A 71,127-nucleotide genomic window follows, 5' to 3' on the forward strand; every position below is an offset into this window, starting at 1 on the left:
ATGAAATCCTCTTTAGACCATTTTCAATCCTGGTCTTCAAACTTTTTTGTAGTAACTTCCCAAAGTAAAACATTGCATTACTACCTGCCTACTGAGTATCTAATCCTGTTTCCTCTACAATCCCAACATTTCACCAAATTAGTTGGAAGACTAGTCAGTTTTCAGGAAAGTAAATGCTCTATTTCACCCAGCTTATTTCTAAACAAACATTTTCACTGCAATGTTGCATTTTGCTTCTTAAGCTACAAGAACTATGATTCTAAAAATACAGAATAATTGATGTAACTACTAATACTTTTGAATAAAACTTTCAAGTAAATGCCTTTACAAATCAATTTACTTTATTTTTTGTGATATAAGGTTTAAGCAGTGGACAAACACCATAACATTTTTAGTCTTGAAATAAACAACAGAAATCAACAGACACTGAATATGATGTATAACAACACATTTAATTTCATGTATTCAAGTTCCTCTACACCCCTCCCATTTAACATAATAGTTAGCCGGACCTAATGCCAGCTCAGTCAGTGTTGGGCCTGTAAACACAGAACGCTCCCCTCCCCTTGCCCATGGATCTTTGCGTCGAAGTTAGTTCCTGTTTATAGGGAGTTTCCCAGACATACTCCCTCCATCCTCACAACCCTCCTGGCTGTTAATGTCCTTATCTCCCCTCATCATCTTAATAGTTCCTTCCAAGATTGTTTCCAAGAGCACTTCAAGTGCGCAGAATAACCATTGTGAGAAGACCTGTGCAACATGGGAAATTACCATGAAAACGTGCAGAATACAATCAAACTGGGAATATGATGCATCTTTGCAACTTACCTAAAACATAAGCAGCTACAAGTTTCTTGTTAACACTTAAGTGGAGGTAGACAGGCATTGTGGATTCCTGTTCTCCCAGAGTTGGGAGCATGAGGGCTGCCATACACACCAGGCCTAAAAGGACAGTAAGGAGGCTGGGACCCCCAGATGCTGTACGGCTCTCTGTGCCAATAGAAGAAGGAAGAAGCAGATGGTTATAAAATGAAAGAAAACCACCAAAAATAAAATATAATACATCTCTCTGATGCCACCCAGTGGGAGCTTTACATTAAAACTGACTAGTAAGGCCTGCTGGCCAATCAGTGTTTTGCATTGTGTGCTACTGTTTTCAGACAAAAGTGTGTTTATGAGTTATATTACAGCAGCAATTATTTTACAAGAAAAATATTTTGAAATCAGAAAAAAAAAAATCCATTTAATGAAAGAAGTTTAACAAATACAAAAATACACTGGGAAATTTCATTTAGCAAAAAAAAAAAAAAAATTATAAAGAAATTGTAATTCTGTGTAGAAGAAAATGGAAATGTAAAAGAAAAATAAATGTAAAAAAGTAAAAATCTAAATATAATTTCCAGATAATATAAAAAATAAAAAATAAATTGAAACTGAAGGAATATAATTACTAATCATTCTTTTTTTCCCTTTTCTTTTTTGTGGGACCAGTGAAAACGTTGGCGGTAAAAAAAAAAATCAAATAAAAAAAATCAGAATTTCAAAACATAATACTCAACAATGAAAAAAAAAAAAATTAGGACATGATTTCATTCTAATGCTGGGGCCACACCATAAGATATCCGGGGCCGATTTCTCCCCTTCTGACAATCCTAAATGAAGTTTTTATCTCGATGTTTTTACAGATTATTTGATCAGGTGTGTTAAAAGTGACTGAACCTGCTCGGAAGAACGTCCAAGCCACCCTGATCTCCAATTAAATATTCAACATAACAACGTCACAGAGGAAGAGTTGAATTCAAATTCATATTTACGATCAGAAATCCTGATGTCCGAACACTATCATAGGCATTTCTATCTGCCTAGTACTAAACAATTTATTCTGAAGTCTCGAGGGATTTTGCGAGATTTCCCGTTTTCACGGTCATTGGTTGAAAATGTATACGTGAGGTGTACGTAGCACACCACACACACTATAGGAGCAAAACTGTTAAATCTAGAACTATTTGTCCTCATGTTTGTGGTCTCTCACATTTTGAAAATCTTATAAGATTTTAAATGTCTTTTGGTGTGACGCCGGCATTAGTGAATTGCTTGGATTTGAAAAAATGGTTGCTGGAAAGGTACGATTTTTCAAATAATTGAGAAAGCTTAAAAGACCGGGAAAGTCACATTCCACATTGCCTTTTTCTTCAGAAACATAAGCGCCTATGAATCATTCACCGTAAGAACCAGGGATGTGAATTCATGTCGACTGTAAAAGGCACCTGTCTGGAATGCAGTCTGCTCAAAGAACACTCTGTCGGCAAGCTGCTCCTTCATCCTGCGCTCCTCCTCCTGGGGCCGGACCTGGGGCTGCTCTTGAGCGGCGGAGGGCAGCAGAGTCGCCATTACTTCCTTCCTGCCCAGCGCCTTCCTTTGACTCTGCTCGGACACCTGCAGCCGGAACTTATCAATCACACCGTAATGACAGGCCCGCACGTCCCTATGGCGGATCACGCTGTTTGGTGAAAATCAAGAAATCAATGGTTGAGAAAGGTTCCGTGAAATCAGATGAATCATTTTCTGTTAAAATAGTGTTAGCTTCGGAAACTTACATATCCACGCAACATTGCGGTTTAACAGCACCAGTGGCATCCACCACGGCATACTTGTTTGGAGCTGTGCACAGAACTGATGAAACAACAAGCAGTGAGGAAGGAACCCCTACAGCACACCAAAGAAGGTTCTCGTGGGTGCTAACGACGCAAATGTACGACTCACCTTTGAATTTAAGAGCAAACTCATAAGGGTTATAGAGGGTGAGCACCTGCTTATGTGAAGCCTGCTCATCTGCGTAGAACACCAGCTCAGTGGGGAACACAAACACTGGAAGGCTTCCCTCCACTAGGTCAGGCTGCCGGCTCTGCTTCTGCATTGGCTCAAGCTGAGCTCACTTCCTCCTCCCTTTATCGTATTCCCACTCCCTCTCCGGGGTGTAACGGTGCAGAGATCCAGTTCTAAATGAAGCCAGTTCAGCTCTTTGGCAGCATGACGTTCACCTCTGAAATGACAGAAATTGGGCCATTTTGATTACAATTCATTGGAATATAAATAACAAAGTGTGTCATGATAATAACACAAAAACGCACTGAAAGACACTAACTTGCTAGATTTTTGCGAGTTTCTATGGGATACTGGAAAACAATGATAAGGATTTCATAAGGCTTTTATTTGGCAAAAACATTCAGCAAATGCAGTCAATATTTGCAGCTTTGACCATTCCTCTTCATAACCTCTGCAATTCACTCTGGCATGCTGGATATCAGATTGAAGGTCAAATCCTGACTGATGGCAACCCATTCTTACCTGTTCGCACCAAGAAGAGAACTATAACAGTAACTATATTAGCGTCCACAACAGGGGTGTCCAAACTGTCCTGCAGAGTTTAGCCTGGAAGTTTCTAGTTTGCCTAGTAAGACCTTGATTAGTAAGACCTGGTCCACAACAATGCACGATATTGTTGTTTATTCAAAGTACGTGCTGCAGTTTTGTCGTCTGCTACATTAAATGCTTGAGCTCTTTAAAGCAGGATGGATTCTGATTGGCTCTGTGCTGTTACCGTTATAGTTGTGGTGTGAACTCTGCTATTCTTTTAAATTTAGGATCACATCTTTATCTTTATAGTTGCCTTTCGTAGTGCTCGGAGTTGATCACGATGTGTGGGCTTCTACTTGTCCACTCGCCTTTTGAGTACTGACCACAGGTTCTCTATGGGATTAAGATCCAGGGAGTTGTCTGGCCAAGGATCCACAATTTCAATGTAAAGAATCTCTGAGCCACTTTATTATCACACTTGCCTTGTGACATGGTGCGCGATCATGCTGGAAAATGCACGGATCATCATCAAATTGCTCCCGGATTGTTGGCAGAAGTTATTCTTGCTGGATGTTTTGATACCATTCTTTATTTATGGCAGTGTTTTAGGGCAGAATTGAGAGAGCCACCCTTGGATGGTTTCAAGATCCTTCACTATTGGCAAGACACAGAAACAATTCAAGGCATTTGTTTTCATCTCCAAACAATAGATTTTCCAGATGTCCCAAACAGTCAGACGGGGGCTTCATCAGACAAAATAACTTTGCACCAGTCTTCTGCTGATCAATCCTGAAGCATTTCATCCTGTTTTTGACATTTTTCTTGAAGAGAAGTGCCTTTCCTTCTGCCCTTCTTGACACCAGGCCGTTGTCCAAAAGTCTTGGGCTCACTGTGCACTTACACCCACTTGCTGTAAATATTGAGCAAGTTCTGCTCTGGTGGTGACATGATTCTGTAGCCAATTTCTCAGGAGTCTTTCTCACTCTTTCAGGTGCAATATCCTTTGCAGCAATTTCCTGCCATGTGAGGCCATTTTGATACAAAGCGACGATGGCTGCACGTCTTTCTTTGGAGGTAACCGAGAATTATAGAGTGGTTTTTACCTGACTAGTACTAAGCACTTTCCCTTAAGCTGAGGATATGATTAGTGAAATAATGTTACGGTCAGTATGAAAGAAGCTTTAAATTGGTCAAAAGTGACAGTAAAGACATTTATAATGTTATTTTTAAAAAAAATCATGTTCTTTTGAACTTTCAATTCATCAAAGAATCCTGACAAAAATGCATCACCGTTATTTTCAACAGTGATTATTTGTCACATTTTAAAATATATTAAAATTGAAAACAGTAAATAAAATGGTAATAATATTTCACACAACTGCTGTTTTTACTGTATCTTTGATCAAATAAATGCATGCAGCCATTGTGAGCAAAAGAGCCTTCTTTCAAAAAAAAAAAATCTTACTGAACCCAGACTTTTGAGCAGGACTGTAACCAACAACACAGATGTCCTTGAATGGTGGATTGTAACCCAAAAAACAAGGTCTGTTCTGATGGCTAAACAATGAACCATAACTAACTACGTAATTGTGCATACTGCATAGCTAAGATAAAAAAAAAAACTTTCAAGAGGACAAAACACATCCTATATCAGCCAAAAGCTGCAAATTAAAAAAAAAATAATAATAAAAAGTTATTTTGGCACAGATTCATCTGTCACTCATGCCAAAAAACATAAACAAAACCAAGACTACAGGGTGCAATCGCAAAAAGTATACACTTTTTCTTTTCTTTTTTTTACAGTGGATTTCAGCTGCTATTTTAATTATGCACTTACTAAACCAATATATTATTAGGCCTTTATATTTCATAGTTATATTTGTAAATGTCAATATTTGATCTTAAGGTCATTTTTGTACAAAAAAAAAAAACAACAACAGTAGTGCAGTGCTGGGCAAGTTGACAAAATCTTTGTAATAAAACAAAATAAGGTGAAAGCTACTGCAACAGGAGGTATAAATAAAGATTACCTGAATATGTCTAATGGTAATTAACAACTTTTTCTCACAAACTTATTTGTGGCATGAGAATAATCAAGTGATGCTTCAGAAAAGTGAAGTAAACGCAAACATGAAACAGCAAGCCATGTGTCAATATAATCTGATAATAGTGTCAATGTAATAAAATATTTATGGATGATGGCCAAGATATCTATATATAAAAAAACAAGGTTCCACCTCCACGTGGCTAGTCATGTGACCATGTTTACTGAATTCGTCTGAAACTCAAGGATTTCGCAATACGATACATAGCAAAATAAAATAAATAAATAACGTCAAACTTAACCGACTAACATCATACCAATGAGATCAATGACAGCATGACAGCTGGCAGATACAATGATGACAGATCGATCCATTTAACATGGCTTTTCCAAAGACTATGGACTTTGGTTTAACTAATATCGAAATAAACCCATCAGACACGTAAGAAAAATACTGCCCGACCAAACGCTAAAAACCCTTTTTAAATGTCTTCTGTATATTATTAAAATCACCATCAAATGACTGACGTGTTTCTTACAGAATGTCTCCAGGAGATCGGATAACGACGTGACAGACCTTTTGTCCTCTTGAAGGCTATTGAGTTTTGCTGACTATTTATTAGCAGAGATAGTTATATGTAACTGGACATTCATATTTTATTAGACATGTACATTAAGCGTAGATTTCCGCTCTCAAATGTGATGTCAAGTATTTCTTAACTGCAAAACATTTACATGTCTAATGTTAAACTAAATGCAAGAAAGATGTACTGTAGAGTAACATTATTTGCCTAAAATTATCAAACTCTGCCATTTCGACTTTTCCATAGTAACGTTAACGTTAATTAACTGCAAAGCACTTAAAACTGGGTTCGGTTTGCAAGTTGTAACTTGCTAAAGTAATTTAACATAAAGTATTGTTCACTGGATGTTGACGTATTGCTGGTATCGTTAACCAACAATCATGCTAGCATAACAATATTGCAACATCGAGATGGCAGTGTTCAATAGTGCGTTGTTTAATGTAGCTATTGAAAGATTAAATACACCGAAAACAGTAAAAAAATATATATGTTACCTCACTCCCGTTTACCGATATTTATTTCAAATCCCACCCCGTTTCCTTTTTCTTTGTCAACAATACGCTGCAAGGGCGCGTTGAATGCTGGGATACTGGAGGGCTTCAGGAATTCCGCCAGCGTCTTCTATGACGTCATGTAGAGTTTAACAAAATACTTTCTGTTATTTCTGGAGTTATTCTCAGTAAATGCAGTCGGACGATAAATTACGTTTATCGTTCGTTGTATGCTTATAAAGCTAGCTACTACTCTCTAGGTTACCGTTTACCCGTACGTGAAAAGTCTTAAAGGGAAAGGTCGCTTTAATACTTTTCGCAACGGGTAAACGGTAACGTAAACCTAGAAACGTCATTTATCTTCCGAATGCATTTACTGAGAACAAACTCCAGAAATAACAGAAAGTATTTTGTTTAACTCTAATTTAAGTCAAAGAAGACGTTGGCGGAATCCCTTAACCCCTCCAGTATCCCAGCATTCAAAGCGCCCTTGCAGCGTATTTTTGACAAAGAAAAAGGAAACGGTGAGATTGTATATATCGGTAACGGGAGTGAGTTAGCATTCACCATAAAATATTAACAATTTTATCATTAGCTTACACACTCGTTCTCCTGTCTCCAGCAGAACAAAAGAGATGTTGAGCAATATGACCCAGTCACCTTTCTGTTTCATTGCATCGTTTTCAATATAATATTCTTCTCATTTTGTGTGACGTATTTTGTTATTTTTTGGGTGAAGGCAAAGCTCAAATGAAGCTTTTCGTTAACACACACACACACACAAACAAAATCATGTTAGCAATGAAATTTGAAAACCGCCATAAAACAATTTCAGTTTGGGCGATTTCTTAATACCCCCAGTGAATTGATCTTGGCATTTGACAACACAACATACAGCAAGTAGTCTCTCTAGTTTATTAAAGTAAAAAAAAAAAAAATCTAAAGAAACCATAAACCCACACGCCCTTTAAAATGAATGTTCATTCAGACGACAATTACCACCGCCTTCTTAGGGCACAATACAAGTACAACCAGACTCAATAAATAAAAATATAGGACACGACCCATAATCAAAACATTTGTCATCGCTTGTACACTTTCCGACTACAGAACTGAAAACAGGAAAAAGAATAGGACGACCTAAGCCCCTGGGTGGGGACATAGCAAAGGCAGTTCATGAATGAACATGACTGACAGTTTCACTTTAAAATATGCCCTTGTTGTGAATCAGGACACGAAAATAACAAACAGTAACCCGTGCACAATACAGCGGAATGTGCTCTACAATAGATGATAGAGGTAGATCATCTCTCCAATGGCACGTTGCCCACCCTGAGCAAGATACTGAATTGTAGTTATGTAAAAATGCGGCCGAACGATCATAAGGTGCTGTCATCGACACTTGTTTACAGATTATTCCCTGCAGAGAATATAGTGCAGAGTAAATATCTTTGTGAACACCGTAAATGTCTGCAAATGTATGAGGTACCGCCGCACGTTCAGTGTCTGTGACTAGTGAACGGGATTGCCTAGCCTCCTTGCCTTTCTCACATTCACAAAATCAAATGACGTGTAGCGACCATGGTAGCGACGCTCCACGGAAACCGAGGAGCACGATTTAGGAGGAGCCAGTGCCTGACAACGCTGCTTTCCCTCTCGCTTCTGGACCGCCGCTCGTTGTCACGGTCTAGGGCGGTTTGGTGTATTAATGGCGCTTGCCCATGGTCAGGTCTATAAAACGAGATAAACAAGAGGAGGGGAAAGCGGGCGAAGATGGATTTTTCGATGGTCAGGGGGAGGCACAATTATTCTAAAAATCACACGGAACCCAAGCTACTCCCCACCCCCACCAAGACAGCTAGACGAGATCAGAAAGGAGGGGGTTGCCCTTTCCATGAGTCAGACACTATAGGTTTTATGTGAACTTGTTAAATCTGTCGAACACACAATATAATAGCATTAATGGCCCCTTTAAAAGGCAAAAATAGATTACACATTACACAAATTACACACACATCCCCGTCTTCCCGATAGGGCTCCGTCCGCTTCAGCGTGCACGGAGAACTGAGGGGATAAGAGGCATTCCACGACCTCATTGCATATTTATACAGGGGTGGGCGTGGCTTCGCGTCTCAGCTCAGCCAATGGCGTGGCAGCGGCGGGGCGAAGGCGTTTCGGTCTGTTCGGAAGAGAAGTTCTCTAACAGCGCGAGCCCAGCACTGCTCAGAAAAGACAGATAGAGAATCAGGCGGCTGCAAAGGGTGGCAGTACGACCCTCTTTTGGGGGGGTCTGATTATAACAAAATATATACACACATATATGCATGCCCAGGGCCGCAAGATAGGTCATATGCCGATTATAGATATTTTAGCAAACATCTAGACGTATATCTATACATTTTAAAAATGCCTATTTTACTTTTCCTGATAGACACGTCCGCTTCTATGAATCAGCGCACTTATTTGGGTACGACGTATCTGGACATTGCTAAAGGCGCGGTTGAGATCTTTATGAAGGTAAAGCATAATTTTACCCCGACTTTTTCAGCATACTGTTGTTCCTTGTTAAAGTTAAGGATCCCTATGACAGGATCAGTTTGAATGAATGTTTTATTGTTTCGTTTTCTTTAACAGCTGCGTGCCCGAGACCCGGCTAGTAGAGGCGACAGGTACATGCTAGTTACATTCGATGATCCACCATACGGCGTAAAGGTAAATAAATACTACTAAATTGTGCTTATATGTGGTTAAAGCGGAGATATTTTTTCTGACAGTGAGACTTTACTGTCCCTCTGGTTTGTAGCATCGGGTCGGGCGGCCTCCCGGTGACGAAAACGACTAATTTTTGTTAAAATATCCGCAGACCCGGAGCAGCGCAGCCTCTGAACATGGCGGACATTTTGCTTTTGTGTTGGGAATGCTCTCGAGCGCTGAGATGGAGGCGGAGAGATTTATTATCCACTGTGACGTAGTGCATGACGCGTGCGCGGGCCAACTCGGCCCGGATTGGACAAGCATCCTGCCCTCTAGCTCGTGCCCTCCTCTTGCATTCTGATTGGTCACTGTAGCCTAAACAAATCAACACGATTTGATTTGTGCAATAGCCACCAATAACCAAATGAGGCAGGAGATGCTTTGCAGTTTTACATTGCTCTTGACGAGGGAGATAAGCTTGTATGTTGCCCTTGAAAACAAGCATAAACTTCCTTCCCTCTCCATTCGCAAGTACATTCACCTCCTTCCCATTCATATTTCAAATTCCCAAACACCAAACACCCAGGTGAAAGGTGATTAAGTATGCTGTCATTTTACATTTGGTCACTGAAACTTGAACATCAGATAGCCTATTCCTATACAAGTATGATTGCTAATTTCTCACTCTAAGTCATCATTTTCATTTAAGCCATTAGTGATTTAAAGTTAGATCACGTGTATGAGACCATTTTGCACAACAGATGGCAAGCATGATGTAATCTACTATACTAACAACTAGGAAATAAATGCTTCCTGTGGAAATACAAGCAATTGCTACAAGTACAATATGCCTAATACTGACGTAAAACAAACCTAGTGCAGTGGTTAGGAGGCATTTTGTATTAGGAGGGATAGTTTCCATATGTTGGGGAAGTTGATTCCCCCATATGATGGTGTGGACAAGTTACTGTTGTGGTGAACGGTCAGGCATATGCGTTAATTGTACGCAAACAAATCTCTTTATTCAGAATACTAACTAAATGTTATGGTCGTCATGAGCAAGATCGTCATCTTGTAGTCGTACTTGCTTAGTGAATGACTTGATCATTCTAAGACACAAGGGCACGACTAGACTTGCATGTATTACATTCAGGGGCGTTCTGGCACTTCTTCCTAGACTGCGTGTCATGACAGTCTTGTGGTGTGAATTTGTAGTACACAAGGGGCCAGGTTCAAATCTTTATAATAAAAAATTGTCATAATGAGCTAAGCAAAAGCTAACTCAACTCCACTGTCAGTGATCACCCTGCATTTTCATGTGGAAAACAGTAGTACTGATCAGTTTGGGTTTCAAAATTATGATTATTATTAAATTATCATTATTGTTAATGTATATAAAAAATGGTTACACTTTATTTTAAGATACTTGTTACACTGTAATTGTGCATTTGAGTACTGAGTAATATTAAGTAACGCACTTGCAGGATTCATAACCCTATAGTAACTACATATCGTAACTAGCATTAGGGTTTACTTTGATTTAGGGTTAGTTGCAAGTAATTATCCATAATTTATAGTTATTACTACAGTAACTACATGTTATATATATTATGTAACAGCGACCCTGTGTTACCAAAACTTTATAATACAGCTATTATTATGTAATAAAGTTCTCACGGTATAATTACTGCAGCGACCTAGTTATATATTTTTGATTTATGAACCAAAGCGAGAACATGCATTATATGAACGTCTTTGCTGTCACATTTCCAGAATTTTCAGAGCATTATAAGTCCTGCATTGATTCAGTCTCCCACGGATTCTGTATCCAATAGAAACAAATGATTTTAAACCAGTGCATTTTGTGAATCAGAGGCAGTTTTCTGTAGTCCTTCAGAGAAACACACCACACCTGCAATAAAATTCTATAGTTCAGAGTGTAGTCATTTTACATAAGTTATTTTCATAACAGCTGACATTTAACATTGTGCACACACCCACATAAATATGCTGTCGAGCGCCATAATAACTATGCCAAACCTATGGGCGGCAGTGTAGGGAGAAGGATAAAGCCATGCAAGCCAATCAGAAACCTCAGAATTGACAAGAGAGAACCTAAAACCCAATTTCTCCCTGTTGACACGACACCTCATGACCAGCGTTTTCAGAAATCTCCACTTTGGCCGAAGTTTTTAGAAATAGTTGTTTTCAGTGATAAAACCTGAGTTTTTGTGAAAATGAGAGGCCAAAGCGCAAGCAAATATCTGCGTTTTCCCTTTGTGTAAAAACAGGGCCTAAATGTATAGGCTATATAATGCACATCTCATTAAATGCTAAAACTCTTCGGTTGCATTTGCAAATTAATATTTTGTCAAAAAAATAAAATAAAATAAAATAAAAAACAGCAAGTAAAAACTCATTGGTTCTGCAAAATTCACCAAAATGCGACTTTAGAGTGCATATGTTTACCAGCGTGCTTAAAAACCACACACCTGTCAAATCCAGTTGAATAAAAAACAACAACAACAACTCCTTAATAATTTTTCAGACCTTTCTCACCCCCACATTCAGCCATCATCTGTTTTAGTCTGCTGTGCCAGTTCTCTTATATTGGATATGGGAATTGTGGATATAGTTACTTTTCCCAGCCTAATTTCAAAGTATCGTCCACTCTTTTTCCCAGCCTGTGCTTGAATCGAGGTCTGCACTTTCTGACATGTACATGTGACATGGTGCTGTCTGGGTTACTGTCTTCTTTGTTTGTGGTTTGACATTGACAATGAAAGTAGCTTTGCTCTTTAGCAGTTCATTAGTATGGACTATCTGGCAAGCAGCCAGTCACTCTCTTGGGAGATTTTCTTACTCCACTGCTTGTCATGCAGTTTTCCCACCCTGTTTTAGTTTATCCAAGATAATCTTAGGCTGTCTTCCAAGTGACACTTAACTCTTTAACTAAAGTCCTACATTTCCTGCTTATAGCCAGGTACAATGCACTCATAATTCGTAGTAGATGATACGGCATGTTTTAGCCACTTTCTTGATGAGAATGTGCATTATCTTTGTTTGAGATGCTAAAGTGTTACGAGATGTTATAACCACCCTGTTACATAAGCTCTTAGCCCTCTCTAAACTATTCGTAGCCAGCATGCTCCTCCTGTTTAAAAAAAACTTACTGAAGCCAACCAGTGCTTCAAAATTAGCGCCCAGGCTTACCCATACACTGGGCAAATACCAGCCAAGCAAGAATCTGGCCTCTGTGTCTGACAGAGTGCCTTTTTATTTCCTGTCAATTATTCATGAGATTTTCAGCAGCTAAACAGTGAAGAGCTCCAGTGAGCCTCCAGTCCTTTACAAAGCTCTCTTTTCCTGTTTGTGTGCCTCTCTTGTTGTCTGAGCCCTGGCCAAGCAGAACATTATTCTTAGCCTTGCCTATTTTCTGAAGTTGACAAAGTTTTCGCCCTTTGCAATTTTCTTAATCAATTGTCCATTAGATTGCTTATCATTAAAGCAATAGGTTGTAGAATGAAATTAATTTGTTTTGATGTAGACTTGTTGTTTCTGTCTTTGATTAATGGAGGAAACGTGCAAAATGCAATACAACTGCATTTGTGGTTTATATCACGAGGCCCAGGTCAATATGTTATTTTTGCTTGATACAAACAATGTAAACATATTAAAGGAATAGTTCACCCAAAAATGAAAATTCTTTCATTAATTACTCACCCTCATGTCGTTTCAAACTTGTAAGACATTCAGAACAAAAATTAAGATCTTTTTAATAAAACCTGAGCGCTTTCCCTCCATTGACAGCATAAGCAACTATCAATTTCAAACTCCAGAAAGATAAAGACATCCTTAAAGTAATCCGTGTGAATCTAGTTGTTTAAACTCAATTTTATGAAATAACTTGAAAGGTCCACACAACCAACACTTTAAAACCTCATTGACTTTTGATCGTCAAGTAAGTATATCTTTATCATATTTGATGGGCTAGTAAGTACATCAATCAATTTTTATGTTTTTTTAAAAAAATTATTTAGATTACAATGTCTTTTTTTGTACATTTTAGTTTGTGAAAGTTTTGGCTGTGTGGACTTGCATGGAAAAAATCATGAGAGAGTTTAAAAATGTATCTTCATTTGTGTTCTGAAGATAAACAAAAGTCTAATGGTTTTGGAGCGACAAGAGGGTGGGTATACAGGAGTATATAGGAATTTTAGTTTTTAGGTGAACTATACTTTTAAAACAAAGTTAATCATAGTTAATGTGATGAGCTACACCTGTGTTTCCTCTGATTGGACTACTGTGTAAACTTGAGCAGAATTGACTTAATACATCCACCAAAATTACCCAGTTGGTTAAAAGTAAATGCACAAATTAGTACAAAGAAAATCTTTAGCATCATTTGTTTGCAGATCCCACTTTATTTTTGAAAATTTGTAATGCAATTAAATTTATATATTTTAAGTGACTTAAAGGGTTAGTTCACCCAAAAATGAAAATGATGTCATTAATGACTCATGTCATTGACTCACTCCAAGCCTGTAGACCTCCATTCATCTTTGAAACACAGTTTAAGATATTTTAGGTTTAGTCAGAGCTTTCTGTCCCTCCACTGAGAATGTATGTACGATATACTGTCCTTGTCCAGAAAGGAAATAAAGACATCATCAAAGTAGTCCATGTGACATCAATGGGTTAGATAGAATATTTTGAAGCATCAAAAATACATTTTGGTCCAAAAATAACAAAAACTACGACTTTATTCAGCATTGTATTATCGAAATAGCTTTCACAGTCATTGCACATTTACATCATACATTCAGTATACATTCAGTACATCAAATGTTTTGGTGTAGCCCAGAAATATCTAGTCTGTGAGTCCCGTGGCCTTATCATTCTGCCATGTTTATCCTGTAGACTGCCTCATTCTTTATCTTGCTCTGAATCTTGTGAAGTGGGAGTGGTTGTAGTCCTTTCTTCATGACAGATAGGCAGGCAGGCCAAATATTTTTTCAGATATCCACAATTTTGCTCCTCCCCCTTAAACCTCATTCATAACAGATATTGTAACTGAACATATAATCAAGCTTTTATTTGCTTTGGGTCACTATACATGTCGATGATTAAGGATGGAGATCACCAAGAATATGTTGTCTTAGGATAATGTTCACTTAAATTCAAAATGGAGATGTATTTGAGCTTGTCATGAGCCTGATGGTCCCTCTGATCAGTGCTTTGGCTGGTTAACCAGATCTCATTCCATTAGAGTGACAATTTTAGTTCCTGCCTGGTCTTTATCATCACACATGACAAGCACCACCCTTCAGACCGCAGACATGTCACTCTACTGGGTGGATGTGTGTGACCGAGCTCAATGGTTATCCTCGATCAGTTCAACCTTTAGGCAGTAGAAGAGATTAAAACCGGGGACAAGGCAACCTGATCCTGCAATAATACTCAGGCCAAAAGGGCAGTCGCTTAACTCATGTGAATCCACCTTGGGTCAACACGTGCCCTTTCTGTTGTGATGATTGCCCCTCAGATCACAAGAGCTGTATTTATATTATATAGACTTACGGTTTCTTCAGAACATGAGCCTAACAAGAAATATCTCCTTATCTGTCAGTTTATGTAAAACTGCTCATTTGTCTTGTCACCTGTCCTGTTTTTGGAAAGGGAAGACAGTGCCAGGTTTTTTTTTTTTATGGTATGCTGATTCTGAAAGCAGAAAAAAGAAAATGCTTTATATGCTGTATATAACTGAAAAACAGCTTTATGTTTATCTAATATTATCGCTCTCTCCATTCTGCTCTGGCAGGACATATATTCTTCTCAAGATGATACCTGGGCTATATATTACCTCAAAATCAAAATAAGAAATTATATTTTTGCCTAAAGCAAAATGAGGACAACTGAGGTGTATTTTTATGACATATTTTTGTTTTTTTTTACAATAAGTACATTAAGACAATAAGTGCATTTTCCTCCTAAAAATATTTATACATTGTGAAAGTAGTTGTTGTGCTGCATTCATTTATGCATATTACATTATAACAGTAATACAACATTAGGTACATACTAGTAATTCTTCATATAAAATATAATTGCTATTTTTTTTTTCATTTTGATTTTGGGATGAAATGTGGTCAATGGTTCCGTGAGATTTACTCATATGTGGATTACATTGTTTGTTCTTTTCCTACGTTGGATTGCCGTCAGGTTTTCACTCTCTAAAGAAGGGTTTGAGTTTACATTTCCTCTGTTAAAGCTACAATTATTATCCTTTTTCCTGGCTTATTCAGCATTCACATTCCTTATTCTCTCCCATCTTCTGCCCTGCTGGACAAGCGTGTGATTAAAGGAGAGTCTGATTGCAGTCACACTTCTTCAGAGCCAATAAATTGTTAATGCAGAAGGAAAGAAAGACGGATGGGGAAAAAAAATAGAATTACTCTGTTGCTTGAATTATTGAGTGCCAGTTAGAAGAGCTACTGCTTGAACGGTTTCTTTTCTTTTTTTTTTTGTTCCATACATGGATAGAGACATACACTGTCCAGCCCCTGACAAATCTCTGTTTGCTTTGTTCTTGAATGCTTCCCAATGAACATAAATCTACACACACACACATCTGAAGCTCAACCACCTCGGGATCTGACCGGTTAAGTCTTCTCTCCCTTGTGGGGATTTACAATGTATACAGGTTTTTGTAATGTGTTGATTTATTCACACTGAGTAAATTTATGTGGATCGGGAATCATTTTATAAAAGCAGATTTAGTGAACTATTCACCTTGGTTCTTTTCTCAGCGTCTGAACTCATTATTTTGTTGTTTTTGTTTGGTTTTGGTATTGGGTGAGCAGTAAAGTAATGACTATTCTTCTACTGGGAGGGGTAATGTGGGTCAGGGACAGACACAATAATGTCTTTTAAAGATAGTAAATCTACTAGTCAAGCCTTATGTAGCGGAGCTTTGTGGCTTCTCTTCTACATGCACACATGTACAAGTACAAGAGGACATAAACATACTTGCTCATTCAGATACTCTATAAAACTTGTTATGTGGACTTTTTGGGTCTTGAGAGTCTGACTGTATTTCCACCCTTCTTTGGTGTCTGCAGCTGACGTTTAGGTAGTGTAGTTGTGCTTGGCTGATCATGGCTGTAAGCCTAATAGTAAGGTATTTAATTTCGCTTGGCGAAAGAGTGAGAAAAGCTACCAGTGATTGACAGATACTAGGATGGATCTTCTGTTTACTGTGTAGTTTGCATAACATTTGTTTATGTTTTTAGTAATCCATACAGAGGCCTAAAAGGTATTTGGACACTTAATATAATGGTACATGCACTTTTTCAAGTTGATTGTACTGAAATGTGTGTTGGCAGTGTCTGTATACAACCATCATATAATGATAAAAATCTATTCACTGTTTTTGTTTCAATATCTTTATATGTTTTCCCCTCCCTCAACGCCCCTCCCACGATTGTTGATTGACAGCAGCATTTCAACACAGACCCGCCCTGAGCGAGCTGTCGTCATAGTCCACTATTGTCGATACGCTGGAGCAGAATGGCGTCTAAGCGATTGTGGCGTTAAATCTGAACCGCTGAAGACACAGTGGCTGAGTTTTGTTTTTGAAGGAAATATTCCATACGAGCACCCAGAACAATGCTTTCATATTTGCGCGAGTCATTTCTCATCAGAATTCTTTATAAACGAGGATCAGTATAAAGCTTTGCTAAGAAGCTGCTCCTTAAAAAATAATCAGTACCGACTACGTCCCTGCTGCACCTCCAGAAGAAGTGAGTGTAAAATTTGATTAACCTTTGTTAACGTTTACACTCAGGGTACATTATGGAATGTTTTCTATGTACGCCGTTCTCAATATAATCCATAATCCCTGCCAGTACACAAGATCAAAGTGACATTACGTTAACCAACCACTCAGAAATGTCCTTTTCGAGCCTTAATTGGCCGTCATCTTGTTCTGGGTGCGATTCCGGTACAAACTGATACGATTTATACGACAGATGTGTCCTCAAAGACTCCTGTTGCCATTATTACTCCAAAATACTGTATACCATCAACTGTTGTCAAGGCAACACTCCCGCAGAACAGAGGGGCGGAGTAAGTGAAGCTCATTATCATTTAAAGGCATATGCACTGAAATGGTGTGCTGAAAACAGAGCTGTTTTTGACCAGATAAAATTAGTGTTTTCTTACAATACTAATGAGAATTTTATTACAAAGTATATATTAAGCATATTACAAACTTCTCATTTAGACCCTAAAGAACCAAATTAACTTGTATGAAAATGGCATTGTATGACCCCTTTATGGAGAATATAAAATAGGCCTATATGAATGTGGATTAAAAAAAATCTACGTGGTATTTGCAAATAAATGATGCTAGGGTTTTTTTTGTTTTGTTTTTTTGTCACATTACTATGAACATATTCCAGTAACTTCTGACAGCTTGAAAAAGAGTCCAAATACTGTTCGGTCTTGATTTAAAACTGTAGATCTATATTTATATTTCTCTTATCATTATATTTTATTTGATCATTGAAAACATTGCAAGCTTCCGTTTGTGAAATGTTTTTTTTCTTGTTTTACCTGGTTTGCTATTTTGTTACTTTTAAGTGTGACTTAATTGTCCAAACACACTACCGTTTAAAAGTTCGGGGTTTGTAAGATTAAATAATGATAATAATAATAAAATAAATTAATAGTTTTATTCAGCAAGGATGCAATGCATTAAATAATCAGAATTTATAATGTTACAAAAGTTTTCTATTTCAAGTAAATGCTGTTCTTTTGAACTTTATATTCATCAAAGAATCCTTAAAAATCAATGTTTTCCTTTGCACAAAAATATTGTGCATGAGAATGATTTCTGAAGGATCATGTGACACTGAAGACTGGAGTAATGATGCTAAAAAAATTCAGCTTTAACATCACAGGAATAAATTACAAATAGAAAACAGTATTATTTTTATGTGTAATAATATTTTACAATATTACCGTTTTACTGTTAAATTATTCATCAAATAAATGCAGCCTTGGTGAGCAGAAGAGACTCCTTTCAAAAACATTAGAAAATCTTACTGACCCCAATCTTTTGAACACTAGTGTACATCTTGGCTTCATTGTATAAATGTCACTCTCGGAATGATTGATATTCCCAATGTTACATGGAATTATTTTTCACATAATGTGTGTGTGTGTGTGTCTCTGTATATGGTAGGCGGGTTGGAAAGAGAATCATGCCACATTCATGAGTGAGCTGAAGAACCTGCAGGCATCCGGACTGACTACACTGGGTCACGCTCTCCGCGCTGCCTTTGACCTGCTAAATCTCAACAGACTAGTCTCTGGCATCGACAACTATGGTCAGGTAAAAATACGATCTCCCTTCAGTATTCCGAAGGCCAAAACAATCTTTATTAAATGAAGAACAAATTACTCCTGGGGATTCTGCATGCAGCATAATAAGAACCGTCTCCTCACATAATAAGAATACTAACCACCACAGAACTCATTCAGTGTGTGTATCAACATGTTCCTTCTCTGGAAAGTAGCTGGAAAGAAACCATTACACAAAAATAACCATTTCACAGCATATCTAAAGTGTTCCAGAAGGCATGAGAGTGACCCAGGTAACATATGGGAAAATGTTCTGTAGTCCAAAGCTTTAAAAGCTTCAAGCAGCACCATCCATTCAGCGAGGCTTTGTAGTGTATGCTTTCATCGGCAGTAACAGGGGGCTCTTTTCCCGGGAATGGATGTAGCAACATGCAGCGATTACAGAGACAATTTTGTATCACCTCACAGCCTAAATTATCACCTTAAATTAATTTGTGTGTGTTTTTTATACAACATCAAACATGCAATTGGCTGATTTGTTATTCAGAATTTTCAGATACTTTGTAGGCACACATTAAGACCATGGATTAGCTCAAACTGGAGACATGCATTTTGAGAGATAACCCTCAGGCAGTGTGCTAATCTACATGCTCAGTTTGTACTGCAAGGGTGAGTATAACTGAGTGCTGACCCCTGCAGTATGGACAGAGAGAATGCATCTTGAATTCACTCACCAACCGTTTACTGTATTAACTACAATTTTAATGTTACTACCTCATATCATTGAACTGTGTAGGAATTAAGTTAAACCTGGATCAAAAACCAAGGTTTAGGATTTAGTAAAATTTTAAACAAAGATCCTTTCTGAAATTCCTGTTGAAAGGCCATTTTTTTAGTTAATCGTTTTACTTACACCACTGTTACACAAAAGGTTGTGGTTAGTAAGATTCATTTTTTTTTAAGAAATTAAAATATTTTATTTATCATGGATGCATTAAATTGAGCAAAAGTGACAGTAAAGACATTATAATGTTACAAACAATTTTGGTAACTCTTTACAATAAGGTCTCATTTGTTAAAATTAGTTAATACATGAACTAACAATGAAAGATACATTCTACAGCATTTATTGACCTTTGTTCAGAGTTAGTTATTAAAACATGTTGTTAATGTTATGCATTAACTAATGTTAACAGGTACAACTTTTGATCCTACTTTTTTTTGTAAATGTTGAGATTAACTAATCTAGGATTAACAAATGCTGTAGAAGTGTTGTTCATTAGTCCATGTTAACTGATGTTAACAACTGAAACCTCATGAAACCAACAAATGAAGATGATGGTCATCAAAGAAAATAGCACTATTTCCACAAAAATATTAAGTACATTAAGTACATTAATATTAAGTAATATTAAATACAATGTTTTCAACATTGATAATAATAATAAATGTTTCTTGAGCAGCAAATCAGGATTTCTGGAGGATCATGTGACACAGAAGCCTGGAGTAATTATGCTGAAAATTCATATTTGCCATCACAGGGATCATTTTTAATATAAAATAAAATGGATACTAGTCACTTTAAATTGTAATAATATTTCACAATATTACTGATAATCACACAGCCATACAGTATTAGACAAGCAGTTTGGTAAATGGATGAAAGGAAAGGTCAGATTTTTGGACCTCACTGCTTATTATAAGATTTTAGCATTTTATAGAAGATCACAGAAATAAGGACCCTAAAAATCTCTTTTTATTTGCATTTTGGATTTTTTAAGAAATGATGTCCTCTCTTCTAGGGTCGGAACCCGTTCTTTCTGGAGCCATCGGTCATTATTACGATAACAGATGGTAACAAACTGACGCACAGCTCTGGGGTGGCTGAGGAGGTGAGGGACAAATATTTTTAACCAGTTTTAGACTTGCTTGTCCATTTATATCATGTATAATGTTAAGTTTTGCAGGCAGTGTGTCTTTCTCATAAACCCCAATGTCATGTAATTTCTCGTTTTATCTTCCTCCTTTAGCTACATCTGCCGCTGAATTCCCCACTGCCGGGTAGTGAGCTGACAAAGGAGCCTTTCCGCTGGGACCAGCGACTCTTCGCCCTGGTCCTGCGGCTGCCAGGAATAGCCGTGCCCGACGGCGAGCAGCTAGGCAGTGTGCCCACTGATGAGTCTGCTATTACCCAGATGTGTGAGGTCACTGGAGGTACATCCATGGGTTTAACAATCTTACGTTTCAGTGCCAAACAGTTTTAGAATTTAAATGTGTATATTTTAAACCCAGGTCTGGTGGTAAAATACAGGTTAAAATATTTATCTAATCAACCATTAAGTTTGATTAATGAGGCCTGGATTCCACGAAAGTGCTTTAAATGGTCCTTTAGACATAAGTGCTTCAGTCCTGTTTTTCATCTCAGTCCCTGTAAAACTGCAATTAATCTGTCAGCCCCCTTACATGTCTGTTATTTTGTGATTTCTCTTCAATGCAGCGCTCAGATACAATTATCTCTTCTCCATCTCGCATGTTCACATCATTCTAGTGAAGACATTAAATAAAGTGCAGTTTTTTGATTGCTTAATTCAAAACGAATTATCTGTCTTTTCAGAAAATGTAGCGACTTGTGATTTTTTTTTTCAACCTATGCACTGAAGTTTACATTTACATTTATTCATTTAGCTGACGCTTTTATCCAAAGCGACTTACTTTTTGCAGATTTTGCTTGTTTATCTCTCTTTCCTCTCTTTTTTTCACCCACTCTCTATTAGGCCGCTCTTACTGCGTGAAGACACAAAGGATGCTGAACCAGTGTCTTGAGTCTCTCGTCCAAAAGGTTTGGAGTGGAGTTGTAATACACTTTGAGAAGAGCGGTCCAGATCCACCTTTGATAGGTGAAGGTCAGTACTGATAATGTGTTTCCATGTAAGTTTTGTGCTTATTGGAAAAATAATTAAAGGAATAGTTCACCAAAAAATAAAAATTCTGTCATCAATAAATGTCCTTCCAAATTCATCTTTGGAACACAAATGAAGATATTTTAGTCCAATTTAGTCCTCACGATATAGTCTATTTTCTGAAGAGACACGATCGCTTTATATGATGAACAGATTTAATTTGGACATTTATTCACTGATAAACCTTCATCAACTCACACATCAGTTGAAAGCATGTTCTTTCCAGCATGTTCGCTTGATGTGCGAGAACCAATGAGGTTCATTCTTGTGTGTTACGCAGCACTTTTGAGCTTCAATTCAATTAAATTCAAATTTATTTTTAGAGTGCTTTTCACAATACATATTGTTTCAAAGCAGCTTTACAGAAAGTGTATTTCAGAAATGTACATGGAAAAATACATTTAGTCAATCATGTATTAATTTAGGGCCTAATATATCGCTGGCGTTGAGTCGTCTATTTGCAGGTGTTGGGGCATCTGAAGTCTCCGTGTGAGGTTGGAAACAAACTGGAACTGAAAAACGCTATTTACTGATGACAGCAGAAAAGCAGATGGGATATAATTAGCATAGCTGCTGTTCATAATATGAATGCATTCGATCTGATTCAACAGTAGCTTCAACAAGAACCAATGAGGTTCATTCCCGTGCTATGCAGCACATTTGATGATTTTAGCTTCCAGGAGAACCAATGAGGTTCATTCTCGCATTATGCAGCAGGTTTGGTGGAGCTTCTGTTTATGTTCACTGATCAATGTTTATATGTGAATAAAATCCTAAATTAAATCTGTTCTTCATATAAAGCGACTGAGTCTTTACTGAAAATTTGGACTAAACCACTCTTTTACAATTTATATGAACTTTTTGAAGCATCAAAGTGGTAGCTGCTTAGACCGTCAATGGAGGGACAGAAAGCTCTCAGATTTCATTAAAAATATCTTCATTTGTGTTACAAAGATGAACAAAAGTCTTACTGGTTTGGAACGACATGAGGGTGAAACTAAACTAAACTAGTTTTGGTAAAACTATCCTTTTAATAGACAATGATCTTCTTCTTTTTGTACAGATGGTCTTGTGGATCCAGCCCGTCCTTCGTTGTCCTTCAGTCCGCAGCCCTGGCACAGCTGCCACAAGCTCATTTACGTCCGGCCCAACCCCAAGACAGGCGTACCTGTGGGTCACTGGCCAATCCCAGAATCCTTCTGGCCTGACCAAAACTCCCCCACTTTGGTAAATTTTAAAACCTGCAAAATAGCGTTTTGCAGAGTCAAGGAATTCGTTTTTATTGTCAACTAAACCTTTTAAAAAGATTTTTTGTTAATCGAAATAAATCTGAAATATAATTAAATATATTAAATGAAATATTAATAGATACATTTGTTGATTTTCAACCAGCATTGTATTGTTACCATGTGATTGTACAAATGAACAATGTGTACACTTTCTCCATGTTACCTATACCCAGATATCCGCGTTCACTTATCCCCGTTTGCAAAAGTCAGCTGGATTGACAGCTCAAAGGATTTTGTGAAAACTACAGATCATTCTTTTGCATTTTTGCATTACCTCTCATGGAAAATCGACCCCAGTGCATTATGGGTGTTGAATTTTCCCTACATGTTACATAAGGACATTTTTTTTCTTAATTTTCTCTAGTCATAAGCTTTTTTTTAAATAATTCGCGAATCGCCCCTTTAAATTGAATTAAAACATACTCGGTTACTAACGTAACCACGGTTCTATCTAGAAGAGGGAACGAGTACTGCGTGATATCTTACTTTTAGGGGAAAACTTAAATCTGGGCTCGCCTTGCCTATGTCTGCATGCTGCCATTTTACATTAATTCAAAATTAAAGATAATTTTTGTCTTCAATATCTTGTAGAAAAGAGGTTTTCCCCTAGCATAAGATATTATGCAATACCATAGAACTAAAAATGTTCCGTAGGCAGCTGACTGAACTAAGTTTAAGCTGAAGCATAGTAAAATTACTAACTGAAAACTAAAAGAAAATAAATAAATAAAAAGAAAAAATCACATAAAAAAATGGAAACGGAAAATATGAAAATAAAAGCTAATTCCAAATATTAATAAAAACTATAATAGTATATAAATAACACTCGCCCAGTCTGACTTTTCTCACATTTTTTGCACTGATTTGGGGGATAACATAGTAAAAATGTGTTAAATCTAGCTGAAAACACTATAAATTTGGCTAAAATATTTAATGATTGAGCACAGAAGGACTTTCTGCTGAGCTTTGGGACCTGGCAGACAGTCAGCCATTTCTTTTTTCAGTCAGCTTCTTTCTGCTTATTAAAATGGGGATGTACTAGGAGTTTTGATAGGTGTATAAGCATTGGCTCATGCAAGCCGAGTGGATTTAGCAATTTATTAGCCAAAGGTAATGACCTCTGCAAACTAAAGGTTAGCTTTCATCTTGCTGAAATAGTGCTAATGAATGTGGATGAAGATAAGAGAGCTGAAAGGAGTGGTAACATGAGGAAAGGCTTCACTGTCCTGAGGTTTCCCACCCCCTCACTGTCTATTCTCTCTTAGACAGTACACTGTAGAGAAAGCAGCTGGTACCATGCCAAAGTGCCACAGCTCAGCTCAGCTCGTGGGCACTGTGAGAGACATTGCCAGCAGAATAAGACTGCTGTAGCTCACCAGAGCTTTAGCACTTACTGCTAGCTTAACATGAGGTCATTTCCTTCCCGACATCTCCGTTGTCATGTATGCAATATTGTGAATCAGTAGTACAATGGGTTTGGGTGCAGTTACAAACACATTGGCCTCGAAAGATGTCTAATTAAGCTTTGATTATAAGTGATTAAAAGGCTGTTTTTTAATATTTCATTTTTTTCCATTGGTTTATTAAGTGTTCAGTCAGGGTGTTGTGACAGCTCAGGGAATGAACAGCTTGTATTGTCATGTGCCTGTAACACATGGGTCATTACCCATGGTGCTGTAATACAGGATGAATTGGCCATCTGATGAAAAAAAAAAATTGTGGAGAATGTGTTACAGAGGATTTCTGTTTAACAGTTGTTGTTGTTTTTTTCTCTTTAGCCTCCTCGATCTTCCCATCCAATGGTGAGGTTTTCATGTGTCGACTGTGAACCGATGGTTATTGAAAAGCTGCCTTTTGACAAGTATGAGCTGGAGCCGTCCCCGCTTACCCAGTACATCTTGGAGAGGAAATCTCCGCACATGTGCTGGCAGGTGGGACACCTTTTCTCACAATTATTTAATCTTTTTGCATGCCATCTTTCACATCCCCCAGACTGCTGTAGAGGTAGAGCTGAGTTTCATGGTGAATAGATATCATGGTGTTAAAAGAGCAGAAAGAAACAGTGGGTGTTTAGCTTTTCCATATTTACTGGATAATGTATAAAGCACATCACAAATTACATGTCAAGTCCTGCATTTAGTTACTGGTTAAGCAGTAGTTTGAATGAGATATCGTTGTGGGTTTTTGGGATTCAAAAGTTTTGGGTGTGTAATATTTTTTTTTTTTGTAAAGTTATTAATTCCTTTATTCAGCAAGGATGCATTCATTTATCATATGTGACAGTATTTATAATGTAAAAAAGTATTTATATTTCAAATGTATTTAACATTGATAATAATAATAATAATAATAAAAGTATCATCATATTTGGATGATTTCTGAAGGACCATGTAAGACTGAAGACTGGAATAATAATGCTGAAAATTCAGCTTTGCATCACAGGAATAAATTAAATTTTAAAATATATTAAATAAATGATTGAAAATTTAAATAATTATTAAAATTTAAATAATAATTTATATCAATATTTTTTTATTAAATAAATGCCACCTTGGTCAGCATAAGATATTTTAAAAATCATTTCAGACCCCAAACTTTTGAACAGTTCATTAATTGTCTTTGACATTAAACGGTTATGCAGTATTTCCTTCCTGATGTCCGTCCATTAATACAGATTGTGCATGGTTCTTACAGTATTTCAGTCAGAATATGTTTATCTAAATTGAATTAGACTAGAGGAAACTTGATTATAGAGGAGCAAAGAATATTATCAATACCTCTGTATGAGAGTAGTCCGAATAAAGTGCAGTAGAGTAGAATTAAACCCTAATATAGATTGTTTTGAGTTTGAAAGTGCTAGGAGGCAGTTCTGAATGCAAACATCCGATGTAGCATTTTATTCATGAGGGACTCGAGTCATATCTAGGGACTAAAATATCATAGAGATTTAGAGGTGGGCTCTTTTGGACTGCAGCAGTTCTCAAAGCCATAGCAACAGCATTTTATTTTCTAATTGACTCATCAAAATGTTCTTACGGCCCTAAAGAACCTGAAAAAATAATGACTATGACTCAAAAGGCCATGAGAAGGACATGATTACTTTTGGAGATGGAATAATGTTATGCATTTGTTTTGGTTCATTTTGATCTTCTATGAAATGTTGATAAATGGTCTCTCAAGAGCTATTACCTCCTAGGCCATTTAGTTTCTAGAAAGAACTTACACAAAGGGAGGTGACTGTACTGCGGTAAAATTGAAGTGTTTTTCCATGCTTTATTTTGTTGTACACATTCTATAAATACCTTAGTCAATACCTGGAAAGGGTTTCTGTAAGTCCATTATTTTGATATGTTGTTCCTTCTTGCATCATACATTCATTTAGCCCATCTAAAAGAAAAAAATAATAATTAATGTTTGTGTCTGTTTTTTTTTTTGGCCATGGTTACAATGTAACAATATCACTTGCCTCACTATAGAGCATATAACGAAAACAAGGTAAATGGTAGATCAATTAAATATAGCACATTCATTTAGAAGCATTTAGAGGCATTTATAGCACACTAGGAACTGTTTTAGCTAATGATCTGTTGATAAATGAGTTTTGTCTCTGAGAAACAGCTTCATGTGGGAGCTGAGCTCTCAGGAGACACTATACAATGCTAACTCCTCTCCTCTGTGAAGGTGTTTGTGAACTGCAGCGGCAAACACAGCGATCTAGCACACCCGTTCGGCTACCTAAAGGCCAGCACCACACTCACCTGTGTCAACCTCTTCGTTATGCCTTACAACTATCCCGTCCTGTTGCCACTCCTCGGTACGTGTGTTTCCTCATTGTTGCACATTCCCGACCATATGCTATACATTACATTATTCATACACTTTTTTTTCTATAGCCAACAGTGGTGCTTTGTTTAGCCACGATAAAGAGATATAAGACAATTATATAAAAATAAAAGACAATTCTAAATTGTAAAATCATTAAAGGAATAAACACACAATACACATTTATACATATGTCCACTTGGGGTTGCACAGACTATTCGACTTTAAAGGGATAGTTCACCCAAAAATTAAAATTCTGTCATCACTTATTCACCCTCAAGTCGTTCCAAACCTGGATGATTTTCTTTCATGGTAGTTAGTGGTTGGTAACCCGACAGTCGACGGTAGCCATTGACATCTATAGTATTTTTTCCTACTATGGAAGTTAATGGTTACAGTCAACTGTCTGATTGTAACTTAGTAACTAAAACCCACAGGTCCACTATTAGTAGAGAGACACTGCCAGGTAGAATTAATTCACACACGCAATTGTTCTCTCATTAATGCATTCATATATCTGATAAGAAATGAGGAAAATAAGCTGTTATGTAGGGGAACAATAGCCTTGTGGGCAACCCCGCGTTTGAGTCTCAGCTCGAGGTTCAGGCTTAATTGTTCAGGAATGACGTCATCTGTCAAATTTCTGTGCCTCTTTCATTTCCTCCTGAGAATTACATAAATAAGCATTTCAGCTCTGTAATGTTATGTAGTGGCTTTCTACTGCAAACTTACCTTCTCGTATTCTCCTTTCAGATGATTTGTTTAAAGTACACAAGCTTAAACCAAACCTTAAGTGGCGTCAGGCCTTTGAAATGTACCTGAAGTCCATGCCTCCTTACTTTCTCTTGGTAAGATGCTCTTCTTTCCTACTTTAAAAAAAATCCCAATAAAGCACAGAAGTGTCCTGCTTAGAAAAAAATACACCTCCTTTGTGCATATAAATCTATGGAATGTATAATTCATGGGCTATTAGATGTTCTTAAGGGTCACTTGTAATCTGACCTCTTTCATGAGTTGTATTTGTTCTGTAGTGTATTAACAACTGTAATGAGGTCAAGGATATGTGCTCAGCCTCTGAGTGCAGATTCATGCTCATTTTCACTTCCTTTGTATCTGCTTTGCCACTCCTCCTCTCTTTTTTTTACTGAGTGCAGCCTCTCAAGAAGGCGCTAAGGATGATGGGAGCCCCAAATCTCATCTCTGACAACATGGATTGTGGATTGAGCTACAGTGTCATTTCCTATCTAAAAAAACTCAGTCAGCAGGTGAGTGTGATTCAGCTGCTCTGTTTCCTGACAGTTAAACCCACATTTTTTTTTTCAATGGTATTCAAACTCATATAATTCCTTTAAATATTCTATATCAAATATAAATGTATTATATTCATTTAGTAATAAATTTTGTTTGTATGAGGTCCGAGTGATTCAGCTTTTGATTATGATTTCACTTTTCTAATTTTAGTGACTGTGTAATGTTGCTGTTTGAGAATAAACAACATCTGCAAAGTTACAACACTCAAAGTTCAAAGCAAAGGGAGAGACTGCTTTTAAAGAAATGCATTTAAATTTGCATTTAAAGGGCCAGACTGTAGGGTATTACAGTAGGGTATCTGTAGGGTATTTTGAGCTAAAACATCACATACACACTCTGGCGACATCAGAGATTTATTTTACACCTTTATGTAGTTCATTTATTTTACTCTTGTCAAAAGGGCATTACGCCACCCCTTTAAATCGAGTTAATTTACTTGATTTTGCAGGCAAAGATTGAGTCAGACCGTCTGATTGTGTCTGTTGGGAAGAAGCCTTCTCATGAGATGGGCATCAAGGTGAAGAACCACTCAAGCGCCCTGTCTTTGGCTCACCGCCGTGATTTCAAGCAGCTCCTGCAGGGCATCATGGGTGAGGTACCCCTCCGACTCATCGACATGAACTTCAAAGAGTTTGCTGGATTCCAGATCGCACTTCTCAACAAGGTACAGACAGTTCGAGTGGGGCTGAATTACAGGGTCTATTTGAAATGAACCATGTCTCAGTTCACGTTTGATGAACTGAGTTCCTGATGCTGGTTAATTCTGATCAATTCTTACGACTGGACATCTTGATATAAGTCTTAGTGACTTGAAAACATATGCAATTGCCTTTGGGTTAGACTAAAATGTAACTTCTATAATCATTTACTAACCTTCTCTTCAAGGATTTGAAGCCCCAGGCCTATAGGAACGCTTATGATATTCCGCGACGGAACCTTCTAGATCAGGTGACTCGGATGCGGTCTAACCTTTTGAGGACAACGCAGAAGCTGATCAGAGGCCAGGATGATGGTAAAAAAAAGCACCAAAGAGACAAAATACATTTTGTTAGGTTTATTGAACCTTTCAGAGTCAAAAAAAGGTAATTGACTGTTGTCAGTAGTGTAGCAATGCATGAAGCACAGCTCACAAAGAAGTCACTTTCAAACCAAGCCGCTTTCTGAATAAGAAATTAAGCCATAGGTTTTTTTTTTTTTTTGCAAAAACATGTCCTATGTGAGCCGGCCTTAAAAATGACTATATGCATTTAGCATAACAACAAGAGACACTGTTTCTTTTCACTATAAGATTACATTTCTAATGCTGACATTCCATCAAAAGTGTTCATGAATGGATAGTTATCAAACATTTTTTTTTCATGATTCCTTAAGACTCCTTGCACAGTATTCCAGTTGGGCAGATGGGAAATTATCAGGAGTTTCTTAAGATGATGCCATCACCTCTGCGTGAGATTGATCCAGACCAGCCCAAACGACTGCACACATTCGGCAACCCATTCAAACAGGACAAGAAGGTGCTTGCACATTAAACCCATTGCTAAACAATTACAGGTCAAAACGGAAGTTTTAACATACTAAGTTGTTTTGTTTTCCCTCTTCCTCCTCTCCCAACAACAGGGAATGATGATAGATGAAGCAGATGAGTTTGTGACAGGGCCACAAAATAAGAAGCGAAGTAACACGGGGGATCTAAACTCGGGCACTGCCCTGAAGAGGCGGAGGAGTATGTCCCCACTGTTGCGCCGGCCCCAAACCCCTCCAATAATAACCAATCAAGTACTGGGCAAGGGTCCCGCAGGGACTCAAAGCCAGCAAGGAATCATTAAACCCATCCCACTACACAAAGGTAAAGTTCTCTGAGCCATAGCTGACTGAATCTTAGTATACCGTATACTGTTGTTGTTGTTTTTTTGTTGTTTTTTTGTAAAACAGTAGACATTAGGGGTGAGCAATATGACCAAAATCTTGTATCATGATACGAGTAATTTTATTTCAAGATAACTATATATATCTATATATATTTATATACATATATAACTATACATATTTGTGCTTTAAATAAGATTTATTATTTAAATATCATTTATTTGAAATAGAAATCTTTTATGCATTCTTGCTGAGTAAAATTATTCATTTCTTTCAAAAGAAAGCTAAAGTTTCTGTGTCGAAAGCTTTGGTAGCATATATGCTATATACTGCTATTCCACTGAAATGCCATCATTTTTTTTCTCATGCAGGAGCAGAAGAGAACAGTGTAGGGGTCACAGAAAGCAATGGGGAGCGGGAGCCTGGCGATGATGCCGGAGACGAGTGGCCTGGAGGAGTGGATGGAGAGGGAGAAGGACCTGCACCTGCGGAGGACAGAGGAGAGGTGGAGGCACCGGACGGCGAGGAGGAGAGAATAGGACTGGAGAACTGTCTGCATGAAAGACTCTCTGATCACACACAGAACTGTGAAGACCTGAGTCCTCCAAGCCAGGAGGAGGCAATGGAGGGCAATGGAGAAGATGCTCCAGAACAGGGCACAATCGTTATGATTCCCCTGGAGGGGAGTAACGCGGAGCTGCGCACTCGAGTCATCAAAGAGGTCCGCAAGCCTGGCCGTAGTGAGTATCTAATTATAATGCCAATTGAAGTTTTTACACCCATTCATTTCTTTATTCGCTTTGAATTATTGTCTAGGTTTAATCAATTACAGAGGGTATATATTGTAGGATTTAATAAAGCCATTGCTCGTTCTTTTGTGCAGATTATGAGGCAGTTTTCAGGTTACTGGAGGAGGTGAAGGGGCCAGTGTCAGTGCAGAGGTACTTTATTCATCATGCCATCAAAGAGGCAGCCAGGTAAGAGCTTTCTTTAAACCTCTCATGCTTTTCATGGTCCTCTCACCTATGACACCATAGAGGATGTCAGTATGTTGTACTTAACAATTTTGTTGTGTGCTTCTGTCATTTTTATTAATACAAAGTTCTATCATGAAACTCTAGATGGCTTATAGGTCGTTTACTCAATCTGGTTGCAATTACATCATTCCCTGTGCAGTACAGCGGATTTCTGCTGTATCAGTTACCAGTGAGCAACTAGAAGTGCTCATCTATTATTTCAGTTGTATTTTTAGTACTCGTAGTAAATCCACCTAAACTTATTTTATTTCACTAATTTAAGTTTTTCAAGTTTATTTTTTTTCATCTAATATTTTATTTTATTTCAGCTTCAATTAAATTAATGAAAAAAAAATTCAATAGATTTATTTAACAATAACAGCGCTGATCCTCTGCCTCTTGCATGTTCACTTTTTATTATAATCATTATAATTATTCATTTTAATTTTTAGTCACAGAAAAAAATAAAAAAATAAAATACATTTTGGATCACAAACATTTTTTGGATTAAGGCTATGGGTCACAACAATAAACATATTTAACAAACAAGACCTTGAGCTCTGTTTAATATACCAAAATTCATTTGCTGTGTTCGAAATCTCCACTCCAACCACTAGGGGGTAGGGAGTAGAGCACTATATAGTGAGCTCACCAGCATAATAGAAACCTAGATAGATGGCCGTTTCTGTTATAATGCACTACTCCACACATGATTATAACTTATTTTTACGATCAGCGCAATGCATAATGGTATGTAGGGCTTGGGTTAGTGACCATCGGTTGTACTCTACTTTTCTACTTTAAAATTACACACAGCATTCTATATAGTTAGTGCTGAACACACTTATAGCCAGCAAAAATAATTTTCTTAATCAGTAATTTTGTTTTCTAAAAAAATATTTAAATATTAAAAAAACAAAAACAAATTTACGTTAGAAGCAAAATTACATATAAGCAAAAAATTATTTATTGTTTTAAGCATAACCCCCACAAAATTTTCTTATATTCATACTTCAAACAAGTAAATGTGTCAATGATAAAAAAAAACCTTATAGACTCTTTGAGCGCTAGTCTTAATATTCTTAGTTAAAAAGGTTTTTTTCTGTATATTATTTCAATATTTCAATTCAAATAGGATAATAATATATTTATATAAATATTAATATACTGTAAATAAATCCAGCTAATCTCTATCTCTTTCAGGTTTAAGAAGCGTGTGCTGATCCAGCAGCTGGAGACCGCTCTGGAGGAGATTGAAGAAAAACAGATGCTGCCCGCACAACTCAACAATATCCACAGCAGATAGTGGGACGTCCCATCTCACCGCTGAGAAACGCGAGACGATGGAGAAGTGGCAGAGCATGCCGACTGAGCACACGGGGTCGAGACGGACCCAACAGCGACGGAGAGAGAACATTACTGTAAGAAGAACATTAAGGAGGATGGAGGCCTGTCCGGCTTACGCTCTGGTCCAGGCGCTTCCAGGTACTGAATTGTGACATAACTCTGAAAGAGTGCTCACAATGTAGAGAGGCGTCCCAGGTTTGACAGGGGATTTCTGTCCAGTTGTAGGCTTTGCGGAACAGAAAATGATGTTATTTAGCCATAAAGTAATGAATAATGAATGAACAAGCATACTCCGGAAAAGTCAAGCCTCGCCCACTATGTGATATTACAGGGTCATCTGAGGCAGAGGTCAGCGTCTGTCACGTGATTACTGTATGTCTGTCCACTGTTATTTGGCATCAATGGGTTGTTCAAAGCAGATAAAAGTATGGAAAATCTAAATCTAATCTCTCAAAAGCAATAACCCCACACTCATCAGTAGGCCAAGCTCAATTTTTTCCTCTTTAACAGTGGAAAACAAATGAATTTTTCAGAAGAATGTCCTTGATACTCTCGAGATTTGGTAGCTGGGCTGTTGTTGTATTTGTGGTGATATGTAATGTCACATAGATTAGCATCATTCAGTGTCCTATAAGCAATAGTGTCCAATGAAAATACAAACACCTTGTCTACACATGGAAAATGCCAACTATTGTGTGAAACGAACTGGTCCACTGCAGAGTTTTGGTTGTGTCCAGTATATGGTCACCTGACATGTTTGGTCATCCTTCGCTTCTCATCAGGGGAGAAGTCGCAGACTCCTAAGTTTCATCATTTCACAGACGCAAGTTAAACGAGTGACCACATTCTTGTTGGTTCTGTTCATTTTTAAAAACAGAGGTGTACTACTTTTTAATGTTCATAAATACTAAAGATTATTTTTGGATGGTATTCCTACAAGAACATAAAAAATATTTTAAGAATTGTATAAAGCATTTTGTAAACTGATATTATATAGACAAAGATTTATGATTTTTTTTTATAAAAACAATGAAAATGAAAAATAAAAACAAACATTACAAAGGAAAATGTGTGCATTATTGTAGAATTTTATATATTCACTACTGTTCAAAACTTTGGGGTCAATACGATTATTTTTTAAAGAATTAACACTTTTATTCAAGGATGCATTCAATTGATCAAAAGTTACAGTGAAATATATTTACAATCTTACAAATGATTTCTAATAGATGCTGTTCTTTTGAACTTTCTATTCTTAAAGGATCATTTCACCCACTTCAACAATAATCTTTATTGAAAGTGGATCATATATGTAGTCAAAATGTAAAAGAATGTTTGAATTTGGTGCCGAGGGCCGCATTTGTATGTAAGACAACAACTCCTAAAAAACTCTGTTTTTTTTATCATTCCTCATTTTAAACAAATCCTTCTGAAATCGATTCCAACAATATTGTTTCTCTGTGCCTGGTGTGGACTCCGCAAATGTTTTATAATCAACTATTTTTACCACTATACATTATCGTTATAGTCTTCCCTTTGGTGTGAACGGGCCCCAAGTATTTGATTAATGATGTCAAAGTAAAACTACAGCAGTAGAAATACTGTAAAGTTGTACTAATAACACAAGTATTATCTCACAAAAGGTAATATGATCTTTGTCAGCTTAAATCAATGTCACATTAATACCAAAAGAGACTAAATAGTGTTGGGATAAGTGGGTTGCCATTGCAGATACTTAGCTGGTCTCCTCTAACAAAAAAAGGGGGCTTAGCGAAGGATTAGTATAATTACAGGCTTAAACTGGACCGTTTCTGGACCAACTGCCCATTCTTTACTTGCATGGAAAACAATGCATAACCAGGTTGATTTACCACAACCATGTCATTGGATGCTCCAGATCCAACATGACAAAAAATGTTTTGGCTGGTTAGCAAGTCTTGACATTGTATAACAATCTTTATAGCGTAAAATGAACAATTAATCATTATCTCCATTAGTTTCAAACACATTCAGGATAAACTAAACTTATAAAATGAAGGGGCAAAAATAAGTGGTTTTAATGCAAGTTACAAATTCATCAACAAAATTTTAGAATTTATTAAGGTAAAAATAAGGAGTTGTCTCAACATGAAATAAATCAGAAAACATTAACCTCTGCCCACCCCCCTCCAAAATGGAGTGTTCACAGTATTGTTAGAATTAATATTATTCTACATTTATTGTGGCCCAGCTCAGACATCTTTAAATAGTTTTAATCATTATCAGTATTATTTAAATAAGTTAAAATCTGAGAGCTACTGCTTATGAACACAAAAAACAATTCATGGTCCACAATATCGACCTCAATTAAGAAGGGTACAGGGAAGAACCTGTTGCAGTTGGGGGTTCAGTTTAGCCAAAAAACATGGCAAACCAACGTTGTACATGATAGGATCCGTGCCCTGTGCGCGACAGCCAACCGGAGGGCTACAGCCGTAACCTAGACTTAAGACTCCCAAGCAATCACAAGTATTTACAAACATATCAGCTGGAAAAGGAGTTGGCACAGTCCATTGACAAATAGTAACCACAAGAGATGCGTATTTGTACAGCATATTCACATATACATAAGACAGGAAAATATGCTTATTTTCCTTCCAACCGAGGAGCTAACAAATAAATTTAAGAAAAACAAAATGAAACCGGGCAAGGAAGCCCACAGAAGGCCAGTCTCAATGAAAGTTTTCCAGCTTGCGTAACCGCAGGGGATTGGATGGTAAGGCATGGGGGCTCGGAGTGGAGGACTCCTGCTCGGGAGCGCTGAAGAGTACTCTGCCTCGGTGATTGAACAGGTAGAACGACGGGTGATTTCTCAATGTGTCAAATGTCCTGTTAGAGCAAACAATAAATAGACATATTAGTGACCTCGATGCAAGTTTCATTGGTAATGGTAACAGCCCATCTCTGATATAGCCAGGCATTACTTTATGGTCCATAAGCTTACTTGTTTTTGAGCTCTGAAGAAGCATCCATGTCTTTGAACTCGCCTGAGATGTGTACTATGCCATAACATGTGATCACAAACGACAGCAAAGTCTGTAACACTATCTGAAAACACAGCACAAGAGAAGCTGTTTTGAGGAAAACAAATGCATGTGATTCAATATGATAAATCTCTGGTATTTGTTTGCAACTTACATCTATAGGTAACGTTTCATTCTCTTTTTCCGTCAGGCGCATGTAGGATCGGTCTAGAAAAGGAAAATATCTTTTTAGGATGAAAGAGAGATATTAAACTATTCCCTCTAAACAAAGGTGTTTATAAACAGAGTTACAGAGTCGGAAGTAACATAATACAACCATTATTGCACGTTAAAAGTTCTAAAAACTGCATTTATTTTTGGCAAAGGGCAAATTTGCTCAAGTTTATAAATTACATCATCCCATGGTCTCTGACATCCAGTCACATTGGCCTTCAATTATCATTCTTGCATAGAAACGGGCGTATATGTTGGCGTAAGATTATGATTACGCTGCCTGATTTATGAAGCTGTGCATTATACGTTTGAAATCCAGGTGTACGCAATGCCTGCCCTTGATAAATGCCACGGCTGAAAACGATCGTCATTAGAATAACACGCCCCTATATATTCAAGTCTCTGCTTCCCCCACGTCCTCATTCTACACCATGGACACACGGAAGACGGCAAAGAAGAGCAACTTCTCCGATGTGGAGCTGAAATGACCTATCATAATGCATTATTTTACAGCACGTGTTTTGAAATAATTAGCATTCAATTTCGTATCACGTCACATGTATTGGGGTGCACAACAGTGATGATGTAGCCTAGAAATTTAGACGCACCCTAGTGGCAGAAAAAATTATTTCGCAGCCAGTGTGGTTTAGCAACTCTCCATAGACGTTTTAGCTGGAAAAAGCAATCTCTGGTCAGGCCAATCACATCGTGTATAGAGTCGACGGACGGGCTTAACATAATGACGACAGCTGCGACCGTTCACTGCTGCTGGCAAACAACTGTCTTTCGATTCGGCTTTGACTGCTACTCTGGATGATTTGAACTTAAGCTTTTCTTTCAAACCAGAACAAAGAATGGCACTTGAGTCATTAAAAAAAAAAAAAAAAAAAAAGATGTGTTCAGAGTTTTGCCGACTGATTACGATAAAAGTTTAATATTTCATAGGACTCAGTCATCACCTTCTTCGTTGCTCTGATTGGTTGTAGGCAGCGCTACCCAATTGCGTAAAAGACAACCGTTTATCCCACCCCTCGGATTGAGCCTAGTCATCTTGATGTAGGTGTGGCATGCCAGGCTAGTGATGATGATGATGATGATGATCAGGGCTCTAAATTAACTTTTTTGATCACCAGCCAATGTTTCTGAAGTTACCAGCAAATCAGAATTTCCACTAGCCAATTTTTTTCCGGTGAAAAGAGAAATTATGAGTGCCACTGAATGCATTTGATCATTTTATAAACATATTTGGCATGAAAAATACAAAGTACGATACAAAACAAAGTGCAAACATTTAATTAAAAGTTTAGAATCTATCTATTAGGGATGTGCACGAATATTCAAATCTTTGATCTGTAATTATGTGAAAAATAAAATACTATTTGAATTTTACTTTTTTTCTTTAATTTTTTTGTCCCGCAGTTATCATTAAATGCACTGGGTGCAGTGCGTTTAACAAATGGATTGTATTTGTATTTGATCACATAATGTCATTGTCTACCTCGCTAAATTTGGAATTACTGATAAATGATAGCCTATTATGAAATGGAATTTTTTAATCAATTATTAATTAAGCTGAGTTATAGTAACATTAACACAATGAGAAACCACATTAAATCCAAAAAAAAAAAAAAACAGCAGTCGACTTAGAAAGCAGCTGTTCATCACAGCATTAAGGACTGCAGGTCAGCAGCTATCGTGATCCGAGATTATATTTCTGGTAGCAAAAGGATTTTGAGACACGTGCTTCCTTTAAGTTTCTTTTTGGGAGACAGTTTTAAGAACAGAAAACGCAAAGTGCTGTTACTTCACTTTGCACACACAGACGGGTCTCTGCAACGTCTGTGTCAACACCGCACGTTTTCTCACTCGGGCATGTGGATATAATGGGCTTTATGCCCAGCTGCACTACTTCCTGAACTTCAGCCAGCTCCTTGTTTCCTGTCTGCCATTATTGGCCAAATTGATTAATTCAGGTGTACCTGACCTCAGTAGTCATGGCAACAATAATCAGACACACCTGAATTAATCAATTTGGCCAATAATGGCAGACAGGAAACAAGGAGCTGGCTGAAGTTCAGGAAGTAGTGCAGCTGGGCATAAAGCCAATTGTTTTTCTCAACATGAAAGTGAAGGATGGCACAGTGTTCATGGGAAATGTAGGAAGTACTGCCAGGGGGATAAATGACCGAGAATAGAGACTCATGTATAACCGGCCAAACTGGCTAGCTTTATTAAAACCCGCCAAAATGAATTTTAACCCGCATTTGGCGGGTGTTTATTTAGAACCCTGATATGATGTGATGTGGAGTACCATTCATTCACATTAATCATGGGAAAGACAGCTGTCCAACATTGCATTCACGACTGCAGGTAAGCACAAATGGTGACAAAACCATAATGTCAAAAAAATAAAGTCTTTCTTGTTCAACTTAATTTAAATAATATTTTTGAAGCTGGAAGAGTTTGGGTAGTGTTATGGTAAAGCGGTAATCCACCAGTACCACTGGAATTAAAAACATTATTATAAGCTTACTGCTTTAAATCGAGCTAAGGCAAGAAGACACTGGCTGGTTATGCATTTTCTCAAATATGTATTTTGGACATGTTACGAATAACTGCTGAAATACCAATCATAATATCATACCAATCATACCAATCAGACTGCATTATTAACTTTAAAGTCCCCGTGAACCGGAAGTTGCAAACGATTTTTCTCCAGTGCAGTGACGTATTTCCAAGTGAAACGGAATATTGAACAGAGGGCAGGGTTTTACTCTAGCGCTCCTCCTCTCCATCTCTCGCCCATAGCAAACTAACGGTTTGAGGGGAGTGGTTAAGCGTTTCCCCACCCAAGTTGTGAAACCTACGTCATCAGAAAAAGAAACCGTTCCAGACCGGAAGTAACTTTTCAGATTTTGATTAAAGATTACTAAGGTAAAACATTTTTTAAATATATTTTTACTTGCACGGATTAATTGTTCACCACAAGACTAGTAATATGCGCTAACAAAGTAAATAGGTTCAATTTTGATTTCACAGGGACTTTAAGTGGTTTATTGTAGAAAATAACTTCTTCCAGTGTATTGTTCCGTTATAAATGTAGAGTTCAAAACATAGTAAGCTACCGAACAAGACAGCATATTTGGACATAATATACGTGTCCCCACACTCTCTAAAATGCTCTCTACATAGGAAGCTCCCTCGGGTTTGAGTCCTGCTGAAGCTGCCATGCACTGAGCTCTGCAGAGAGGCCGCATTCACCGCCGGACCACTATCAGCTAACGTTACAGCTTACTAAACAACTGCATGTCTGTCCAATTCACTCTCGTTTCTAAAAGAACAATACTTACGCTGTGCCGCTGAACAAGCTGCGTGTGCCAAGGCGAAAAGGCCTACACCGACAACACCTTTCCAAAAGGACGAAGCCATTTTAACTCGAGCACAACCGATCGAGCCAATGCTGGACGCGTGAAGCACTCCTCAATGAGCGCTGCGTCATCACCATCACCGCCGCACTTCTTCTTGTTTTCCGTTTAATGGTAGATTGCAACCATGACTGTTGAAGATGCATACTGCCACCTACTGTATCGGAGTATGTAGCAAGAACTATTCGTTGGACTACTTTATAATATATATATAAAGTATATATATAAAACACTAGATCCTCATATTCCTATGTTTTTTCAAATATTGTTTACTGCTTTACCGCTGCACTTCCGATTGTCCTCTTTTAAGTTCACTTTTAAAAAAATGTTTTTGCTGATAATTTACTCACCCCTATGTCATCCAAGATTTCCATGTCTTTCTTTCTTCAGTTGAAAAGAAATTAAAGTTTTTGATTAAAACATTCCAGGCCTCATTGGGAACCAAACGGTTCAAGGTCCAAATGAGAGTTTCAGTGCCACTTCAAAGGGCTTTGAACAACACCAGGCAATGAATAAGGGTATTATCTAGACTAGGACCCTTCGAGTCATGACTCGAAAAAAGATTTGTTCATTTTGATGAACGGGTTTGAACAGGAGAGTCACGAACGCAAATCACAGAACAGAGCAAGGCGAGGATTTGTGCTTATAAAACAGACCATTTCACTAGATAAGACCCTTATTCATTGTCTGGTATTCTAATTATCATTATATGATAGTTGTGTACAGGCACTGCCAACACATATTTCAGTACAATTAACTTGAAAAAATGCATGACCCTTTAAACGTTTTGTCTTTGTCTTTCTTATACTTTGTAGAAGATGGAGAAAACCCCATATGCAATGGAAGGAGCGAAACACACCCGCAACCCTTTCTTTTTCCCCTTTTTTGTCTTAACTTCCCCCTTTCTCCCTCCCTGTCTCTTCTTCTCTCTCTCCTTCTTTCTCTTTCCACCTCCCTCTCTGAACTAGTACACCACTTCAACACAAATCTTATACACACAATCATGTACACTTTTTCTCATTCACATATGGGCACTCATTCCTGTTACCCAAGTGTTCATTCCTGTTACAAACTGTTCATTCCAGTTACTATTTTTTTCTTATTTTTTCTAAAAAAATAAGTTAAACCAGTGTTTTTTTTTATCAGTTTTGTTTGGTCCATCATTTACACAATAGTTTAATAAATTAAAATATTAAAATAAACTTGAGGGTTTGGTCTTCTTTAAAATGAAAAGAAGTAGCACGTACTCATTGAAGATCCAGGGGACGGAGCTGGATCCAGATCTAAGGGGTGGAGATGGGTGTGGGGAAAACAAGGAATTAATTGGCATGCTTTTAAACATGCTTATTAAATGGCACATAAATTCCGGTAACAGGACTGAGAAAATATGTGTCCATCTTCTGCTTAAACCTGGTAATAAATAAATAAATAAAGTTGCCTGACTGACCAATACACATTTTGAATAGGTAGTATGTGTGGTATTAAAGTCAGTGTTGGAAAAAAAACTATTTTTTTAAAAATCAAGTAAATTTTGAAGAGTTACAACAAGCAAATGTCACCCATTCGGTGGAATGGCCCATTCGTCAGTTTAGGAAAATGTTTAATGAGATATGAGGGTTTTAAACAAAAAAAGTTGGAGTGCATGGGGATTTGAACTTGTCATTGCAGGAATATCATGAATGTAGCTCTAAGTCTAAACAAAGCCCCGATAGTTATACAAATTGTTCGACAATGACGATGCAGAATAAAAAGAAACGACCCTCATGCGCAGCGTTTGCCCAATACGAACTGCTCGAACACATTTTTGGGTTGTCATGTGACGTCACGTGCAGTGGGCGGGACGTCGCTGGGAATCAGGAACAATTTACAGCAGCCTATGATTGTATCTGCTAATACGCCTGTGTTCAGCGATCCTGAGCATAGTGCATTCATCTTCTTATATCCTTTGCACCTAAAAGAAATGGCAACATGGGCTCTACATGTGAAATGAACGCCGCGATGAGTGTTTGGAGAAGACTGCCTCTGTTTGTTTTGGCGAGCTCCCTCTGCTTGTGCCTGAGCAGAGCTGAAGACAGCTCGATGGAAAACATCGTGACAGAGAAGAAAGCTGAAGAAAGCCACAGACAAGACAGTGCCGACCTGCTGATCTTTATCCTGCTCCTTACCCTGACAATCTTGACCATATGGTTGTTCAAACACCGCCGGTTCAGGTTTCTGCACGAGACTGGACTGGCTATGATATATGGTGAGAAGAGAACAGATATCAGATCATTTGACTGATCGCACATATGAACTGTGAAGTTGTGTTTCCCGTAATAAAGTGGGATCTGTTCATTTATGAGACGTTACGCCATGTATGATCATGACTGTTCAAAGGGCAGTGTGGGAGTTCTAGCACAGGGCCCAGGAGCTGTCCAGCAGGAGTTAATCTGCCTCTCTGCGTTCCCTGCATTTGCTGGCTGCTTTAAAAACCAATGCAATTCAACTTAAACTTAATATCAGTTTGCTGCAAAGGCAATGTTGCTCATTTTTATGTCTCAAGGTTTTTATATTAAATGATATTATTTTATTAAATATGTTTATAATTTAAGTATTTCATTTGATTTAGTTTTATTTTAGTTAAACAAATTGTTTTAATAGTTTTACTTTTAGTAACGATATAGCCCTGAAACAGATGCTCCCGTGAGTTAACCACAGGCCACAGACAGTGTTTTTGGACATTGTGGGTGTCAATTCTAAGCTTGTTTCCGGCACAGAATTAAACAATTTAAAAGATAATTGCCAGTTTACTTCTTGCAATTCTGTCATTTTTTCCTCCTCAGAATTGCTTGATAGAAAGTCTCAATTACATTTTTTTATTTTTTATTCAGTGGAAGAAACAAGCCTCCATAAAATGCTATTTTTCTGTCTCTCATCAGGGTTGCTTGTGGGTGTCGTACTGCGTTATGCTATTCATGTGCCCAGCAACATGAACAATGTTACATTGAGCTGTAATGTCAATGCCAGTCCAGCTACACTGCTGATGAATGTCAGTGGTAAGTTCTACGAGTATACACTGAAAGGAGAGATCGGTGCCAATGAAATCAATGACATCCAGGACAACGAGATGCTCCGCAAGGTAAAATATCACATCACAACAATCATAGAGGAGCTTTTTGACCTACAACACATATTCAGATGAATTCGAAATCGAACACTTGACTTCAACCACAAATCCTATGGGGAATTTATTTGAATATGACTCATACTTGCATCTGTATTTTTAGATGGATATCCAGTCTGTTTTGCTGAACTCATTTATGTTTTTTTCAGATGCTTCAGGCAAATTTCTGATATAACTTTGTACCAATAATTACATTGTCTCACACATACTAATTCAGTGCCTAACAGAAGTAATCAGTGGTTGGTTCAGTCTCAAAACTATTATTCTCTGTTAGAACATTATGTCCCCCAGGTGACAGATGCTTGAAACTGCTTCTATATCGGTTACAATATGGGGTTTAAGAGTTGCATAATTTAGTTGTTGAAATGTATGATAATTGCATTAGATGTTTGAATTTTATGTGCATAGAAATCACTTTATATTCAATTATTGAACACTTTGCTCCAGTCAAACCATTAATAAGAGGAAAAAGGTCAGACTTTATTTTACAGTACGTGCACCTGCGTGTAATACTTGCCTAATAAAGTACTGGGAAATATGAGCTAACTACATGGGTTAAGGTTTATGTTTAGAGGTAGGTTCAGGGTTAATACCTAGTTATTACCCAGTAAATGCAATTACTATAATAAGTACATAGTATGTAAACAAAGTTAGAAATGCTTTAAGTATATATACACTAAAGTATATACATAATTTTATTCAGCGAGGACATCATAAAAAGATCAAAAGTGACAGTAAATACATTTATAATGTTACAAAAGATTTCTATTTCAAATAAATGATGTTCCATTGAACTTTCTATTCATCCTAGAATTAATGTAACGGTTTCCACAAAAATATTAAGCAGCATAGTTGTTTTTAACATTGATTATAATAATAAATGTTTCTTGTGTATCAAATCATTATATAAGAATGATTTCTGAAGGATCATGTGCCCCTGAAGACTGGAGTGATAATGCTGAAATTCAGCTTTGCATCACAAGAATATATTACTTTTAAAAATATAACTATTTTTTTTTTTTACATTTTAATATTTCACAATATTACTGTTAGTTTTGATCAAATAAAGCCAGCCTTGGTGAGCATAAGATCATTATTTTTAAAACATTAAAACATATATTTTTTTTTCTTATTTTCTCATCGGTGAATGAAATGCCAATATCTGTATCTTTTTAATTCTATTTCAGGTGACCTTTGATCCAGAGGTCTTCTTTAATATTCTCTTGCCCCCCATAATATTTCATGCTGGATACAGTTTAAAACGAGTAAGGGCTGGTTTTTTTTTTTATTTATTAATGGAGACAAATGTTGTGTGCACAAGATCATGTAGTGTTCAACATAGACAAATCAAAGGCCATTATTCAATTAATTTCTTCTTTATCTGTTTTTTTAGAGACATTTCTTCAGGAACTTGGGCTCCATTCTTGTCTATGCGTTTGTGGGAACCGTGGTGTCTTGTTTCATCATTGGGTCAGTCTTTTTTCAGTTTTTTAGAGGGGTTGCTCTATGAAAATGATGAGTGTGAGAACCAGCTCTCAGAGGTGTGCGGTTTGTTTTTCAGGTTGTTAATGTACGGCTGTGTGACGCTGATGAAGCAAATTGGCCAGCTGGGTGGTGACTTCTTCTTCACTGATTGCCTTTTCTTTGGTGCCATTGTCTCAGCCACTGACCCAGGTATTACAGTCAAGACTCTCTGTAACAGTGCCGAAATGAGTGTTATCTACAAATTTTTGCAGTTGAAGTTACATATAAGAGCAATTTGATCTATCTTTGAAAAAGAAAAAAATGACCCTTTTCAAAGCTCGGCCCCCCTTGGTTACTGTTTCTCACTAAGACAAGCTGCACAGAGCTTCCCAATGAATGTGAGAATGCGATTAAAAGTGCAATCTTCAGTAAAAGATGCATCTAAATTGAATGGATGTTATTCTTACTTAAAAAAACAACATTTTATAATAACAATTTGCCATTAATACACTCAGGACTTCCAATAGAAATTGCGTTAAAATTAAGAAAAGCATGTCTTAAGCAGGATCAGTCAGTAATGTTGTAAACTCAGGGCTTAGGCATTGATTTATGCTTTGTTTTGTAGTAACAGTTCTGGCCATCTTCAATGAGCTTCACGTGGATACTGACCTGTACGCTCTGCTGTTTGGAGAAAGTGTCCTGAATGATGCCGTCGCTGTCGTACTGTCCTCGTAAGTCCTCTAATGCCTATGATCACACACTGCTATGTATAAACAAACCGCTTTTGTTGGGTTCATTCATTAATTTTGAGATATAACGGATTTGGGTTTTTATAAACTCAATGCATAATGAATAATTAACACTTTTCATTTAACACCCGATTTTTCCTCTGCTGGACCTTTCATCTGCTCCAGTATGCTGCTTTATTACGGGAGGCAAAGTGGGGCGGGGCGTCACAGCCCTGGAGGTGTGGCTTATGCAGAGGGCGGGAACCAGACACTGAGAACGCCCCTCAATGGGTGTGCCACACATGTAGAGCTTTGAGCCTTCCGAGTGGATTTTTAGTGTATGCATTGGCTGGTCTTTACCAGAACATGCAAAGTGAATGACCCACAGACATGCGTCACACCAGCACCTGTAGTGTGAACTCATTCCTCAAGGAAGTAGAATACCTCTTTACTTCTATTTTAACTGCCTTAAAGAGGATTTATGAAGTCTCTTTCGGTTATAGACGGTGTGTAGATGATGAGGCAGAGCTGTGGGTATTTGCTGATTTAATGATAGTCCTTTGCTTCTTAGTTTGAAGTGATACTGTGTTGCTCTAGAGAGTTTACTTTTGTTCCTACCTATCCTCAGTTCTCAAAATTTTGCATGTAAATAAATCTCTCTAAAAAGCTATTCAATTTCATGAGTATTCAAAACTTCCTTGTTCCAAAGAATAAACAAACTGCTATTCTAACTTCTACCCTAATCCAAAGAAAAGAGTATCATTTAAATTAAGCCTCAAAACCCCTCTATCACAGCTATAAGAGAAAAATATGGAAGAGTTCACTATAACCAGCACTCTTCCAGATGGTGTGTATCACCTGCTGCTTTGCATATATTAACTTTATTCTCAGTAAGGTTCCCAGTCATTTCAGTCTGGTCTTAACCTTTGTTATGTGGAGTGTTTTAGCTGCGATTGTTTTATGATTTAGGTTGTGATTGAGTTAAAAACTGCATTAAGCACAACAGAAGTAAACAAAAGTGCTCATTTTACATTTCTCATTCTAAGGATCAGAGACGTGTTGAATAAACTAAATTACACAGAAACATAATTGACATTATGTACCTCAGGGAACATAATTGATGATAGAAAATGTATAATAGGACCTTTGAAGAAAACTGTCCAGAGAATGGGAAATAGAATATAAATTGAATATCTCTGATGAGCACACTTATCTGATACTAATGAGTTCAGATTTTGCCAAGAATTTAGTACACTTTCCCAGCCCTGCTCATAATGCTAATATTTGTTATGATTTTCCAATAGCAAATGGATCGTTATACTTTTAGATTTTTGCAGGTTTGACATTGGAATTACTTGAATGTGTCTATGTCCTTTTTCCAGGTCAATTGTAGCATATCAGCCTGAGGGAAACAACAGTCACACGTTTGAAGCCATGGCCATGCTGAAGTCCTTTGGCATCTTCCTGGGGGTCTTCAGTGGTTCTTTTGCTCTTGGAATGGCAACTGGAGTGGTAACTGCATTGATATCCTTTACTGGTTCAATATTGTATGTCACTTTTTTGTTTGTTGGTATAAACCTTGGTGCTTATGAAAAAGAAATGGGTTCAAAGCTCATCCGTGTCATGTATTGGTCTAATTCTTTTTCTCTCCACATAATTGTCACTATTAATGTGAAATAATGTAATTAGTGGTTTATTCATCCTGAAGTTACTTTCATTGACTCCCTTCCACGTTACTAAGTTCACAAAGCTTAGAGACTTACCATTGCTGGAGACGGCACTGTTCTTCCTCATGTCCTGGAGCACGTTCCTACTGGCTGAGGCCTGTGGATTTACAGGTGAGCTTGAGTTCCCCATAGAATCTTCTAGAAACGTAATGCGTACTTCTATATTTGAATGCTTGATCCTGTTTTCCTCAGGTGTGGTGGCGGTTCTGTTCTGTGGAATGACACAGGCTCATTACACCTTTAACAACCTCTCTCCTGAATCTCAGGACAGGACGAAACAAGTAAGATTAAAAAGTTACTTTTATTTTAGGATTTATCTCAGTCTACTTTTAGTTTCTCATAGTTTGCATGGTCTACACTAGTGGTCTACACTACACTGAAAAGTATTAATAATAAAATAATGACCCCCCAAATTTGTTAAGGTAGTTTAAAACAAATGTAGGCACTAGCAAGGGCCTTGATTCAGTGAACATTGGGTCACTGGTTACTCAGTTACATCATGTGACATGATTAAAACATTTTACATTAAAACATACAGTAGCTGATATTTATCATCAAGTTATTATTGTTGTGTAATATCATTGAGCATCTTCATTATAGCAGCTAATAAGTACAGTGCCACCATGAAATAGATGCTTGTCATGCATTGATTTTTCATAAGCAAAATAATGGTATTAATAATAAGATAATAATGACATTCAGATTTCTAATACATACAATGCACGTTATTACAATATAAACATTAGCACAAAGTTGCAGAAAATTAATAAATGAACAAATACGTAAAACTATGTAGCTGGTTTTACAAATCTTTTCTTTTTTCTAAATTTTCTAAAGCAGGTCTGTTGAACTTGTCAGAGTTTAATATTTCTCTTTGGTCTATGAAACATGAAATATATATAATATAAACATCTCACAATGGTCACTGTGCTCTCTTTCAGTTATTCGAGCTACTGAATTTCCTAGCTGAGAACTTCATATTTTCCTACATGGGCTTGACATTGTTTACCTTCCAGAACCACGTCTTCAATCCAATCTTCATAGTGGGTGCATTCGTATCCTAAGACTTCAGCTTTGTACCTAAGGACTAAATGATCAGATAAAGTTATATAATAGTCAAAAATGCTCTCAGCAAATGCAAAACAAGTGGAAAATCTGATGCATCACTATTATTAAAAGGGCAAGTGTTTGCTCATGTTAGACGGCAGTACTTGACGACAGGACGTGGCTGGCTGTTGTTGTTGAGTTAAATGTCCAGGGTGTTACAGCTCATTGTGTTTCCCAGAAATCAATGGCCCAGAACCACTTTTCATTAACAAAGCCCTCAGAAAGACTCTCACAACATGTAATGATTTTGATTAGGGTGTAGATGCTGTCAGTTTAGCATTAGCTCCATTTTTACAGCCACTCCTTGACACCACTCCATCCAGCTGGCCGTGTTTCTGGGAAGAGCAGCAAACATCTATCCCCTCTCCTTCCTGCTGAATTTGGGCCGCAAAAACAAGATCACACCCAACTTCCAGCACATGATGATGTTTGCAGGTTTGTGCGGAGAACTGTAATGGATTCCTATGGCTAGCCAAGATTTAAACTACGAAGAACATGCCAAAACCAAAAGTTTTATTGAGGTTAAATAGTTAAGTCCTTCAAAATCATGTTTTTTTTTTTTAATCCATTTTGTTGGTTTATAGTCAAACAGCAAAAAAGAAAAGAATCCAAACCAATTACATATGTGGTTTGAAATGTATTTACTATTTTTGAAAATTATTTTCAGTCATAATGGACCGATTGAATTTCAGTTTTTCATTCTCTTTCCATTTACTCTCACATATGCATATACTGTGTACTGAGCGAGCAAGTGAACGATTTTCGGATACAGCACATTCATGAATGTATGAACGGTAAAGTAATGCATGTGATTTGATTAATTCAGCAGAGCAGCAAGATTTCAATCTGGACATGAGCAAAGACTCTCTTACTCACTGACTTTCAAAGGCACACTGACTCTCTAAATCTGATTTGAAAAACTAATCAGATTTATGGCTAGTGCGAACCAATTCTTGGTATTTTCTTGCCCTACTGCTCACTAGGTCTTCGTGGCGCCATGACTTTTGCCCTGTCGATCAGAGACACGGCCACATATGCACGGCAGATGATGTTCTCCACCACACTGCTGGTGGTTTTCTTCACCGTTTGGGTCTGCGGTGGCGGCACAACTCAGATGCTATCCTGCCAGAATATCCGGTCAGTTCTAACCTCTTCTTTAGTCTGGATGATTTTGTTCTTATTTTTGTCCATTTTCATGTGTAATATGTTAACACCACGAGCCATATAAAACTCTTTTCCAAACTTATTTAGCAGCTAAAACTCACTTTTGAGTGGATGGAATTGCTACAAACGTGTTTGTTCTGTAAGTGTTTTATTACTTTTGCTGTAATACTGTTTTGTGTTTGACAGTGTTGGAGTGGACGCAGATCAGGAGAACTTTGTAAGTGTTTTTGGTCTGCTGTAGTCAGCTGTAGGGTTTTATATCAGAGCAGAGCTGTTTAATGATGGTTTTCCTTTGTGTCCATCTGCAGATCGGCCCTGATGGAGTGGAAAGGAGGAGCACTAAACATGAGAGCGCCTGGCCCTTCAGAATCTGGTATAACTTTGATCACAAGTATCCTTTGCTGTGTAGCTCTAATTAGTAACCTATAAAAAGAACATAAAAGATGTAATCTCTCTCAAATTTCAACACGGGATCTTCAAATCCATTTAGTTGTTCTAAACCAATTTTTGTCACATATTGATGATTTTTGGCAACTGGGATTTCAGTTTGTAATACGTTCAGCACATGCATGAATGTGTAACCGGTAAAGTTATACATCTGATGCTTACGTTGTGTGATGAGTTCAGCACAGCAACGTTTAAAAATTAACATGGACTTAGCTAACCTTAACAAATTCCATCCCATTTCCAATCTTCCCTTGCTTGCAAAAATTTTAGAGCGAATTGTTGCTTCTCAATTACACAATCATCTTGCTGTACACAATCTCTTTGAGTCTCATTAATACGGCTTCCATGAACTCCCTAGCACCGAAACAATAGTAGTTAAGGTCACTAATGACTGTGTCTTCCAAATTTGATCCTTCTTGATTTCAGTGTCGCTTTTGACACTGAAGATCTTTCTTTTTCACCCGTTTAGAGACATTAGAGTCTTTGGTGTTTCTGATACTACACTAAACTGGTTTAAGTCCTAACTTTCAGATTGTAAGCAATTTGTTACTATGGGTGGATGCAGGTCTGAGATTTGTTTGCCGCAATCTTGCGTTCCTCAGGGATCAGTCTTGGGCCCTTTATTATTTAGCATTTATATTTTTCCCCTTTGGTCATCTCTTAAGATCACTCTGTCTTAACTTTCATTTTTATGCAGATGACACCCAGATTTAATTTTCTTTGCCATAACAGTGACAAGACTGAGGTTATGTTCATTGGCTCACTCTTACCAGATCGAAAAGCTGGATCATTAACCTTATGTTTAGATGGTTCTATTCAAACAAAACTACAAAGATTAGCGAATATGTTTGATTCTAATTTAACATGTGTTCCTCATGGCCATAATACAATTAAAACATAATTTTTTTTATCTTAGAAATATGGCAGAATACATATTTCTATTTTTTTTTTAATCTTTCCTGTTGCTCAAACAGTAGAGCGTTGGTGCTTGCAATGCCAAGGTCATGGGTTTGATTCCCAGGGAAAGCAAGAACTGATAAGAATTTAAGTGCTTTACTTGAAATGCAATGTAAGTCGCTTTGGATAAAAGCTTCTGCTAAATGCATAAATGCAAATGCAAATTTTGCTATTCTGAACACAGCCCGACACTGCTAATGGTCAACTGGGAAGTTCAATCATGGTCCTGTTTACTGGACAGAGTTGCTTTGTATAAAAGTGTCTGAAATGAGATTGTGTTTTTGTTCGAAAAGCCTTCCTTAACCCTGTTGACTTGCAGTTATTTGAAGCCCATTCTGACCCACAGCGGACCACCTCTCACTGCCACACTTCCTACGTGCTGCGGTCCTCTGGCACGCTGCCTCACCAGCCCACAGGCATATGAGGTTTGTACTTTACCCACATACTGTGGACTAATAATTATATGTAGTTCTGTCTGGATCTTCCTCTTCTTTTAACTAGAAAGAAGGCCTTGATTTGACAAAAACTAGTCATTTATGTACTACCAGATGAGCGACAGACCAAATCTGTGTTTAAAGGGATACTCCACCGGGTTTTCATATTAAACTATGTTATTCCTTTAACTAAGAGGAGCTGATGCATACCTCTCTCGTCTCAGTGCGTGCACTCTGTCGCTCTGTATTGCCGCAAAACTACAGTATGTTAGCACTTAGCTTAGTCCAGTGCATTAAATATGGGGCAAAAAGAGAAGCGACCAAACACTTCCTCGTTTTCCCTATTTAAACACAGTTACTCGATTAGTGTAACTCGACTAGGCTGGTGACACAAAATAAAATGTTGTGTTTTTCTAAGCGTTTAAAATTGATGACTATATTGTATGGCGGAATACCATAAAAAAGTGCTTTAGAGCACTTCGACTTGGCGCAATAATACCTTCACTCGTGAAAAGTCCTCTTACCGGCTCCCGCTTCCTCGCTCTCCCCCTCCCTCTTATTTCCGTCAATGCAGCCAACGTGACATGCGACAAAGTGGGAGCCGGTAAGAGGACTTTTCACGAGTGAAGGTATTATTGCGCCAAGTTGAAGTGCTCTAAAGCACTTTTTTATGGTATTCCGCCATACAATATAGTCATCAATTTTAAACGCTTAGAAAACCAAGTTTTATTTTTTGTCACCAGCCTAGGTCGAGTTACACTTATCGAGTAACTGTGTTTAAATAGGGAAAACGAGGAAGTGTTTTGTCGCTTCTCTTTTTGGCCCATATTTAATGCACTGGGCTAAGCTAAGTGCTAACATAGTTTTGCGGCAATACAGAGCGATAGAGTGCACGCACTGAGATGAGAGAGGTATGCATCAGCTTGTCTTAATTAAGGGAATAACATAGTTTAATATGAAAACCCGGTGGAGTATCCCTTTAAGGGAGGGACCCCTCAAAATCACTCTTAAAGGTTTATTGTGGTATTTTACACTTGAAGTCCTGTTTTAAGATCATTTCTGATAAAATAGAATGGTTTAGATTGAAATTTGTACAAATGCTGATGTCCCAAGATTTTTAGGTTACTGTGTTAGCACCAACACCCCCCCATACACGCATACACCTACACAATGGTTGTCTATGTATGGAAGCCGCTACTGAATAAAAAAAGAATAATAATTGCGACTTTTTTTCTCACAATTGCGAGATAGAAAAGTTAGAAAAAAGTCACAATTCTGAGAAATAAAGTTGCAATTGTGAGAAAAAAGACAGAATTGCGACTTTTTATCTCACAATTCTGTCGTTTTTTTTCCTCACAATTGCGAGTTTACATCTAAATTCTGACATCTTTTCTCAGAATTGTGAGATATAAACTCACAATTGTGAGAAAAAAAGTCCGAATTGTGAGATAAAAAGTCTAAAAAATTACCTTTTTTAATTTCATTAAGTGGTGGAATCAAGCTTCCATATCTATGTGCACTGGAACAATCATTCATAAAACGCATTAAACTTTAGTTTACAAAGATGTGAAACTCACAGAGTGGTGTGGGGTGTTCACTGATATCCTCACAAAAAAAATTTCGGCAAAGGATGCTTTCCAACAGGTTTTATTGTAGTTTTTGTACCAAGTCAAGTCAATGGAGTCGCTTTGCTGAATGACTAACGTAACTCACTCAGAAACTGCTCAAAAACTGATGAAATCACCGTTGCGTTTTCTTTAAGAATGAAGAGCAGCTGAAAGACGACGACTCCGACCTGATCCTGAATGACGCTGACATCACCGTGAGCACAGATGCTACAGGTGCTCACACGAGCAGTACGGCCATCGGAGGAGTGGCCGTGAACTCTGACGAGACTCTGGATCGAGAGCTGGCATTCGGCGACCATGAGCTGGTGATCCGAGGCACCCGATTGGTCCTGCCCATGGATGATTCGGAGCCCCCGCTGCCTCTTGACTCCCACCGCCACCGGCACAAGTATGAAACGATGAGCTGAACGGGGCAAGCAGCGACCGAACAAGTCTCTCTTCTCTAAATCATCTCTCATCCGGAGCGATCTCTCTCAGCAACACTCCTCTCTCTGTAGTGGCTGGTTTGATGTCTCTACCTCATTCTTCACTCTTTCTTTTACATCATTACAGAAATGTAAATTATTATTCACTTCTCTTCTGCAAAGCATTATGGACTTTTTTTTCTGTTTCCGGCGACTCTGCCGCTAACAAGACTGCTTAGCACCTGACATCACGGATCGGAAGCATGCTCTGGTTTCTCCAGGTTTATCATGACAACAGAATAAGCATACCGAGTATATGTTTATTGCCTGTATAGCAAGGAGTAAAATTGCTGTGACCTGGCCTGCATGTTTATTTGTGTCCTCTCTTGTCGTGCGACCGCTTGTTTAGGAGAAGTGAAATGAGTCTGTGGCATATTCCTGTGGGTCTGAAGCTTTTTACTGCCTACTCTTGTTGTGACAGTCTAACAGAGGCATGCTGACCGGTGGCACTGCGTTTGCTCTGCAGTTTCAATCAAGTGCCTCGAATGTAGTTTTCCCCCTTTGAGCAAAATTGACACTCTTTGCCGTCCACTAGAGGGAGGCCTTGTGTTTTCATACCGTTTTGTTTGTATGAGTTGTGCGGGCGGACGCCATTCACTCAGAACTCAGAGTAACTTGTGATTGGCTTTGGAGACATGCTTGGATCTTATATTGTGACCTTTGACTGTGAATCTATGGAGGTTTTTACACCTTGTTGTTCATGTTATTGTTCTGCCCGGTCAGAAAATCGAGGGCCAATCATATAGTGCAATTACTTTTTCTTTTTTTTGTTGTTGTTGTTGTAACATTTTTCTAAGACAACTAATTGCATATTAGCTTTATTCCATGTAGTCAAAAACAATTGAGCAAATGTCATGTTTAACTAAGAATGTTTTTGACATGGATTTGAGATTATCGGTATGCATTGGTATTACAAAACCACACTAAAAGTAAAAAAAAAAAATTGCCCTTATTTTTTGTAGTTGGCAGAATTAGGCGATCAGTTTTAGAAAAAAAAAATGTCTGTGGGACTTCATACGGTTAATATTTTTTTTTTATATGGGCCTTTTTTCTTTTATTCCAAATTTAATAAGTCCTCTTTGTGTGTTTATGTTTTCTTACAAATTAAAAATCTTCAAATTTTTGAATAATTTTAAAAGGGCTGAATGAATAAAATAAGTTTTAACATTCACACCAAAAAAAACCAAACAAACAAACATTGTATTGGGCATCAGTCAAGTAGTTTCAGGCTTGACCATGTGACCAATTGATGGTCATCTGAAAATGAACGCAGCGAAATCAATCTGCATTAATGGTATTATAGTAAGATCTTTACATTTAGACCTGCATCCCAATTTTCATACTTTCCATTCCAAATTGTGTGTGAGTGACTGAGGATTAGAATTAGTGCAAAAAATGTACATGCTTCTTGCAGAATCTGAAAGATATGAGCTTCTTTTTTTAATATGGCTGATAAGAACCGATACAAAGCAAAGGGTACTTCAACAAGGGGTCTATGGTATTAACACAAAAATATCACGTCCAAAAACTGTTGTACTGTTTTACTACGTACTCCATGATGTCTTTCCCATCAGCAGTGAAGTATAGTGTGTGTAAACTGGGATGCTGCTAATGATTTAAAGTTATAATTGATTGCAAGATGATGCAAGAAGGCATGACCCAACACGATCTGAAAATGAAGGAACACTAGTAGAGGAGCGGACAGATCTTTTGTTAAATTCAGTCTGTGTTTGTAGTTTCTCTTTTGCTTTCTGGCAGTTAGTGGATTGTGTAGAAACCGCCATTGTTTGGATGAGGGCCAGGGTGGTATCATTAACTGTGGAGCAGGAAGTGTTGATAACACACCACCCTGCCAACAATGTCTGTGCGGTGGAAAGTTGTACATGCTCTGGAACAAAAGGATGACGGCTGGTCATCATAGTGGCGCTACACCGATATCTCCTGCTGTGCAGGATCATGTGATGAGAGGCCACAGTATTATAATACACAGGAACAGTGTGTGTGTGTGTGTGTGTTTGAATAGATGCGGTAGAGCATTGTTAGCAGATTTGCACTTTTCATTTTTATTTTGCATTAATGAGATAACTGAGAAACGCCTACTAATACATATTTGTTTGTCAGAGCTTCATGAGATGAGCAAATGAACTCCAATACAGATCATGTCACTGATTTTTGTCATTTGAACGAGAAATTCAGAGATCCAGGTAAATTCTTTTGGGGACAAAAATAATGTTAAGAGAAAAAATGTTCAGTATCTGTAAGCAGCAGCAGTAGCAGGATTTCTTAAATGTTTGTATTTGTAGTTTTGAAGAATGAAGCTCATTCCTTTCAGACTGCAAATGAAATTATGAGTATGTGAATCTTTGAAATTCAGTGTAAGAGTGGACAGAACTGTGCATCCCAGCTAGTCCAAAGTAGCAGAAGCCAGTTGAGTGGGCTTTAATGATGGTAAATGTGCTGTTTGTACTGGGTCGTAGCTGTGTGTTTGTCAGATGTGCAGATCTACTCTAATGTGTTGCAGGTACTGACTTGTTTACATCTGTGTAAATATTCTCATCTGTTCATGTGCGTGCAATGGTCAATAAACAGCCTGTGCTTTCAATGAAATGATCATGTGTAATGTCTGTTTTTATTTACAATCACTACCAGACATTGGACAAACTCGGACATTCACAATATATACTTGTGAATTCACTATATTCACAAACTCTGACATTTCAAAACTGAAACAGACTCTTCGTAGGGGCTGACATCATTCCTAAAGCAGCTGTTAGGTAGCTGTGTAAATGAAATATGTCTGATGCTACGGGCCTATTAATGGCTTCTAATAGCAACAAGCACCATCACAATACTTTTCTAAACACGTTTTTATTTGATTAAAAAATACATTAACAGTAATATGAAATATTTGACATTTTAAAATATTATTTTTAAAGTCAAGTCAAGTCACATTTATTTATATAGCGCTTTTCACAATACAGATTGTATCAAAGCCACTTCACACTGATAACATAAAAGTAGCACAACACAGATCAACAACATTGCTAAACACTAAATAATCCCAACTGAGCAAGCTCAAAGCAAGCCAAAAGCAAGGCGACAGTGGACCAAACTCCATCAGATTGGATGGAGAAAAAACCTTGGGAGAACCCAGGCTCAGTCGGGGGCCAGTTCTCCTCTGGCTTACATTCATATTGTTTAAATAAAAATATTGTTTATGAATAAAACGGCGCCATAACATATCGCAGGCGTTGAGTCGTCTCATCACAGGCGTTGGGGCATCCGAAATCCCCGTGAGAGGCTGGACACAAAACTGGACCTGACGAACGCCATTTTTCTCGGGACAAGCGTCCCGAGATAACAGCAGAAAGGCAGATGGGAAATAATTAGCATAGCTGATGTTCATAATGATTTCCGTTATAACTCACAAACTCTCCGTAACCTGAACTCTCCGCAACCCAACCGCAACCCAACCATACGCGCCGACCCGTTTGTCTAAAAGGCTGTCGAGCCCCACTGGTGCGTTAAGCAGTTTCAGTGGCAAACGGTTCCGTATGGCATAACAGAGGACTAGAAGGTAAGCATTATGTGAATGCTTGACTAAAGAGAAGCGTCTTTAATCTAGTTTTAAACTGTGTCAGCGAGTCAGAGGCTCGGACCGTATCGGGAAGGCCATTCCAGAGTTTTGGAGCTAAATGCGAGAACGCTCTCCCTCCTTTACTGGACTTCGATATCCTAGTGAATGACCAGCCTTGAATTTACTGATCTTAAGGAACGCGGTGGATTGTAGGGCGAAAGAAGGTCCGTTAAATACATAGGTGCTAAACCATTTAGGGCTTTATAGGTCAGTAGTAGTATTTTGTAGTTGATGCGGAACTTAATAGGTAACCAGTGTAGAGATGATAAAATCAGTGTTATATGATCATATTTTCTTGACCTAGTAAGAACTCTAGCAGCTGCATTTTGTACTAACTGTAGCTTGTTTATTGAGGATGCAGGACAACCAGCTAATAAAGCATTACAGTAATCTAGTCTCGAGGTCATGAATTTTTCAGCATCAGAAATAGATAGCATGTTACGCAGCTTAGCAATGTTTCTAAGGTGGAAAAAGGCTGTTCTTGTAACATATGAAATATGATTTTCGAACGACAAGTTGCGGTCTAACACCCAGGTCTTTTACTGTAGTGGATAAAGTAACAGGACATTCGTCTATATTAAAGTTGTATTGTGAGAGATTTTGTGAGAATTTTTTTGGACCAATAAGTAATACCTCCGTTTTATCTGAATTTAATAGCAGGAAATTACGCGTCATCCAGCATTTTATATCTTTGAGACACTCTGTCATTTTAGATGAGTTAGTGTTTTCATCTGGTCGTGATGAAATATATAATTGAGTGTCGTCAGCGTAACAGTGGAAATTAATTCCATGTTTTCTTATAATATTACCAAGTGGCAGCATATATATTGAGAATAGCAGAGGGCCTAAAACCAATCCTTGTGGTACTCCATATATGGAGTCTACGTTCTTTGATTTTTTCCCATTTAAACAGACAAAATGAGAACGGTCCGATAAGTACGATCTAAACCAGCTTATGCCTGTCCCTGGACACCGGTGAAGTTTTGTAGTCGATCCAAAAGTATCATATAATATATAGTGTCGAACGCAGCACTAAGATCAAGTAGGACTAGTATTGAGATACAGCCTTGGTCAGAAGCTAAAAGTAAATCATTTGTAATTTTAACTAGCGCAGTTTCTGTACTATGATGCGGTCTGAATCCTGACTGGAATTTTTCATAGATATCATTTTCTTGCAAAAAAGAGCACAATTGAGCGGACAGGTAATGGGTCTGTAATTTGCCAAGTTATTTGGATCTAATTGCGGTTTAATGAGCGGTTTTATTACTGCCAGCTTGAATATTTTTGGGACATGACCTAAAGATAAAGACGAGTTAATAATATTGAGGAGAGGCTCTTCCACTGCAGGTAATAGTTCTTTCAGTAGGTAACATGTTGTTGGTTTAGATGCAATGATAAGTTTATTTAGCTCCTCCTGTCCTATCGTTGTAAAGCGGTTTAGTTGTTCTAGAGGGGCCATAATTGAAGCTGAATCATGAGACACCATAGCGGATTGTACATTTATAATTTTGTTTCGGATGCTTTCTATTTTCGCATTGAAGTAATTCATAAAATCATTACTAAACTGTAACGGTATATTTTGCTCTGGTGATGTCTGTTTATTTGTTAGTCTAGCCACGGTGTCAAATAAAAACCTTGGATTATTTTGGTTATTTTCGATTAGTTTGCGGAGATGCTCAGCCCTGGCTGTTTTAAGGGCCTTTTTATAACGACATACTGTCTTTCCACGCGATTCTAAAGACCTCTAAATTAGTTTGTTTCCATTTACGCTCTAAGTTGCGAGTTTCTCTCTTGATAGCATGCGTAGCACTGTTGTACCATGGTGCTTTAATTTTCTCTCGAACCTTTTTTAATCTAATTGGCGCAACAATATCTAATGTACTAGTAAGAATGGTGCTTAAACTGCTAGTCATTTCCTCTAATTTGTTTGGGTTCACTTAGCAGCTTAGATAGATCAGGTAAGCTATTTGAGAATCCATCTAAGTGGTTGGAAGGATTGTTCTGCCTGGTCTATAACGTAGTGCAACATGACATATTTCATCAGTACGTATTATGCAAGTCACCATGTAATGATCAGTGACATCATCGCTTTGCGGTATAATATCAGTTGGATCGGTTCCATATGATATAATTAAATCTAGTGTATGATTTAGACGATGAGTGGGACCACTGACGTTTTGTTTGACCCCAATCTTAGAAAAATAAAATCTTAGAAAAAAAATCTTCGTCGCCCGTGACCTTTTGAACGTAATTACGTAATACGTGACGTTGCAAACGCGCCTCACAGAATAGAGCAAGGCTAGCATTTGTCCTTAGAAAAGTTACATTTTTGGAATACGTTTTGAAATAACCGATCGTTTCGCATGATAAGACCCTTATTCATCGTCTGATATCGTTTAAAGACATTTGAAGCTGCATCTGAAACAGTTATTAACCGTCTTTTGGACCTTGAACCATCCGGTTCCCATTGAAGTCCATTATATGGAGAAAAATCCTGGAATGTTTTCATCAAAAACCTAAATTTCTTTTCGACTGAGGAAAGAAAGACATGGACATCTTGGATGACATGGGGGTGAGTAAATTATCAGCAAAAGTTTTTTCAAAAGTGAACTAATCCTTTAAACGCAGGCAGACACAGCAACTTGTAGGCAATATTGATCATTAAATCAGAGTTTTGTTGTCTTGAATGATTCATTCAGTCATTTGCATTCAGTCATTTTAATTCATTCATTGATTTATGTCACGTAAGTAATCTAAAAAAATATATAAATAAAAAATAACCCCGAAAGCGGCCGCTTAGTTGAGAAGTTCGCTTATTATGCCTCGGGCCGGCTCTGAACTCAACAGACTCAGTGCTCAGTTGATAAACCGTTGGGCTTTAATCAAGAAGACCTGAGTTGAATTCCCATTCTTGCTTACGTTAAATTGTTGTGATTATATTAAACAAAGTGGCCAAAACAACATTTCTTCAACCCGGTATCACGACAAGACGTGAAATAATCACTTTGGTGCACTTTTGAAAACGCGTAGATTAGTGATGCACCGATGTGAAAATTTGTGGCCGATACCGATAACCGATATTAACATTGCTGTTATGGCCGATACCGATATTTACCGATGTCGATATCCCTGTATAGAAAACACATAGCGAGGATTAGGGCTGCACGATATTGGTAAAAAATGACATTGTGATATTTTATTTTTCTGCGATATATATTGTGATATAAAAACAATTTCACCAGATTACTTAAACCGAGAAAATTGAATTTTGTTTTATTTACGATCACCGAGAAATGTTCTATTATTTAAAATGCCAAATATATATATATATATATATATATATATATATATTTTCTAGGTGAAAAGGATTCATTTGCATGGATCCACCCCGAAGAAAACGTCTAAATGTCACGTTTTTAATGAAGCAGCCTAATAGTAAAATGTCTATTTTTCCGGCGTTCCCCCAGCTCCTCGTTTAAGCAAAAGGTACGCTAAAACAACGTATTACATCGACGTTAAACCACGTTAACCGTGTTAACCATAACCTTTTAGTTCCATTGCAACGGGAGGAAACTCCTGTAACTTCAGTGCCCAACCCGTATCACGACAAGACATGAAATAATCACGTTGGTCCAATTTGGAAAACGTGTAGATGTCACGGTTTAGTTTAAACTCAGAACCATAGGGCTATACTGCCCTCTTGTGTCAAATTATATTTCTATATTTATTTTTCCAACAAATAAAACCAAACCCGCAATAAAACACCGTTTGTACGCCCTTGAACTCAACAGATTCAGTGGCTCAGTTGATAAAGCGTTGGGCTTTAATCAAGAAGACAGTTCAATTCCCATGCTTGTGTTAATTTGTTGTGATTATATCAAACGGCCTAAACAATATTTATTCAACCCAGTATCGTGACAAGACGTGAAATAATCACTTTGGTGCACTTTTGAAAACGCGTAGATGTCACGGTTTAAACCCCTCAAACGTGAAACTTACACTTAAACTGAAACTTACCTATTGGTTTTCATTAAACTGAGAAAAATGGAATTTTGTTTTATTGACCATCACTGAGAAATGGTCTAATATTTAAAATGCAAAAAACATTATTTTCAAGGTGAACAGGATTCATTTGCCTCGATCCACGCTGAAAAAAAACGTCTAAATGACACATTTTTAATAAAGCAGCCTAAATAGTCCACTTTGGAAAATGTGTAGATGTCACGGTTTAACCCCCTCAAACGTGAAACTTACACGTTTGCGTTAACACGCTCCATTGGAGAGATATCCTGATGTTTATTCGCCTCTGCCATAACGACCTATTGGTTTTCATTAAACCGAGAAAATGGAATTTTGTTTTATTTACGATCACTGAGAAATGTTCTATTATTTAAAATGCAAAAAAAAAAAAAAAAAAAACATTTATTATTTTCAAGGTGAAAATGATTCATTTGCATGGATCCACGCCGAAGAGAACGTCTAAATGTCACGTTTTTAATGAAGCAGCCTAACGAGTAAAATGTCTATTTTTCCGGCGTCCCCCAGCTCGTTTAAGCAAAAGGTACGCTAAAACAACGTATTACATTGACGTTAAACCACGTTAACCGTGTTAACCATAACCTTTTAAATACTCGACCTAGTTCCATTGCTTAGCAACGGGAAGAAACTCCTGTAACTTCAGTGCCCAACAAGACGTGTGAAATAATCATGTTGGTCCAATTTGGAAAACGTGTAGATGTCACGGTTTAGTTTAAACAAACTCAGAACCATAAATAGGGCTATACTGCCCTCTTGTGTCAAATTATATTTCTATATTTATTAATTAATGATAATACAAATGAGCTTAAAATAAAAATTTTAAAGGGTTTATTGCATTAATAACAGGCCATATTTTTAAGAAATAAACAAGTTATCATTCATAGTACACTACATTTTAAACATTTTAAATCCCAACATTGTTTGTGAAAGTCTAACAAAGTTAAATGTATACTCAAACTTGAAAAGTTGTGTGGCTCCGTTTTCATTTGATTATCATTGTACACTTGGAGGCTTAGTTGTACCACTCTGTTAGAACTAACGCCGCTGTGTATTACATATTTTAAATCTAGCTAACTGTCGCTAGGAATTGCTGACTAGTTTCAAAACGGTGCTATGTTTGAGCCAACAAGACAGTGATTAAGGCAATATAAAGTTAGATTTGGAAGCGTATACACCCAACTCAGAAACCGAAAAAAAAACTATGAAGAAAAAAATTACTTTCATGGTGTCAAAACACTCTTTGTCCACTATCTTCACGAAATGTAATCGAAACTTTCCGCAAATTCGCGGGAGATCGTCTTCTGGCAGCAAGAGAAAAATAGCGGAAAGACGGCCGGCTTGATCCTGACGAACTATGTAAACGGTCCGTGTTACATTTAACCCTGCGTTAGGTTGTGCCCCGCGCTCCCCTACGCTAAAAACAACGTATTACATCGACGTTAAACCACGTTAACCGTGTTAACCATAACCTTTTAAATACTTGACGTAGTTCCATTGCTTAGCAACGAGAAGAAACTCCTGTAACTTCAGTGCCCAATCCGTATCACTCAGGTCAAAGTCTCGTGGCCCTCTATCAGAATCCAGAGTTTTGAGAAGATTGGAGAAACGTAATTTTTCACCCGAAAAAAAAAAACGAAAGGGGTAACACTGTCGTTTTTTTTTTCGGGTCGAAATTTTGAATTTTGATATCTCAGCTCTGGAAGGGTCTAGAGCCTCCATTTTTGCACTCAGGTCAAAGTTTCGTGGCCCTCTATCTGAATCCAGAGTTTTGAGAAGATTGGAGAAACTTAATTTTTCGCCCGAAAACGAAAAAAAACGAAAGGGGTAACACTGTCGGTTTTTTTTCGGGTCGAAATTTTGAATTTAGATATCTCAGCTCTGGAAGGGTCTAGAGCCTCCATTTTTGCAGTCAGGTCAAAGTCTCACAGCCCTCTATCAGAATCCAGAGTTTTGAGAAGATCGGAGAAACTTAATTTTTCGCCCGAAAATGAAAAAAAACGAAAGGGGTAACACTGTCGTTTTTTTTTCGGGTCGAAATTTTGAATTTAGATATCTCAGCTCTGGAAGGGTCTAGAGCCTCCATTTTTGCACTCAGGTCAAAGTCTCACAGCCCTCTATCATAATCCAGAGTTTTGAGAAGATTGGAGAAACTTAATTTTTCGCCCGAAAACGAAAAAAAAAAACGAAAGGGGTTACACTGTCGTTTTTTTTTTCAGGTCGAAATTTTGAATTTCGATATCTCAGCTCTGGAAGGGTCTAGATCATCCATTTTTGCACTCAGGTCAAAGTTTCACAGCCCTCTATCATAATCCAGAGTTTTGAGAAGATTGGAGAAACTTAATTTTTCGCCTGAAAAAAAAAACCCGAAAGGGGTAACACTGTCGGGTTTTTTTCGGGTCGAAATTTTGAGTTTCGATATCTCAGCTCTGGAAGGGTCTAGAGCCTCCATTTTTGCAGTCAGGTCAAAGTCTCACAGCCCTCTATCAGAATCCAGAGTTTTGAGAAGATTGGAGAAACTTAATGTTTCCCCCGAAAACGAAAAAAAAACAAAAACAAAAGGGGTAACACTGTCGTTTTTTTTTTTCGGGTCGAAATTTTGAATTTTGATATCTCAGCTCTGGAAGGGTCTAGAGCCTCCATTTTGGCACTCAGGTCAAAGTCTCACAGCCCTCTATCATAATCCAGAGTTTTGAGAAGATTGGAGAAACTTAATTTTTCGCCCGAAAATGAAAAAAAAACGAAAGGGGTAACACTGTCGTTTTTTTTTCGGGTCGAAATTTTGAATTTTGATATCTCAGCTCTGGAAGGGTCTAGAGCCTCCATTTTTGCACTCAGGTGAAAGTCTCATGGCCCTCTATCAGAATCCAGAGTTTTGAGAAGATTGGAGAAACTTAATTTTTCGCCCGAAAATGAAAAAAACGAAACACTGTCGTTTTTTTTCGGGTCGAAATTTTGAGTTTCGATATCTCAGCTCTGGAAGGGTCTAGAGCCTCCATTTTTGCACTCAGGTCAAAGTCTCGTGGCCCTCTATCAGAATCCAGAGTTTTGAGAAGATTGGAGAAACTTAATTTTTCACCCGAAAAAAAAAAACGAAAGGGGTAACACTGTCGTTTTTTTTTTCGGGTCGAAATTTTGAATTTTGATATCTCAGCTCTGGAAGGGTCTAGATCCTCCATTTTTGCACTCAGGTGAAAGTCTCGTGGCCCTCTATCAGAATCCGGAGTTTTGAGAAGATTGGAGAAACTTAATTTTTCGCCCGAAAAAAAAAACGAAAGGGGTAACACTGTCGTTTTTTTTTTCGGGTCGAAATTTTGAATTTTGATATCTCAGCTCTGGAAGGGTCTAGATCCTCCATTTTTGCACTCAGGTCAAAGTCTTGTGGCCCTCTATCAGACTCCAGAGTTTTGAGAAGATTGGAGAAACTTAATTTTTCGCCTGAAAAAAAAACCCCGAAAGGGGTAACACTGTCGGTTTTTTTTTCGGGTCGAAATTTTGAATTTCGATATCTCAGCTCTGGAAGGGTCTAGAGCCTCCATTTTTGCACTCAGGTCAAAGTCTCGTGGCCCTCTATCAGAATCCAGAGTTTTGAGAAGATTGGAGAAACTTAATTTTTCACCCGAAAACGAAAAAAAACGAAAGGGGTAACACTGTCGTTTTTTTTTTCGGGTCGAAATTTTGAATTTCTATATCTCAGCTCTGGAAGGGTCTAGAGCCTCCATTTTTGCACTCAGGTCAAAGTCTCGTGGTCCTCTATCGGAATCCAGAGTTTTGAGAAGATTGGAGAAACTTAATTTTTCGCCCGAAAAAAAAAAACGAAAGGGGTAACACTGTCGTTTTTTTTTTGGGTCGAAATTTAGAATTTTGATATCTCAGCTCTGGAAGGGTCTAGAGCCTCCATTTTTGCACTCAGGTCAAAGTCTCGTGGCCCTCTATCAGAATCCAGAGTTTTGAGAAGATTGGAGAAACTTAATTTTTCACCCGAAAACGAAAAAAAACGAAAGGGGTAACACTGTCGTTTTTTTTTCGGGTCGAAATTTTGAATTTCTATATCTCAGCTCTGGAAGGGTGTAGAGCCTCCATTTTTGCACTCAGGTCAAAGTCTCGTGGTCCTCTATCGGAATCCAGAGTTTTGAGAAGATTGGAGAAACTTAATTTTTCGCCCGAAAAAAAAAAAACGAAAGGGGTAACACTGTCGTTTTTTTTTCGGGTCGAAATTTAGAATTTTGATATCTCAGCTCTGGAAGGGTCTAGATCCTCAATTTTTGCAATCAGGTCAAAGTCTTGTGGCCCTCTATCAGACTCCAGAGTTTTGAGAAAATTGGAGAAACTTAATTTTTCGCCTGAAAAAAAAAAACCCGAAAGGGGTAACACTGTCGGTTTTTTTTTCGGGTCGAAATTTTGAATTTCGATATCTCAGCTCTGGAAGGGTCTAGAGCCTCCATTTTTGCACTCAGGTCAAAGTCTCGTGGTCCTCTATCGGAATCCAGAGTTTTGAGAAGATTGGAGAAACTTAATTTTTCACCCAAAAATGGAAAAAAACGAAAGGGGTAACAATGTCGTTTTTTTTTTCAGGTCAAGATTTTGAATTTCGATATCTCAGCTCTGGAAGGGTCTAGAGCCTCCATTTTTGCACTCAGGTCAAAGTCTCGTGGTCCTCTATCGGAATCCAGAGTTTTGAGAAGATTGGAGAAACTTAATTTTTCGCCCGAAAAAAAAACAAAAAACGAAAGGGGTAACATTGTCGTTTTTTTTTCGGGTCGAAATTTTGAATTTCGATATCTCAGCTCTGGAAGGGTCTAGAGCCTCCATTTTTGCACTCAGGTCAAAGTCTCGTGGTCCTCTATCGGAATCCAGAGTTTTGAGAAGATTGGAGAAACTTAATTTTTCGCCCGAAAATGAAAAAAAAACGAAAGGGGTAACACTGTCGTTTTTTTTTCGGGTCGAAATTTTGAATTTCGATATCTCAGCTCTGGAAGGGTCTAGAGCCTCCATTTTTGCACTCAGGTCAAAGTCTCGTGGTCCTCTATCAGAATCCAGAGTTTTGAGAAGATTGGAGAAACTTAATTTTTCACCCGAAAACGGAAAAAAACGAAAGGGGTAACACTGTCGTTTTTTTTTGGGGGTCGAAATTTTGAATTTCGATATCTCAGCTCTGGAAGGGTCTAGAGCCTCCATTTTTGCACTCAGGTCAAAGTCTCGTGGTCCTCTATCGGAATCCAGAGTTTTGAGAAGATTGGAGAAACTTAATTTTTCGCCCGAAAAAAAAAAACGAAAGGGGTAACATTGTCGTTTTTTTTTCGGGTCGAAATTTTGAATTTCGATATCTCAGCTCTGGAAGGGTCTAGAGCCTCCATTTTTGCACTCAGGTCAAAGTCTCGTGGTCCTCTATCGGAATCCAGAGTTTTGAGAAGATTGGAGAAACTTAATTTTTCGCCCAAAAATGAAAAAAAACGAAAGGGGTAACACTGTCGTTTTTTTTTTCGGGTCGAAATTTTGAATTTCGATATCTCAGCTCTGGAAGGGTCTAGAGCCTCCATTTTTGCACTCAGGTCAAAGTCTCGTGGCCCTCTATCAGAATCCAGAGTTTTGAGAAGATTGGAGAAACTTAATTTTTCACCCGAAAACTAAAAAAAAAAACGAAAGGGGTAACACTGTCGTTTTTTTTTTTTCGGGTCGAAATTTTGAATTTCGATATCTCAGCTCTGGAAGGGTCTAGAGCCTCCATTTTTGCACTCAGGTGAAAGTCTCGTGGCCCTCTATCAGAATCCAGAGTTTTGAGAAGATTGGAGAAACTTAATTTTTCGCCCGAAAATGAAAAAAAAACGAAAGGGGTAACACTGTCGTTTTTTTTTCGGGTCGAAATTTTGAATTTCGATATCTCAGCTCTGGAAGGGTCTAGAGCCTCCATTTTTGCACTCAGGTCAAAGTCTCGTGGCCTTCTATCAGAATCCAGAGTTTTGAGAAGATTGGAGAAACTTAATTTTTCACCCGAAAAAAAAAAACGAAAGGGGTAACACTGTCGTTTTTTTTTTTCGGGTCGAAATTTTGAATTTTGATATCTCAGCTCTGGAAGGGTCTAGATCCTCCATTTTTGCACTCAGGTGAAAGTCTCGTGGCCCTCTATCAGAATCCGGAGTTTTGAGAAGATTGGAGAAACTTAATTTTTCGCCCGAAAAAAAAACGAAAGGGGTAACACTGTCGTTTTTTTTTTCGGGTCGAAATTTTGAATTTTGATATCTCAGCTCTGGAAGGGTCTAGATCCTCCATTTTTGCACTCAGGTCAAAGTCTTGTGGCCCTCTATCAGACTCCAGAGTTTTGAGAAGATTGGAGAAACTTAATTTTTCGCCTGAAAAAAAAACCCCGAAAGGGGTAACACTGTCGGTTTTTTTTTCGGGTCGAAATTTTGAATTTCGATATCTCAGCTCTGGAAGGGTCTAGAGCCTCCATTTTTGCACTCAGGTCAAAGTCTCGTGGCCCTCTATCAGAATCCAGAGTTTTGAGAAGATTGGAGAAACTTAATTTTTCACCCGAAAACGAAAAAAAACGAAAGGGGTAACACTGTCGTTTTTTTTTTTCGGGTCGAAATTTTGAATTTCTATATCTCAGCTCTGGAAGGGTCTAGAGCCTCCATTTTTGCACTCAGGTCAAAGTCTCGTGGTCCTCTATCGGAATCCAGAGTTTTGAGAAGATTGGAGAAACTTAATTTTTCGCCCGAAAAAAAAAAACGAAAGGGGTAACACTGTCGTTTTTTTTTTGGGTCGAAATTTAGAATTTTGATATCTCAGCTCTGGAAGGCTCTAGAGCCTCCATTTTTGCACTCAGGTCAAAGTCTCGTGGCCCTCTATCAGAATCCAGAGTTTTGAGAAGATTGGAGAAACTTAATTTTTCACCCGAAAACGAAAAAAAACGAAAGGGGTAACACTGTCGTTTTTTTTTCGGGTCGAAATTTTGAATTTCTATATCTCAGCTCTGGAAGGGTCTAGAGCCTCCATTTTTGCACTCAGGTCAAAGTCTCGTGGTCCTCTATCGGAATCCAGAGTTTTGAGAAGATTGGAGAAACTTAATTTTTCGCCCGAAAAAAAAAAACGAAAGGGGTAACACTGTCGTTTTTTTTTCGGGTCGAAATTTAGAATTTTGATATCTCAGCTCTGGAAGGGTCTAGATCCTCAATTTTTGCACTCAGGTCAAAGTCTTGTGGCCCTCTATCAGACTCCAGAGTTTTGAGAAGATTGGAGAAACTTAATTTTTCGCCTGAAAAAAAAAAACCCGAAAGGGGTAACACTGTCGGTTTTTTTTTCGGGTCGAAATTTTGAATTTCGATATCTCAGCTCTGGAAGGGTCTAGAGCCTCCATTTTTGCACTCAGGTCAAAGTCTCGTGGTCCTCTATCGGAATCCAGAGTTTTGAGAAGATTGGAGAAACTTAATTTTTCACCCAAAAACGGAAAAAAACGAAAGGGGTAACAATGTCGTTTTTTTTTTCAGGTCAAGATTTTGAATTTCGATATCTCAGCTCTGGAAGGGTCTAGAGCCTCCATTTTTGCACTCAGGTCAAAGTCTCGTGGTCCTCTATCGGAATCCAGAGTTTTGAGAAGATTGGAGAAACTTAATTTTTCGCCCGAAAAAAAACAAAAAAACGAAAGGGGTAACGTTGTCGTTTTTTTTTCGGGTCGAAATTTTGAATTTCAATATCTCAGCTCTGGAAGGGTCTAGAGCCTCCATTTTTGCACTCAGGTCAAAGTCTCGTGGTCCTCTATCGGAATCCAGAGTTTTGAGAAGATTGGAGAAACTTAATTTTTCGCCCGAAAATGAAAAAAACCGAAAGGGGTAACACTGTCGTTTTTTTTTTCGGGTCGAAATTTTGAATTTCGATATCTCAGCTCTGGAAGGGTCTAGAGCCTCCATTTTTGCACTCAGGTCAAAGTCTCGTGGTCCTCTATCGGAATCCAGAGTTTTGAGAAGATTGGAGAAACTTAATTTTTCGCCCAAAAATGAAAAAAAAACGAAAGGGGTAACACTGTGTTTTTTTTTTCGGGTCGAAATTTTGAATTTCGATATCTCAGCTCTGGAAGGGTCTAGAGCCTCCATTTTTGCACTCAGGTCAAAGTCTCGTGGTCCTCTATCAGAATCCAGAGTTTTGAGAAGATTGGAGAAACTTAATTTTTCACCCGAAAACGGAAAAAAACGAAAGGGGTAACACTGTCGTTTTTTTTTTCGGGTCGAAATTTTGAATTTCGATATCTCAGCTCTGGAAGGGTCTAGAGCCTCCATTTTTGCACTCAGGTCAAAGTCTCGTGGTCCTCTATCAGAATCCAGAGTTTTGAGAAGATTGGAGAAACTTAATTTTTCGCCCGAAAAAAAAAACGAAAGGGGTAACATCGTCGTTTTTTTTTCGGGTCGAAATTTTGAATTTCGATATCTCAGCTCTGGAAGGGTCTAGAGCCTCCATTTTTGCACTCAGGTCAAAGTCTCGTGGTCCTCTATCGGAATCCAGAGTTTTGAGAAGATTGGAGAAACTTAATTTTTCGCCCGAAAATGAAAAAAAACGAAAGGGGTAACACTGTCGTTTTTTTTTTCGGGTCGAAATTTTGAATTTCGATATCTCAGCTCTGGAAGGGTCTAGAGCCTCCATTTTTGCACTCAGGTCAAAGTCTCGTGGCCCTCTATCAGAATCCAGAGTTTTGAGAAGATTGGAGAAACTTAATTTTTCACCCGAAAACTAAAAAAAAAACGAAAGGGGTAACACTGTCGTTTTTTTTTTTTCGGGTCGAAATTTTGAATTTCGATATCTCAGCTCTGGAAGGGTCTAGAGCCTCCATTTTTGCACTCAGGTGAAAGTCTCGTGGCCCTCTATCAGAATCCAGAGTTTTGAGAAGATTGGAGAAACTTAATTTTTCGCCCGAAAATGAAAAAAAAACGAAAGGGGTAACACTGTCGTTTTTTTTTCGGGTCGAAATTCTGAATTTCGATATCTCAGCTCTGGAAGGGTCTAGAGCCTCCATTTTTGCACTCAGGTGAAAGTCTCGTGGCCCTCTATCAGAATCCAGAGTTTTGAGAAGATTGGAGAAACTTAATTTTTCGCCCGAAAATGAAAAAAAACGAAAGGGGTAACACTGTCGTTTTTTTTCGGGTCGAAATTTTGAATTTCGATATCTCAGCTCTGGAAGGGTCTAGAGCCTCCATTTTTGCACTCAGGTGAAAGTCTCTTGGCCCTCTATCAGAATCCAGAGTTTTGAGAAGATTGGAGAAACTTAATTTTTCGCCCGAAAATGAAAAAAAACGAAAGGGGTAACACTGTCGTTTTTTTTTCGGGTCGAAATTTTGAATTTCGATATCTCAGCTCTGGAAGGGTCTAGAGCCTCCATTTTTGCACTCAGGTGAAAGTCTCGTGTCCCTCTATCAGAATCCAGAGTTTTGAGAAGATTGGAGAAACTTAATTTTTCACCCAAAAACGAAAAAAAACGAAAGGGGTAACACTGTCGTTTTTTTTTTTCGGGTCGAAATGTTGAATTTCGATATCTCAGCTCTGGAAGGGTCTAGATCCTCCATTTTTGCACTCAAGTGAAAGTCTCATGGCCCTCTATCAGAATCCAGAGTTTTGAGAAGATTGGAGAAACTTAATTTTTCGCCCGAAAATGAAAAAAAACGAAAGGGGTAACACTGTCGTTTTTTTTTCGGGTCGAAATTTTGAATTTCGATATCTCAGCTCTGGAAGGGTCTAGAGCCTCCATTTTTGCACTCAGGTCAAAGTCTCGTGGTCCTCTATCGGAATCCAGAGTTTTGAGAAGATTGGAGAAACTTAATTTTTCGCCCGAAAATGAAAAAAAAACGAAAGGGGTAACACTGTCGTTTTTTTTTCGGGTCGAAATTTTGAATTTCGATATCTCAGCTCTGGAAGGGTCTAGAGCCTCCATTTTTGCACTCAGGTGAAAGTCTCGTGGCTCTCTATCAGAATCCAGAGTTTTGAGAAGATTGGAGAAACTTAATTTTTCGCCCGAAAATGAAAAAAAACGAAAGGGGTAACACAGTCTTTTTTTTTTCGGGTCGAAATTTTAAATTTCGATATCTCAGCTCTGGAAGGGTCTAGAGCCTCCATTTTTGCACTCAGGTGAAAGTCTCGTGGCCCTCTATCAGAATCCAGAGTTTTGAGAAGATTGGAGAAACTTAATTTTTCGCCCGAAAATAAAAAAAAAACGAAAGGGGTAACACTGTCGTTTTTTTTTCGGGTCGAAATTTTGAATTTCGATATCTCAGCTCTGGAAGGGTCTAGAGCCTCCATTTTTGCACTCAGGTGAAAGTCTCTTGGCCCTCTATCAGAATCCAGAGTTTTCAGAAGATTGGAGGAACTTAATTTTTCGCCCGAAAATGAAAAAAAACGAAAGGGGTAACACTGTCGTTTTTTTTTTCGGGTCGAAATTTTGAATTTCGATATCTCAGCTCTGGAAGGGTCTAGAGCCTCCATTTTTGCACTCAGGTGAAAGTCTCGTGGCCCTCTATCAGAATCCAGAGTTTTGAGAAGATTGCAGAAACTTAATTTTTCGCCCGAAAATTAAAAAAACGAAAGGGGTAACACTGTCGTTTTTTTTTTTCGGGTCGAAATTTTGAATTTCGATATCTCAGCTCTGGAAGGGTCTAGAGCCTCCATTTTTGCACTCAGGTCAAAGTCTCGTGGCCCTCTATCAGAATCCAGAGTTTTGAGAAGATTGGAGAAACTTAATTTTTCACCCAAAAATGAAAAAAAAAACGAAAGGGGTAACACTGTCGTTTTTTTTTTGGGTCGAAATTTTAAAATTTCGATATCTCAGCTCTGGAAGGGTCTAGAGCCTCCATTTTTGCACTCAGGTCAAAGTCTAGTGGTCCTCTATCAGAATCCAGAGTTTTGAGAAGATTGGAGAAACTTAATTTTTCACCCGAAAACGGAAAAAAACGAAAGGGGTAACACTGTCGTTTTTTTTTTCGGGTCGAAATTTTGAATTTCGATATCTCAGCTCTGGAAGGGTCTAGAGCCTCCATTTTTGCACTCAGGTCAAAGTCTCGTGGTCCTCTATCGGAATCCAGAGTTTTGAGAAGATTGGAGAAACTTAATTTTTCGCCCGAAAAAAAAAACGAAAGGGGTAACATTGTCGTTTTTTTTTCGGGTCGAAATTTTGAATTTCGATATCTCAGCTCTGGAAGGGTCTAGAGCCTCCATTTTTGTACTCAGGTCAAAGTCTCGTGGTCCTCTATCGGAATCCAGAGTTTTGAGAAGATTGGAGAAACTTAATTTTTCGCCCGAAAATGAAAAAAAACGAAAGGGGTAACACTGTCGTTTTTTTTTTCGGGTCGAAATTTTGAATTTCGATATCTCAGCTCTGGAAGGGTC

The 71,127-nt window shown here is 37.9% G+C and overlaps 4 protein-coding genes across 7 annotated transcripts; 2 read left to right on the forward strand and 2 right to left on the reverse strand.

Annotated features, from left to right (window-relative positions):
- Positions 1-319: 319 nt before the first annotated feature.
- Positions 320-6,614, reverse strand: mospd1 (motile sperm domain containing 1). The gene is made up of 6 exons (XM_039665718.2): positions 6,480-6,614; positions 2,764-3,043; positions 2,598-2,673; positions 2,268-2,500; positions 829-990; positions 320-750 (listed from the first exon to the last, which is right to left on the reverse strand). Exons 2-6 carry the CDS (start codon positions 2,915-2,917, stop codon positions 719-721), a joined length of 657 nt encoding a protein of 218 aa, XP_039521652.2. The 5' UTR covers positions 2,918-3,043; positions 6,480-6,614; the 3' UTR covers positions 320-718.
- On the forward strand, positions 6,549-33,173 carry ints6l (integrator complex subunit 6 like). 3 transcript variants are annotated; one of them, XM_089134862.1, is made up of 19 exons: positions 6,549-6,618; positions 8,908-8,993; positions 9,111-9,188; positions 18,418-18,567; positions 20,339-20,428; positions 20,567-20,750; positions 21,311-21,439; positions 22,560-22,723; positions 24,564-24,716; positions 26,467-26,599; positions 27,361-27,455; positions 27,762-27,872; positions 28,367-28,582; positions 28,804-28,930; positions 29,290-29,432; positions 29,536-29,764; positions 30,156-30,524; positions 30,668-30,761; positions 32,004-33,173. In XM_089134862.1, the coding sequence occupies exons 1-19, from the start codon at positions 6,564-6,566 to the stop codon at positions 32,104-32,106; spliced, it is 2,709 nt and encodes a 902-aa protein (XP_088990988.1). In that variant the 5' UTR covers positions 6,549-6,563; the 3' UTR covers positions 32,107-33,173. The 3 variants fall into 3 exon arrangements, with proteins under 3 accessions (XP_088990988.1, XP_088990987.1, XP_039521655.2); XM_089134861.1 differs by lacking the exon at positions 6,549-6,618 and adding an exon at positions 8,683-8,821; XM_039665721.2 differs by lacking the exons at positions 6,549-6,618; positions 8,908-8,993; positions 9,111-9,188 and adding an exon at positions 15,241-16,972.
- A 1,007-nt stretch (positions 33,174-34,180) lies between these two features.
- mmgt1 (membrane magnesium transporter 1) lies at positions 34,181-38,903 on the reverse strand. Its single transcript, XM_039665723.2, has 4 exons — positions 38,734-38,903; positions 35,325-35,377; positions 35,131-35,234; positions 34,181-35,015 (listed from the first exon to the last, which is right to left on the reverse strand). The coding sequence occupies exons 1-4, from the start codon at positions 38,810-38,812 to the stop codon at positions 34,859-34,861; spliced, it is 393 nt and encodes a 130-aa protein (XP_039521657.2). The 5' UTR covers positions 38,813-38,903; the 3' UTR covers positions 34,181-34,858.
- A 1,725-nt stretch (positions 38,904-40,628) lies between these two features.
- On the forward strand, positions 40,629-54,698 carry slc9a6a (solute carrier family 9 member A6a). Of its 2 annotated transcripts, XM_089134864.1 has the most exons (17): positions 40,629-41,053; positions 41,727-41,926; positions 43,159-43,236; positions 43,365-43,441; positions 43,533-43,645; positions 44,061-44,166; positions 44,350-44,454; positions 45,546-45,687; positions 45,896-46,001; positions 46,083-46,171; positions 46,832-46,945; positions 47,321-47,432; positions 47,981-48,134; positions 48,348-48,378; positions 48,470-48,552; positions 49,885-49,990; positions 51,762-54,698. In XM_089134864.1, exons 1-17 carry the CDS (start codon positions 40,777-40,779, stop codon positions 52,032-52,034), a joined length of 2,166 nt encoding a protein of 721 aa, XP_088990990.1. In that variant the 5' UTR covers positions 40,629-40,776; the 3' UTR covers positions 52,035-54,698. The 2 variants fall into 2 exon arrangements, with proteins under 2 accessions (XP_088990990.1, XP_039521658.2); XM_039665724.2 differs by lacking the exon at positions 44,350-44,454.
- Positions 54,699-71,127: the final 16,429 nt, after the last annotated feature.

The sequence above is a fragment of the Pimephales promelas genome, chromosome 9 (genome assembly GCF_988280905.1).
Source record: "Pimephales promelas chromosome 9, fPimPro1.hap1.1, whole genome shotgun sequence".
In the NCBI taxonomy this organism is placed as follows: Eukaryota; Metazoa; Chordata; class Actinopteri; order Cypriniformes; family Leuciscidae; genus Pimephales; species Pimephales promelas.

What these genes read in the sequence shown, in the direction of transcription:
- mmgt1 (XM_039665723.2), bottom strand. Translation starts at nt 38,812, where the DNA reads ATGGCTTCGTCCTTTTGGAAAGGTGTTGTCGGTGTAGGCCTTTTCGCC. An exon ending in AGCTTGTTCAGCGGCACAGC is followed by an intron (nt 35,378 to 38,733) that starts GTAAGTATTGTT and finishes TTCCTTTTCTAG; the next exon opens with ACCGATCCTACATGCGCCTG. An exon ending in ATGAAACGTTACCTATAGAT is followed by an intron (nt 35,235 to 35,324) that starts GTAAGTTGCAAA and finishes CTGTGTTTTCAG; the next exon opens with ATAGTGTTACAGACTTTGCT.
- ints6l (XM_089134862.1), top strand. Translation starts at nt 6,564, where the DNA reads ATGCTGGGATACTGGAGGGCTTCAGGAATTCCGCCAGCGTCTTCTATG. An exon ending in CATTCAAACAGGACAAGAAG is followed by an intron (nt 29,433 to 29,535) that starts GTGCTTGCACAT and finishes TCCCAACAACAG; the next exon opens with GGAATGATGATAGATGAAGC. An exon ending in ACCCATCCCACTACACAAAG is followed by an intron (nt 29,765 to 30,155) that starts GTAAAGTTCTCT and finishes TTTCTCATGCAG; the next exon opens with GAGCAGAAGAGAACAGTGTA.
- mospd1 (XM_039665718.2), bottom strand. Translation starts at nt 2,917, where the DNA reads ATGCAGAAGCAGAGCCGGCAGCCTGACCTAGTGGAGGGAAGCCTTCCA. An exon ending in GCAGACTGCATTCCAGACAG is followed by an intron (nt 991 to 2,267) that starts GTGCCTTTTACA and finishes CTATTGGCACAG; the next exon opens with AGAGCCGTACAGCATCTGGG. An exon ending in TGTAGCTGCTTATGTTTTAG is followed by an intron (nt 751 to 828) that starts GTAAGTTGCAAA and finishes CATGTTGCACAG; the next exon opens with GTCTTCTCACAATGGTTATT.
- slc9a6a (XM_089134864.1), top strand. Translation starts at nt 40,777, where the DNA reads ATGGGCTCTACATGTGAAATGAACGCCGCGATGAGTGTTTGGAGAAGA. An exon ending in ACAACGAGATGCTCCGCAAG is followed by an intron (nt 41,927 to 43,158) that starts GTAAAATATCAC and finishes ATTCTATTTCAG; the next exon opens with GTGACCTTTGATCCAGAGGT. An exon ending in CTGGATACAGTTTAAAACGA is followed by an intron (nt 43,237 to 43,364) that starts GTAAGGGCTGGT and finishes CTGTTTTTTTAG; the next exon opens with AGACATTTCTTCAGGAACTT.